Source organism: Lathamus discolor, chromosome 4, assembly GCF_037157495.1.
Source record: "Lathamus discolor isolate bLatDis1 chromosome 4, bLatDis1.hap1, whole genome shotgun sequence".
NCBI lineage: Eukaryota > Metazoa > Chordata > Aves > Psittaciformes > Psittacidae > Lathamus > Lathamus discolor.
The window spans coordinates 90,150,086-90,222,174 of record NC_088887.1 but is presented as its reverse complement, the minus strand read 5'-3'; the positions used below and the strand labels follow the sequence as shown (position 1 = coordinate 90,222,174).

Sequence of the window (72,089 nt, the reverse complement as noted above, 5' to 3'; positions counted from 1 at the left end):
GTGGGATTTTTTTGTCCTACATTCAGTGGAATTGCTTGATATATTCAGTTATTTAAAGGCCGTTGATTCACTAAGTCATAGGTCCTGTTTGACAGAGGTAAATTTCAGGTATTTTTCACTCTGTGGGGCTATACTTACGAAAATGTGAGCAAGATGTGTGTCTGGATCTTCCCCGTACAATAAAGCGTCTCACAGAGGACAGATCACAGAATCATACGATCAGGTAGGTTGGAACAGATCTTTTAAGATCATCAAGTCCACCACTAAACCATGTCACTAAGGGCCTCATCTACAAGTTTTCTGAACACTTCCAGGAACAGTGATTCCACCACTTCCCTGTGCAGAGTGTTCCAATCCCTGAATACACCAATTTCCTTTTGGTGAATAATTTTTTCCTAATATTCAGTCTAAACCTCCCCTGGTGCAGCTTGAGGCCATTACCTCATGTTCTATTGCTTGGTACCTGGGAGAAGAGACCAAACACCTCCTTGCTCCATCCTCCTTTCAGGTAATTGCAGATAGCAACAAGGTACCCCCTGAGTTTCCTCTAGACTAAACAACCCCAGTTCCCTCAGCTGTTCCTCACAAGACTTGTGCTCCAGACCCTCCACCAGCTTCATTGACCTTCTCTGGACATGCTTCAGGAGCTCAGTGTCTCTCTTGTAGTGAGAGGCCCAGAACTGAACACAGGATTCAAGGTGTGACCTCGCCAGTGCCAAGTATAGGTGGATGATCTCTGCCCTGGCCCTGCTGGTTACGCTATTTCTGACACAGGCCAGGATGCCATTGGCCTTTTTGGCTGCCTGGCTCATGTTCAGCTGGATGTCAGTCAGCACCCTCAAGTCCTTTTCCACCAGGCAGTTTTCCAGCCACTCTTTTCCAAGTCTGTAGTGTTGCATGTCACAACCCACTGATCCAGCCTATCCAGATCCCTTTGTAGAGCCTTCATATAACCCAGCAGATCAATACTCCCAGCCAGCTTGGGTGGGTCACCTTATCATAGAAGGAGATCAGGTTGGTCAAGTAGGACCTGCCCTTCATGAACCCATGCTGACTGGGCCTGATCCCCCTGCTTTCTCATCTGTGCTTTATGATGTCACTTAGGGCCATCTGCTCCATGACCTTCGCTGGCACTGAGGTCAGGCTGACAGGCTTGTAGTTTCTGGGCTCTTTCTTCCTGCCCCTTTTGTGGAGAGGCATAATGCTGGCCAACTCCCAGTCCTCTGGGACCTGCTCACTAGAGCAGGACTGCTCATAAATGATGGAGAGTGGCTTCGTGAGCTTGTCTGCCAGTTCCTTTCATCCCCCTTGGGTGGAATGACCTCTGGCATCTCATGTTTTTATATGTGGAGCTGTGTATTAATTTACATATTAGAAACAAGTATTAAAGTAAATATTGATTTATTGCTTATGAATTAATCATGAGAAGACAACCAGTGAAACACCTTTGACCTTTGGTCCCTGTTATATGACTACCTGTCAATACAGTAGAAAAGCTCCTAGTTCTCAGAATTTCTCAAACACAAGTTTTACTTTAGTTCTTAAATAAGCTGAGAACCAAAAGTGCAGTGTTACTCCTTCTCATTTGAAAACTAAAAACCATCTTAGTTGGTATTACTTGTCTGTCTGTCTGACTACCCTATTCCTTTCATAAGGTTATCATATGTCCTTCAAGAAAGCAAGGGAACATAAGGCAAGGCAGGAAAATTCCTATTTCAGCTTCATAATGCTGTCAGTATACTGTTAAATTGAATTACAAGGACTTTGTCTAGTGCAAAAAAGCTTAAACTTATTAAAATGCATAAATCTGAGGAACTGAGATCTAGTTTATTTGTCCAGTGAACAGGTATTTGCTAAGTTTCTTGACCTTTTCCTTAATTGATATGCTAGTAAAAGGTATCCCAGGCAACCAAAATGAGCATCAATCTGGTTTTCTTCAAGATGTAAGTTCAGTAGTCCTATATCCTTAACTGGAATTCTGACACCCTGCTGTGTCAGAATGGGAATGCTAACATAAATAACCCTGCATGAACCTGCCAGCCTAGCAAAGTGAAAGTAGCAGAAGAAATACAAAGGAAGAAATAAAATTCAGTCAAGGATACCCTAAAGGGATCAGTGAATCACAATGTTGTCAGCAATAGCGTTTCTACGGAGGTTGTCAAAAAGATGATAGCTTATTATAAGTACTGTAGTGCGAGTTGGATCTTCTGCTTTCCTGTACACAGATCAGCTGAAAGTACTGAATATTTCATTGTTAAACAATTCCAAAGATGTCAGTTTTTATGACTTCTACAGTTCTCCTTTTAACCTGCCTCACCAGAAAACCGAACATTTTATCCGTGAATATGAGATGTTGACTAAAAGTAATTTTTACATCCTTGACAAATTAAAGGATATCTCATCTATTCTTTAAAATTTAAAGCAAATAACAAAAATCATTCTTTATATTTAGTGTAACTGAATTTTATATAAAGATTTCTGTTACAGAATAAAACTTTTCTGAAGTTCTACCATAGTAGTTTGTTCTGTCCACAGAAATAGCAGAATAACTCACCTTGTGAAAAACTTGATATTTGAAAAGAATGGATCAAACAGAGATTTCTTTTACTGCTACCAACAAAATAACCTGCAAATATGCTAAAAACAGAATTCTAGAATAATTTCATATTCAGCAATTACCTATCATCATGAAAAAAAAATATCTCCAAGTCAGAAAAAGAGGAGGAGTAAGTCAAGCTACGTTTGAATAATTCTGCTGGGAAGAGTGTTCTTTACTTAATATTCTCCTTTCCTGAGTAACCTACCACTCTTATAATTGTTATTTACAATGTGTTTTTGTGGCCAAGAAGGCCAATGGTGCCCTCGGCTGCATTAGGAAAAGTATTGCCAGCAGGTTGAAGGAGGTAATCCTCCCTGCTGCTCTGCCCTGGCGAAGCCTCACCTGGAGTACTGTGTCCACTTCTGGGCTCCCCAGTACAAGAGAGACATGGAGCTCCTGGGCCAAGACAAGCGAAGGTCTACCAGCATGATTAGGGTCTGGAGCATCTCTTTTATGAAGAAAGGCTGAGGAAGCTGGGCCTGTTCAGCCTAGAGAAGAGAATTCAGGGGGGATCTTGTCAATGATAAGTATTCAAAGGAAGGGTGTCAAGAGGATAGGTACAGGCTCTTCTTGTTGGTTCCAGGCAACAGGACGAGAGGCAATAGGCATAAACTCAAACACAGGAAGTTCCATGTGAACATGAGGAGGAACTTTACTGTGAGGGTGACTGATCATTGGAGTAGGTTGTCCAGGAAGGTTGTGGAGTTTCCTTCCCTGAAAATATTCAAGAGCTGTCTGAACACAATCCTGAGTAATGTGCTCTAGCTGACCCTGCTTGAGTAGTGGGGTTCTAGATTACTTCCAGTGGTCCCTTCCAACCTCAATCATTCTGAGATTCTGTGATTATTACATTTATGAGAGGATTAGGCACATTGGAAATACCACCAAATTTAGTAAGTCAGTGAGTAAAATGCTCTTTATCATGAATTTTGGAGTATTCATTTAGAAGAATTTGTAGCTGATATGGGGAGAGAGAGTTATGAATTCATAAACAACGGTTCTATACTCTTTAAATTTTCAAATAACCTCAGACTGATTCCAGCAGATTCTGTATTGATTCATACAGTCTAAAATTTCATAACATTATCTTTCCTAGCTCACAAAAGGAGTAAGAGTAAAGGGGCATTAAAGGTGGCAGAACTGACCATTATATTAGTCACTTCACATGTTTCTCTTATAGATATTTTTTGTTGCAGGAAGAATTCAGATTTCAGATATATGTAGCAATTATCAGTCTGACCCAGTAGACACTGAAATTAATATTAATGATAATCATTTAACTGACCTTACTGGATCCTGGATCAGGAATTTTGACAATTCTGGCCATTTCTAATGGTATAATGGATATTTCATTTAGGTGATATATCCAGAAATAGCTTTTTTGTGCTTTAGTTTAAATGTAAACTCAGCTTATGTTAACCTCAGATTCAACAGATCCTACATCATCCAAAATGTGGATACATTTTGTCCAGCTTTTTCTTTTTTTTTGTGAATGTCCAGCTACTTCCACACATTTTATTACTTTTGTTATTACTTTAACCACCTGGGAATGGCTTCATGAATCAGGCAGGAGCTCCAAAATAAGGGTTGCCTTTGTTTCTAATCTCTATCTTTTCTTAAGTATTTGCTTCTTCTTGAGATCCTGAAAAAATAAGCTCGCAGAAAAAGGCTCATAAGAAGCATGATTTCTCAGCTCTTCCTTCAAACAGAATGTCATGGTTTAAACCCAACCACAAACCTCGTTCACTCACTCCCCCCACTTCTTGCCCTCCCCATGGTCCTGGAGGGACGGAAAGGAGAATCGACAAGAATGCAACTCCCACGGGTTGAGATTAGAACAGTTTAGTAACTAAGGTATAACACAAATCACTGCTGCTGCCACCAATAATAATAATGATAAAGGAAATAACAAGAGGAAAGAATACAACACCTCAACACCAGCCGACCAATAACTCGCCCCACTCTCCCCAGCCAAGCACCGACCAATACCTCCTCCAACCCTGCAGTGCCCTAGCCCTTCCAGGTAACTCTCTGTTACATCCTGGGCATGATGTGCTGTGGTATGGAATACCCCTTTGGCTAGTTTCGGTCAGGTATCCTGTCTCTGCTTCCTCCCAGCTTCCCCTCCTCCCTAGCAGAGCACAAGGCTCAGAAAGTCCTTGGCCAGACCAAACATTTGAGCAGCAACTAAAAACATCAGCATTATCAGCTCTCTTCCCAGGCCAAAAAATGAAAACATAGCACTGCACTAGCTACTAAGAAGGAGAAAAAATGACTGCTGCTGCTGAACCCAGGACACAGAAAGACTAATAGAATTAGTAAGTGGAATACAGATGATTACATACGCTAATATGCACAAATTATACTTTTAATATGAGCACAGTATATACTACATAAGCTTATTAAATTATCCAGACATATTACTGCACAGTAAGGAAGGATTGCTTTGTCATTTTTCATTACTCTGATACATTAGCACTTTTTTATTAGCTTAATTATGACACTCCTGTTAATAATACTTATGTGACTGGAAAAAAAAAAATGACATAAGAGTTGTATTGTGCCAGAAAACATGTGGCAAATAAAAAGTGATTCTATTGAGAAACATATTTTGTGAACTGCTTTGGTGAATTAAGTGTTGCTTTCCTCTGAGGCTACAGTTGTTATCTCTAACATTTACTCTTTATAGTATTGTTTTAATTTATTTCAGTCTCAGTTAAATGACCTAAGATAAGATAGATGTTTGATTTCAAATTCAGCCTATGCAAATCCCATTTGCAACATTTTAACTAAATTTCAGAGAAATTGTTTTCATTCAAATATAATTACTATATTGTAGTACATTATTTCAGCCAGCAACATGATTTAGAAGCTTTGCTTAAACAATACTTGATCAATGTCATTAGCTGAGCAGGATTTGAGAAAAAGATTTTCAATGTAGAGTCTTTCAGTTTATCTGTTAATCTACAAAGAAGTATAATTAAACAGAATAAGTTCTCAGATGTGTCTGTCTCATTCATTCAATACAAAATTTACAAACAGTTATTTTGAAAAGAAAGAGTAAGAGCAGTTAGATCTTCTAGTAATGGGAAAGATTATGTGTTTTGAAATATATTTGTCATACTAAATTCAGTGATGGGTAAGAAGGAGCAGTAAAAAGGAAAGAATACAAATATTCATTCAGTATCATTTGTACTCAAACAAAACATAGTGAGCATTCTGTTTTAAAGAAGAACAAGGAAAAAAAAAAAAGAAGAAAAAAAGATTGCATTTAATTCATAAAAGCCAAACTGTCAGGAAACACTAGATATATCATTAAGGCAGTGTTGTCCTAAGGATAGACTCAGTCTAATCTTTACCGATTTAAATAGTATAGTCAAGAAATTATGTTTCAAATGGGTGTTCAAGGCCTTCTTGAACAAAGTCTTGGGTGACATTGTTTAGTGTGAGGTATCCCTGTCCATGCAGGGGTATTGGAACTAGATGATCTTAAGTTCCTTTCCAACCCTAATTATTCTATAAGTCAATGATTCTAAAATATCTCCAGAGAGTTTCTCCTTTCATCTGACTTCTTTAATTGTTCTTTGCCTGTCCTTCCTTGACATTTAAGGTTACCTTTATCTCTATATACAATACTCATTGTGTTAAATGATGGAATTCATATACCATGTAAAAATACACTTTTTACCCTTAATTTTTGTTTTTCATAAGAAATAACAGCACACCCAATAACATTTCTACAAATTTGTCTCCCCCTTTCCTTTCTTACTTTCTGCTGCAGTGTAATCAAACATGATATTGGAATTTCCCTGACATAGGGTTACTACACTAGTATTTTCACTTGATTGCATCAAGTACATTGCTACTTTAAGAAGTGATCTGTGAAAGGAAGAAAAAGGAAGAAATTCAGAGGGAATACATGCTTATTGCCTGTGAAGTATATTTTAGCCCATATTCTCCCATTTAAGGAAACATTTGTGATATTCTTTTTAGCCCTGTGTACTCAGCTTGTGATTTGAGAATCAAGTTGGCTTCTTCCCATCTCATCTGTTATCACCAATGATACAGGTCTTGCAGGCCAAATTAGTCTCTTCTTTGCACCTGTGCCTCCTAATACCATCACTGGGTTTGCACAGCTGTAATTGCCTTGAATGCAGTAAACAGCTCAGATGATGCACAAGGTGGAATTGAATCTACGCGTGAATCTTTTTTAGCTGTATGGACTGTAAGGTCAACCAGAATAAAAAGCATCAAAACTTACCCTTATGACTGGAGCTGGAAGATGTAATTTTTTCAGGAGCAGCTCTGGACTCTGCTTGGAGTAGAAATGCACTGTCAAGATAGAAAACAAGAAATACGATTTAGACTTTCTGCAGAAAAACAGAATTTGAATTTACTGTCTGTACAGAGCTTTGTTTTTCAAATATAAAATCATATCCAGTTTTTCTAAATGGGAAGTTCAGACAGATAGTATAAAGAAAGCTATCAATGATTAGTCTAAGATTTCAGGATAGTTCTTGACTTAAATGGTTCTATTAAGGAATAAAATTTTACTTTAATCAGTGGGACTAAAAGTAGTTCTAAACTCTTTAATCCACCAGACTTAAATTCTTACTGTTATCCCTAACTTACTTTTTTTTTTAATTCTTTTTTTTGTTTGATTTTTTGGGTTTTTTTTTTTTTAAACCCAAACAGCAATCCCCACACTAAATCTAGCAATAGGAGGCCTGGATGAAATGATTTAAATTTCCTATTTATTAAAAGTAATCATGTCTTCATATTCTCTACTGTGATGAAGAACATAGCACGCAGCATATAATATTTGTCCTTGCTGTATGTCAGAGAGCATAATCACAGAAGGCCAAAAGCCCTTAATCTTTCAGACAAACCTGTCCAGGTTGCAGATAAGGGCCTCTCAAATAGTTCTGTGGTCCCAAACCACAGTTCTTTTCACTACAGTAAACTAATATCTAAATTAGCTTTTATAATTGCATCACCTGCTGCAATTGGAAAAGTAGAACCTGATCCCAGCCTTCTATGTCAAACAGAAACTTTCTCATTCACTTTAGCAGAAATAGTTTCAGAAGCTTAGAGAACTGATGGTAATCGAACACCAGATACATAAAGCTATATTTGAACAATCTAATGCTTCCATTCTCTCTGGGCATAAAATTTACACTTTTTATAACAGACTTTTATTCCTTTGAACCTGTTTTCCCTTGATACCAGGTTGCGAAGCACAATCCACCAAGGCATCTCTCCAATCGTTAAAAAAAGACCTTTTGTGATATTTTTAATTAGTTTTAACCTTCTTCACATCTTCAAGCATGGTTATGGACACTCATTGATTTTAATTACCATACTGATAGCTTACTGCTTTGCACACTTTATTAAAATTACCCTCTAGAATTTCTTTAGAAAGAAGTCCTCTATGTAGTGTTTTTTTGCTTTTCAAACATTGATTTGAATTTGTTTGGATTTTCTGAGTTAAAAAGTTGAACATCATAAGAAAATCTTTACATGTTTATCAATTTGCATAAACATGAAAGTTCTGAAGACAGTCAAGAACTTGATAAAATATTTTATCCTGAGTACTTATTTTGATGTTTTGGGGGAGGAGGATAGTGTTTGCATGTTTGTCACATAAATGAGAACCTTGTAAATTCATTATATCCATGAAAAGAATCAGAAACATGTTTCAGTGTCCAATATAAATTTTCATCTGCTCAGCTTCTAAACAATTTCACTAGGGTGCTTATCACTTAGAAAGCAAATCTTTATACAGTAATATTCCTTATAAATCACTTCTCATTAAAGTTGCATACACCTTCTTTTCCAAAGAGAAGAAATTTTCCTGTTGACTGCCAGAACTGAATAATATATTTTCCCAGTTTTTCAAATACCCACATTTCAGTTCCATAAACCCTCAGTCTCTGCTATTAGTTTTCTGCATAAAGATGTGCAGTATTTAGGCAGCATAACATGTTTTAATACCGCTGTGGCATTCCTGCTTTTTCTTCTTCCCTCTTTTAAGTCTAGGTCATACGAGCTCTGTAAATGCCCTATTTTATTATTGATAAAGCATGGTGAAGCAAAGCCTTACTCTGCTCTACATGAGAGTAAAATGTGTAGACACCATAGAAATATTTCACTATCTGGGAATCAGATGCATCAAAATTTTTGCACTCCCTCAAGATTTATGAAATGATAGCACTGTTAAAAGGTGAAAGTCTTTCCAAAGGCAACAGAAACATTATAAGGTATTAGTACTGCTTTTTTATTCATCAATCAGTGATTCGGAATCAAACATACAGGGCATTTGACTTTTACCCTGAAGTAACACCACATTAGTTCTTCCATCTGAAGTGTGTTTTGTATTTGTGAAGACACAGTATCTTCCTACTAAGATATCATTCTTGTGTCCTCATATTTCAGCTACTACTGCAGCTTGGGGAATACCTGGCTTCTAATTCAAAACAGTAGGATATTTACACAATCTAACAAGCTTCAGCTGTCCTCTAGCTAATAAGCTACAGGCTTTGCCTTTGAATTAGTGAATATTTATTTGGGAACCTTTTGTATTTTAGACCTTGGTCCCATTTTTTTAGAGACCTATCTTCTTACTTAGTTTTGACCTTTCTTTTTTGTGGTTAAACAACCACTTTTATTCCTGTTTTTTCATTTTCATTGATCTTTATCTCAGATATTATTCAGAGGAATTTATTAAAGAACAAATACAAAATAAATATGCGTATTGTTTTGCAAAGCCAAAACAAGTCTGTCTAGAAACTAAAAATTAAGAGGGAAGAAGAATTTCTAAGGAAAATAACTAATAATATAACAACCACAGTGGTATCCTCAAGTGTCAGAATGTGATAAATGTAATTATTAAAATTATCTAGAGCTTCCAAGTTCTGGTGAAGAAAAGATCTTGCATTTTTACTTTCCCTTACTAGCAGTTAATATTTGTATTAATTTTTATCTTTCTTAGATCTACTGTTCAATAGAAAATTAGCTGTACTGTGCATTATAAAGAACATTCTTATTTCTGGCATTGGTCATTTTGCAGTCATTGCTTCAATGTGCCTGTGATGCTTAAACCAGACATACATTTTCCCTGACACACATTTGCCCTTTTTCAGTAAAAACACTTCATAAGAAGACTTTGAAGACTTCGTAATGATAGGGGCATACAGGACTGTTAAAACTCATTCAATTTCCACAATTCCTATTAAAATGAACCTTGGCCCTAAATCAGGCCTGACTTGGAGGACTGCCAAGACAGATAAAAATCACCTGAGTGTGCTTAACTTTGACACTGAGTTTCAGTCTTTTTCCACTGTATATTGACATGACTTAACGCCACAGGTTTTGTTATTCTCTTGTAAAAACATGACAGAGATACAGAGAAAATAATTCCTCCTCCTGCAGCCTTTTATTTCCATGATCCTTTTATGATACCATATTCACCATTAGCACTTGCTGGGTCTCAAAATGATGAACTGAGGAAGACAGCAAGATATTTGCATCAAGTGAAAATGTAATTCCTAGAATGTCCTTAATCACAATGAAATAAGCAAAGCCCTTTAAAGTTCATACCAGACTTGAGCTAACATATAGAAACAAATCTCTTGTATGCAAATGCAACTTGCATTAATATGTGAAGTTCTTCATAAACCCAAACTGCTGGCTTTGCACTGTTGAGCACTATTAAAAAAAAAAAAAAAAAAAAAAAAGAAAAAGGAAAGAAATAATTGAACCTAGAGGTTATTATTATTGTAGACTGAAGCATAGACAGTCCATATTCTAAACTAGACTGGTGCAGATCATCCAATAGATGTCTGGATCTCAATACACCAAGCATTTGAGCTGCTTTTCTAAGCCATTTCCTTTATTGAAAAGTAGATTAAAGATTCTAACTCCTCTCGCAATGACTTGATGCAGTGAAGTGATGACATTAAATACATTTTTAGAGCTAATTTTGTATATTTTGTTTTCATGATATCTGTGTCTATCATGCGCTAATCTGTTTTTTTTTTTTTTAATGTAAAATGTAAAAGAAAATCCAAAGCTTAAACATTTGGCAAAGCCACAATGTTTTATGCTTTCTGATCTCCCTAACTGATTTTGGAATTATCCTTTCTTATGTGTGAATATTTCCAGATATATGCCAACTGCACCAGGCATAAATGAAGTGCAAATCATGTGCATTTTAGATTAAAAGAACTCATAAATAAATCATCTGCACATTGTGGTATCTCTGCACTTCCCTACTAGAAGAACTCCAGCACACAGATATAACTAATCATAGCCTTGTTTGATACCTTTCTAGTTTATTCTATTCGCCAGATTGTCCAATATTAGGGAGTTCAAGGATTCCAAAGCCAGAATAGGCAAGAAAAGTGTTCCGTTTTACTTAATATATATCTCAGTCAATTAGGTTTCATGAAATAGTCTTTTAGTTGGTCTAAAACATTTCGATAGCCAAGAGACTGTTCTCTGTGCCACAGGTGAGAAGTGACCAGGGACCCATGATGCTCAACAGACCTGCAGTGACAGAAAGCAGATTAGGTAGCATACTCTAAAATGGTTGTAGGCAGCAAATAGCATCCCCTGCAGAAAAACAGTGTTTCTGTAGCCCTAGAACAGTCTCTCAGGGAATTTCCTTTCAATGTAAACTACATTTTGCATTGAAGAATGTAATAAAGCCTCAATAAAGGATTACACTCATCCCATCTTCTCCAGTTTAGAATCATTCTAAAATACCGCCGCTTATAAATAAAATAAGTGAACAGATGGTTTAATGAGTAGGTTATGAACACTCTCTTAAGCGAATACAAGTTAAAATTAACCAAACAACAGTATTTCTGCTATTCAAGTATCAAAAACTTGATACAGACTGGGCGTGTTTGAAGCCTATAGAGCTTATAAGTAGATTGCAAATAGTATCAAGATCACACCATTGCCATGTGTTGCTCTACAGCCTTTATCAAGGTTTATTTTTCTTTGTTTGTCTAAAGGCTGTGGTAAACAAGCTCAGGAGCATTTAAATTGGGTTCCACTTAGAGAAATGTGAGTTATTCAAGTGTATTGGACTGTTCCCAGATATTTTTCCCTATCTCATCTAAATTTACTTTATCTTGAAGTAAGATAATGTTAAAGCAAAGGAGTATGTTTTTCAGCCAGTGAAGATCTAACTGGTAGTATATGCAACTTAAACGATTTAAAAGTAATTGATCTTTAAATGTAGTATGTGATCAGCACCACATCTTCCTGTTCCTCAGAAAAACAACACAGTAACAACAATAAGAATAATATGTTTTGTATATAAAAGTTATTTCCAATTATCTCTATAAATGCAATAATCACCTCCACAGATTTTACTTGCCTTTTTATCATATGCTGAATATTTCCATATTTATTTTTAGAATACAGTTAATAGATGGAATAATAATTATCATAAGACAATCAGGACAGTAATTTAAGGTATCAGAACACAAATATATTTCTGCTCTACAAATAATTACGCAATTCATAACTTTCCCTGTGGTATTTGCTCACATAGAATGGATCTTGTGCAATTATAATTGCCACTACACTGCATTAACCATGACCAAAAATCAGTCAGTTCACAGACTAGCAAATCTTGCTGAATACTTCATTCTTTCAGTCCTCCTCATGTTCTGCCTTTCTGTATCATCATGCCTTAAATCTACATGAAAACTATAATAAAATCAAAGGGAAAGCAACATTTTCTTGCTGCTAGTGTAGCAAATCCTACCATAAAAAATAGATTTCCACAGTGAAATCTATGACCGTAAGCAATTTCCCAGACAAGCAGAAATAGATCTTTTTCCTTAAAAGAAGTGAACTTCAAATAAAAAGGGTCGAGGACTGATGTTAAATAAAAAGCAGCATCATAAACTTTAAAAAAGCATATTGATGAAAAAATGTGTATGTTTGAGTAGCATTGTACAGTAAACTAACCTCAATTTAAATGTTTAAACATCACAACTAGAAATACCAATCTTAATGAAATTGCATACGCATAATTTCAGCTAAATAAATGTGAGACACTGTGGTGTTATTGGATTGTTAATATACACAAAATAAAATATTGTATTTTTAATGTCAAAACTTACCTGTAAAAAAAGAGTTTGCGAACACTATGCAAAATGCAGGATCTTTGGACATTCAACATAAGTAAGTTCCTTGCTGTTCATAACTTCTGCACTGGATACAGTAGTGGCATTGACATCATAAAATCAGTTAGGTTGGAAAAGACCTTTAAGATCGAGTCCAGCTGTTAACACTACCAAGTCAACCACTAACCACAATATACATCTCTAAGCACAATATCTACATATCTTTTAAATATCTCCAGGGATGGCGATTCAACCACATCCCTGGGCAGCCTGTTCCAGTGTTTGACAATTGTTTTGGTGGATAAAGCTTTCCTAATATCCAGTCTAAACCTCCTCTGGTGCAACTTGAGGACATTCCTTTGGTTCTATCACTTGTTATTTGGGAGAAGAAAGCAACACCCACCTCACTACAGCCTCCTTTCGTGTAGTTGTAAACAGCAATAAGGTCTCCCCTCAGCATTCTTTTCTCCATGCTAAACAACCCCAGTTCCCCCATCTGCTCCTCACAGGACTTGGTCTCTAGAGCCTTTGTTGCTCTTTGGACATGCTCCAGCACATATTTTAAAGCTGTACTTAAAATGGAAAATGTACTTTTGATGACACAACCAGTTGATTTTATGCTTTGTGGAATTTCCTGGCTGCATCAACAGACGGATACAGAGTACTGACTGGCATTGGCAGCTTTTCCCCATGGATCGAGTTCTGATTTGACAGATCATATTAATTCAAAATAAAAGTGACTCATAAATTGTGGGGAACCCCCCAAAATAGGAAAGAAAGAAGTAGTAATGGAAGTGATTAGAAATAGCTATTTTCTTGCGATATTACACGTAGGGATAGTAAGCACACCTGCAAACATTTGGAAGTATTCTGTCTGATCCCAGGGCATTGACACACATGCTGTTTGTCTTCAGAGGCTAATTATATAAAATTTGCTCCCTATTGATCCTAATTTTATAATTAAGGAAGTGAATATTTTTTTGTAGTACAATTTAGTTATGAATGAGTAGCTTAGGTTACATCAAAATGTTCATTATAATCCCATTTTCACTGAGCTGTGGTTCCTTAGCTACTTATGCTCAACAGAAAATCTGTTAGCTGTCTGTGATTGCTTTCTTTCCCTTTATCCAAATAGTTTCTCAGATTTCTTTGTTTAAAGGACATCTCTACACTGTAGCAATACATAGAAATCGAGCTGCACAGCATAGTACAGGGAAACAAGATCTGAAGAAATCAGTTATTGGGTATAGTCCAGTAGAATGGCCTGAAGGTCTGGCTAGGGTAATTTATTTTACCAGGAATCTATCTGATTAAGAGCCACATGTAGGCTAATTTACCTTATATGTAACTCTGTGCTGCATTAGCCACAGTATTGTGAGTACCTAACATAGTCTGGACTTGTTTATTCTCTTCTGTAGCATGTGAGGCTGAAAAGACTATTAATTCTTGGTAGAGTAGAGCAAAGAAGGCATGGGTACAGATTAATGGGAATGTCTGGCATGTCAAAAACTTCCCAAATTATTTTAGCTGTCAGCAAGGGTTGGGGGAGAGGCAGGGAGGGGGAAGAATAAGACCAAGTGCTAGGTTTGTAAACACATCTTTGTGCAACATTGTCGTACCTTATTTTTTTCAGTACTTATTAGAATTCTTAGTATTAAATGGGGCAAATCACTTTTCTTTTTCCCTCCACAAAAATCTTAGCTTTTTTTTTTTTTTTTTTTTTTTTTTTATGACTGAGAATGGCTACAGAAAGTTGGCTCAGACAAATGTGGCACTAGGAAATCTGAGTTTCTGTTGAGGATTGCTATTAATAGTCTTTCGAGTTTGTCCTCTGATTCCAGTGCTCCTCCTCACACTCTCCCCCTGCTCCAGCATGGCTGTTTTCCATGGGCTGCAGTCCTTTTGGAACTGCTCCAGCTTGGATGCTCTCCAAAGGGCAACAGTTCCTGCCAGGATAAGACTGCTCTGGTGTGGGGTCTCCACCGTCTGCTGGTCCTTCAGGGTATATTTACCTGCTCCAATACTGGGTCCTCCATGGGCTGCCGTGTGGATATCTGATCTACTGTGGCACATTTAGCGAGCAATTCAATTATGTGAACACAGGTATCTAAAGCTATTTCTGCTGCTGCCAGCTGAGAAGGTGGAAATCTCTCTTAGATCCTGTGTCATGTCCGGCAACATTATGGAGACATCTTTGATGCCATGTGTCCTGGGTTTACCAGTAGCCATTTTGCTCCTTCTTAGTAACTGGTGCAAGCTCTGTGTTTTGACTTCCAGCCTGGGAACAGAGCTGATAATACCGATTGTTTTTAATTGTTGTTAAGTAATGTTTATTCTGGCCAAGGACTCTGTGAGTCTCATGCTCTGCCAGGGAGGAGGGGAGGCCTGGAGGAAGCAGAGACAGGACACCTGACCTAAGCTAGCCAAAGAGGTATTCCCTACCACAGCACGTCATGCCCAGGAAGGTAACTGGGAGTTACCCGGAAGGGCACGGACTCTCTTCGGGGGGGAGTCGAACTCCTCCAGCAGTATTCTCTTCTCTTGTTATTTTCTCTTATCAATATTATCATTGGTAGTAGCGGTAGTGATTTGTGTTATACCTTAGTTACTGGGCTGTTCTTATCTCAACCCGTGGGTGTTACATTCTCTCAATTCTCCTCCCCATCCCTCCGGGAGCGGGGACGGTCGGGGGGGTGGGAAGGAAAGAAAGAGGGAGAAAGAGGTGGGGGGGGGGGAGTGAGTGAATGAGCTTTTGTGGTTGGTTTAAACCACGACACCATGAAATGTCTAAAATGACATTAGATGCTAACTCTTTTTCAGAGAAGATAATGGTTAAATGAATGTGCATGATTTTTTTTCAAGTGCCTGTGTGGAGACTTAATAGCAGCCTTCCAGTATCTGAAAGGGGGCCTATAAGGATGCTGGGGAGGGACCCTTTATTAAGGACTGTAGTGATAGGACAAGGAGTAATGTGCTTAAACAGAGGAAGTTTAGACTGGATATAAGGAAGAAGTTCTTTATTGTAAGGGTGGTGAGACACTGAAATGGGTTGCCCAGGGAAGCTGTGAATGCTCCATCCCTGGCAGTGTTCAAGGCCAGGTTGGACACAGGCTTGGGTGACATGGTTTAGTATGAGGTGTCCCTGGCCATGGCAGGGGGCTTGGAACTAGATGATCTTAAGGTCCTTTCCAACCCTAACTATTCTGTGATTCTATGATTCTATAACTAATATATCAATTTCATCAGTGTACCTGGAATGACTGACCTGGATTTAGTCTTCCATTCATTTCTGTCATTGCTTGCTTGAACACAAGGATAGGTGAATTTGAGCAGAATGAAGCTCCTGAAATAAAGTACAGGATCATAAATTTGTGATAAGAAGTGGATATTTAAAGTTAGCATTTGGGTGTTGGGTTTTGGTTAATATTTTTAATTTTGAATTCTGTGAACATCTTCTGATAGCTGCACTTAGATTAGGTCAGGGAACCACAGTGGGAAGAAGAAAAAAGATAAAAAGACCTTTTTGAAAAGAAATTAATTTCTTGCTAAAATTACAGAGGAAGGTGGATTACAGATGTGTTAGATTGCTGGGAATCTTGACGTGCTCTAGAGAGAGTATTCCTGAGGAGGATGGAGATGGTTCTGAAAAGAGATGCATGAGTCAGGAGGCTGGTATGAGTTATTTGAACCAGAATGCGTGAGACACAAAGTGAGGAAGTTATCAAGGAAGATCTTGCAGGTCTCTGCAAGAAATATAGTTTTTTTTGACAAAAAAATGCCTGTCTCTAATCCCAGTACTTAAATGTAGAAAATAAGCTAAAATGTGATACATATATGACCCTAGATCGAAAAGTCAAAGTATAAAGGTGTTTATTTTTATACAGAATCCACACAGAATCCCAAGGGTTGGAAGGGACCTCAAAAGATCATCTAGTCCAACCCCCCCACAAGAGCAGGGTAACCTACAGTACATCACACAGGAACTTGTCCAGGCGGGCCTTGAATATCTCCAGTGTAGGAGACTCCACAACCCCCCTGGGCAACCTGTTCCAGTGCTCTGTCACTCTTACAGTAAAGAAGTTCTTCCTGATGTTAACGTGGAACTTCCTATGTTCCAGTTTACACCCATTGCCCCTTGTCCTATCACTGGATATCACTGTAAAAAGCCTACATTCACTTTCCTTTCTTCAACAGAATATACAATGGAAAGGCAGCAACAAATTAAAAAAAAAAAATAGTCCAATTTAAATGCATGTATTTTACCCTTCCTACTGGGACACAGGATCTACTACACAGAACTTGTCTCTTGCGCAGTACAGTCTCAAGAACTGAAAGAACTCTTCTGTGTATATCTCTTCACATTACCTTCAACCATGATAGGGGAGTTCAAGCAGGAGAAACAGCCTGTGATGACTCTCCCCACAACAGTGACAGTACCTCTTTTTTGTTTCTGTCTAGCACAATCTGTCCTGCTCTCCAGATGTCCCCAGGGTCCTCAGACATCAGTCCTCCAGTAGCCGCCCAGCACAGCAGAAACTTAAGCAGCAAAAGTAGAATTTGTCATTAACATGAAAGATTCCTAAATTTTCAGTGGAATTACTTGGCTCAGGCTTAAACACACAGTTTGAGGCATTATAGGCTGGTCCAGAGCCTGTTTTTGTGGTGTGCTAATGAATAACTGCAATATACCAATCTCAAAGCAGTATGTACATTCACACTGCTTGTGAATCTTCACTTCCAATTTCTCTTAATATGTCACTCAAGTTCAAGTCAATAAATCTCCCTTCCTGTGTTTTGGCACTACTCTGATACAGAGTTTAGAATCAAGTAAGAATTTATATAGATGATATTAAACGATGATTATGTAAACAATAACTTGTTATAATATCAGAATTATTTTTTACTAAGGTTAAAATATTCCAGCTTGCACCTGAACTGCAGCTGTACAAGAAATGTTTGGAACAATAAATACCTTTGTATTTACAAAATATTGGAACTGTTTTAATTTTTTTGTAGTCATTGTGGTCTATAAAGCATTTTCAATTGCTGCCACACATTACTGTACTGTTTCATGTGCATACATAGGTACGGATAGGAAACTGGTGAAAAATTCAGGTATGTTTATCATTAAAATAAATGAATACCTAAGCAGGTAAGGTATTCCTGGTTTCACATTAGGGAGCTGAACCAGCAAGAAGTATTGTTTGTAGAAAATATCATTCGCACCCAGTAAATACAGTCAGATCCCTAAAATGGATTTCTTTGCAGTGAACACAGCAAAGAAATAACCATACCAAATATATCTAATACTGTTAAAATTCACAGCAGTATACTTACATATATCTCATCATAAAAGCAGTAACCATGAAAGCTACTTAAACATAGCAGACTTCACACATCCAGAAAAATATGTGAAGAACTTGCCTCTATTTACTTTTCTCACTTTCAACATTCAGTTTGGCTGGGCACTCAGAGACAGCGAGACTGCTGTTGATGTGATTTGATTGCTACTATGTATAACTAATAGGGTTAGATGTCATCTATTATCAAACAGGAACCCAGAAATGGTTCTGTTCAAGGTTTGTTGTTTCTTTTGAAAGTATTTCCTTTTTGGGTTCTTGCTCTTTCTTTATTAAACATTGAGTTTCCTAAAATGCATATACTTTGTACTGAATTTGACATTGCTTAATGTACAGGTTTATGATTACTTCTTCAAAATCAATGGTTAGAAAAAAAATACATGCAAAGGTTATTAAATTTGGTATAGAAATATTCAATATAGATCATGTAAATGGATGATTTCTCACATTTCCATACATAAAAACTAATTATAATGAACTGGCACATTTTAAATAATAAGGAATGAAAAAGTTTACTATTATCTCCAGCCCTTTTTCATTAATTTCACATTATGCCTTTAAATTGCAGAAAAACTAAATACCTAGATCTGCAAAGGAAGACAGGAACCAAATACCAGCATTAAGGTCTTTTAATGATAGCTTTCCTCATATTATACCTAAATGTGAAGCTATATGAAGGTCTTTACAGCAGGCTCTAAATGTCTGCAGCTTAGGAGATACAGGACAGCCTGCATTCTGATAATGCCATGAGCTAAGGTGATTAATTTGGAGTTAAATCCTAGCAGGATTTACAATCTAAATTTTACTAGTGCTGGCTGCCAAAAGAAAACACCAAATTCCCTGCAAACATAGTCTGAGATGGTGATAATGCTTCTGTATTTTTTCAATACCCTTCCCCTTCTTTCATCCAACAAAGTAAAACTTGGAGAACTTGCCTTGTGTACAGATTTTTTTGTTGTTGTTTTTTGTAGATATTCTCTGTCTTTCTTCTAAGCTGTGTATCTTTCATGCAGTATTTATTAAGCCAGAGAGACAGAAGGTGAAAATTATTTCTCAAAGCAGTGATCAGGATATGTATTAGAAAGAATGGACATAATGATTCAAATTCCTGTCCCAGTGAGAGTACTCTGAAGCCCTACAGATCGTGCATATCCACCTGCAGGGCAAAAATGTTGTGGTTTCAACTCTTTTCTGTGGTGTGCAGGGATACTTTAGTATTAATTACAATACCGTTATAGGTGTTCACAACCATACACTACTGAATTGAGCTTGTACTTTCCTTGTGCAAGAACATTTAAACAGCATGTCATACCATATTACCTCATGGTAGTTTTCTTTTGCCCCATACAGTGTGATATCACTATATAATGCAAATTATTGTGGTTTAAGCCCAGCCAGCAACCTAGATCCACAGAGGCACTTTCTCACTCTCTGTCTTCCTCCACACCCATTCCCAGAGGGATGGGGAGGAGAATCAAATGAATGTAACTCCCACAGGCTGAGATAAGAACAGTCCAGTAACTAAGGTATAACACAAAACCACTACTGCTACCACAACAATAATAATGATAAGGAAAATAACAAGGGAAGAGAATACAACTGTGCACCACCCGCCTACTGATACCCAGCCCAACCTGAGCAGTGATCCAGCCCTTCCGGGTGACTGCCCCTAGATTATGTACTGGACATGATGTGCTGTGGTATGGAATACCCCTTTGGCTAATTTGGGTCAGGAGTCCTGTCTCTGCTTCCTCTTGATTTCCATTCCTCTCTGGCAGAGCATGTGTCGTGGTTTAAATTGATCCACACAGCTCATCCACTCACTCCCAACTCTTCTTTCCCTCCCTCTACTCCCGGAGGGACGGAGAGGAGAATCAAAAAGAATGCAACTCCCACGGGTTGAGATAAGAACAGTTTAGTACCTAAGGTATAACACAAATCACCACTGCTACCACCAGTAATAATAATGATAAAAGAAATAACAAGAGGAAAGAATACAGCACCTCAACACCAGCCGACCAATAGCTCACCCCACTCCCTCCAGCTGAGCACCAACCGATACCTCGTCCAACCCTGCAGTCCCTCAGCCCTTCCAGGTAACTCCCTGTAACATCCTGGGCATGACGTGCTGTCGTATGGAATACCTCTTTGGTCAGTTTGGGTCAGGTGTCCTGTCTCTGCTTCCTGCCGGCCTCCCCTCCTCCCTGGCAGATCATGAGGCTCAGAAAGTCCTTGGCCAGACCAAACATTTGAGCAGCAACTAAAAACATCGGCATTATCAGCACTGTTCCCAGGCCAAAAAATCAAAACACAGCACTGCACTAGCTACTCAGAAGGAGGAAAATGACTGCTACTGCTGATCCCAGGACAGTATGAGACTCAGAAAGTCCTTGGTCAGAGTAAACATTACTTAGCAACAGCTAAAAACATCGGTGTTATTGGGGTTGTTCCTAGGCTGAAAGTCAAAAACACAGTACTGCACCAGCTACCTAAGACTGGGAAAAATGACTGCTACTGCTGAACCCAGGACACAAATTTATCAGAGTGTTTTGCAGATACCACACTTTGAGAAACTTCTATTAGAAATTCAACACAACTTTGTGTACAGCAAGTAGTAATTGGCAGCTAGGTGTCTATTTGTTTCCTAGATTTTACCCTGAAGAAGGCAACAAATGTTTTTCACTTGTCCTGTAAATACAGCATTACCTGTTTAATGAACTGATCACATTAGTGAAATGACAAGATTTATTCTGTATGTAAACCCAGAAAGCTACCAATATAACTGGGACTGAGTTGAAAAATAAGAAGTGGGATGGGTAAAAAAGTGAAATAATGGATGATATTTTGTATAAAAATCATTCAGCACGTCCCTTTCTTTTCTGAAATTTCCCTGATCACAAATGTCTTAAGATGCAGCCAAATGGACATGGGACAAGACAAGAAAAAACATTCCAGTGGTAAGTTATTCTTGAAGCATTATTTGGTCTTCTAGTATTTTTGTTTCTTGCTGCTTTCCTATCTAAACTGGGCACTGTTCTCCTTTAAACCCAATGAAAGTTCATTTTCTTACTTTTCATAGACCAATTTAAAAAAAAAAAAAAAAAAAAAAAGAAGGTATCCTAATTCGTCTTGTCATTAAACACTTCAGGATAACTACTGTCTTTTAAGTGGTTTTATCAAGCATCTATTTTAATTTACTTCTTGATAGCTTCTGTCAAGTGATAAAAATTTAAAGTTAATATGTCATTAAAATACAGGTTTAGTTTTCAAATGCATCAGTTGAATTTTAAATTCTTTGAAACAGTTCCTTACTTGAAGTAAATCAGCATAGTTCCTTATATGAGTTCTTTGCAAATCAGCCTTCTTAAAAAAACACAAAAATCTTTTTGTTACTAATAGAAAAGGCAGTATGCAAAATCTTAAGATTGCTTTCCTTCTGGGATGATGGGATGTTTCTCTCTCTATCTACACATCAAGCTTAAAGGCACGATATGACATGCTTATATATATATATATGAAAAAGTTTACTCAACAATGATTTGTACTAAACTGACATATTTTAACAGTTTAATTATTTTCAGCAGAGATTCAAAATAATCTGCAAAACAGCAGGGTTTTCTTAATATTTGTCAAATTGCATCTTTAATGAATTATTGAAATCAGAAGGATTGGCAGATATTTTCCTTAATATACAGCAAAGTTGTATTAATAGTATTTCCTATGGACTTTCTGACTGACTTACATTTATCTTTGCTGAAAAACAGTAGGGCATATAAGTGATGTTAATTTTACCCATGTACCATCATTGTATTTGTTATGAGTCCTGTGTCTACCCATGTTAGCAGAAAATAATAAAGATAAATAAGCATCTGACATTGCTCTGCAGATATGATTCTAAATGACTGAGTCAGACTGAAATTTGTCATATTGTTGAATGTTTAACAATGAAAGTTATTCAAGGACAGTTACATTCCACACAGGTTCTTCATCATTTCAATAGCTTAAAACCACAAGGAGAGCTTTTAATTGTTTATGTGATATATCATTTAATTGTCTCCTTCACTCTGTACCAAAAAAGAGCACAGTAAATTAATAATAAGTTCAGGCACAGCTGCAAAGTAACTGCTACAGGATAAGATTGATTTATATCTAAGGTGATGATGCCTGGACTCCAGATAACTAAATAGGGAATATAAATTTCCTGCAATATCTCAGATCACGATCACAAGTTTGGTATTCCAAATTTCTGTTACAACAGACTTTGATATATGGCACTATGCTATACACTTGTGTGAATTAACTTTGAAAGTATAAGAGTAGATAGGAGTTGAATGACTTCCCAGGATATATTCTTTAGCTCTGTCACACATTTTTATGGAGCAGCAGGTACTGATTTTCTGTGCGAAAGTAATAATGAAAAGTAATGCAGACAGAAATAGCTTGCCTCTAGCAAGACTAATGGCAAGGTCAGATTGCATCAATTAAATGAGAAAGTCTCCAAGATAAAGTTCATTCCACACATTATGAGTTTTTTCCCTCCTTCCAAACAAGTGCCTGGCTTTAAAAGTATAAGGCTGCTTAACTGTAAATTCATAGATCTACAATATGAAGCGACTGTGAACAAAGGCTCCTAAACCAGTAAACAAGAATATTAGATGTTGTCAATTTAAAAAAAAAAAACAAACAACAAAACCTCCACATTGCTGTCAATATGTTCTTAACTACTAAACACTTGAAGTTTCAGCATTATTGTTCCCTTTACATTGTGTTAAAGAGTCTGAATAATGTTCAGAAACAATATTTAGTAACTAAAATTAGATAACACCAGAAAGTAGATTGACATTTGCTCTTTTAAAGTATGATTACTTTGCAGCTGTCTGTGAGAAAACTTCTTGTTCCTAGATTTTGGTCCTCAAAGCTGATTATAGACATCTTAACATTACATATCCCTCCCAGACAAGAACTGTGCATTTGAAGCCTCTGCTTGTTTAATTTAAGTTCTAATCTTAGTTTCAGCCTTTCTTAGGTCTAAAATTAGAAGTAAATGAATTGCTGTCTGACTAAACTTTAATATGATGTTTGAACAAAAGCCAGTTTCAAATTATTCTGCATGCAGCTTCCTGAGAAGTGTGATGCAAGGCAAACATCCAGCATTATTTTTCCCTTCTTTAAGACACTGGCCTATGGCTGATGCTTGACTATGGATGAAAAAGAAGGCAGCAAAGCCCTCAAAATTTTGCAGAGTTAAATTAGTATGTTTAATAAATGTAATAATAATAATAACAACAACAATAATGACATAAAGAGTGTCAGCACTCTTCCAGACTAGTGAATCTTAAAAAAATATTGACACTATTTTGAGTGGGAATTTCAAAGCCTTAGAAGGAATAAGAAATTTTATATTGATGCTTAATAATAACCATAACCTTAGAGAACAGACAAAATATATCTTCACAAAAACATGCCTGCAGCCATTCAAGTGAACAAAAATTCTCACCCATTCTGAGTAGAATGCAATGGGAAAAATCACGATCTCTTTGTTGACAAGTTTTAAACACAGAGAGAAATTAAATATATCAGAAGTTGATCAGTAGTTACACAGCAAATAAAGTGTAAAAGTAAAAATTTATTCTGATATGATAAAATAGAAGGTTGATGTAGAACTATATATGAGACTTATTTATAGCATTAAAGGAAAGAAATATACAGAGAAAACGCCAAATAAGTTCCTCTCCAGGTATCTTGTCTGCAATGATGCACTTATGTATTAAACAACAGAGTGTGCACAACAGTCAAAATCTGATTCTACTGCATTTGGTAAGACAAACAATTTATGGAGTGAAGTTCAGTTTTATTTTTTTACTTACTTCAATACTGACAGAGTTTCCAGACAAGTATCTTGAATAAATATCTGTTCTCATTGGATGACTCTCAGTATAAAAGAAGTCTGATTTTCACAATTGTTAAGAAACAGAGGGGTTTTGTTTACATGCTTAAGTGGTATCACTTCATTACTGAGAAACAAATTAAAAGTCGTTACAAAACCCAAGTTCATTATTTATATGTTTTGTTTAAACAGGGGAACTTCAAAAAGGATATTCCCTTCCTCGTAATGCGGCTCATGAGAACAGTGGTAAGACTCAGTTCAGCTTAGTTAATGTGTGATAAATTCACTGCATACAAATGGTAACTCTCAGACCTTGATTAGAAAAGTGACTGTAAAAAAAATAAAAATTCAGAGAGGTTTTTATGACTTGTATTTTTTTCATTTCACAGTTTAATGGTTTTGTTTATTGAATAGCTTGTTAGTATGGATATAAAAGAGAAACATATGTTTCAGAAACAAGCTGTATGTGCTTGTAGCCTGAAAGATAATGGACAAATACACACACACATACACAGATATTACTTATATATAAATGAGTTATATAAAGACAGAAGATCTCCTTATTTTTATGTAAAAATACATGCTACTTACACATAATTTTTAACATCTAACAATACGATAAACTGGCAAAGTACTAAATTTTATGTGTGCCTGGCTAGGAATTTCTGGTAAGTTCTCATTGAAAAGCCTGAGCTATAAACCTAGACAGAAGCCTACAGAGCTCTGATCCACTTAGGTATATGTGGTCGTGTTGGAGTCCTATTTTTCTTTGTATTTCACCTTGTTCTAACTTTTCCCAGTGACAAAACTGCATGAAAATGGTGAGATATCATATTTGAGCAATAAAGAGGAAGACATAAGTTTAGTTCGGCTTTTTTGCAAGTTTGCACTAAAGATCTGAATGTAGGTTTTTCAGATTCTGAAGAAGAATATCTACATATATATATATGTTTTACATATATACATGTGTGTCTGTGTACTATAGATATGTACACAATTCTGGTAAGTGGTATGGAGTCAGTATGTCTTGAACCCATGAACATCCATCATAGCTTGAAAAGAAGCTAATGAAAACTGTCAAAGCTGGTAACAAGTAGTCATATTTATTAGCTGTGATCAGATTCAAACCAACTAAGTCAAAACATTGATTTGAATTTAGACTTTTCACTTCTTTGAGAGTAGGAAGTTGGCTATTTCAAGAACCCCTCTCTCCCCCCTCTCTTCTTTATTCTTTTTCATTATCAAAACCTTGAATGATGAAATAATTGAATACTTGACTTGCATAATTGAAATCTCAAAAAGCTTTGTGGGATGATGAAATAATTTCACATGCAGTTCTACTTTTTCCCTGTAATAAGTGTAACTGAAGCACTTGCCTGCTTTTCAAAATAGAATGTAAATGATATTAATAGTTTTTCATCCAAACAGCTAAGCCTTTCAAACACAGTGGAAATACTGTCTGTGTAAAAAGAGGCAGACTTATTCCACCACTCTATCATAAATATTTAATTCTTTGTTTTATCTAAAGAAGCTTTAGAAATAAAAAGCATTTCTTCATGTACGCAATATTACTACATTCCAGGTCAAGTTATAAAAGAAAATAAAAATCTCTGTACTATTTAATTCAAATGCTACTTTGTCACATAATTGTGATGATACATTAAGAATTTAAACAATAATACCTAAAAGTCTGACAGGAAAAAGGAGATTTAGAGTACCTGGAATGTTTGGAAAAGAAGAGATAAGAGTGATGAATTACCAGTGATAACAGTAAGGACTATCAAGATACAATTTTTTTCACACTCTCATTATTTTTATTGTGTACATTGAATTATTGAGTCTTCTGTGCTATGTTGACTATATTCATTCCCTTTAGGAAATATTAAATGAATTCAGAACATAATTCTAGGCTTTCAATCAATTTTCTTATTGTCTTTGACGCATAGCAATCAGGCATTAATTCTCTGATAGCCAGTTCACAATTCTGAAAGGAATCTGAACTGGAGTATCTGATTAAAATAGAAATGTAAGTTCTTTTAAAGGGACTCAGAAAACATGAAATTCTTAGGAAAAATACAAAACACCATAAAGCAAAATCCTAGGAAGTGCTTTTGAATTATTGACCAAACTCAAGCAGAATCATTCTGTCGTGGTTTAAGCCCAGGCTGTAAATGAGAACCATGCAGCCCTCTCACTCACTCCCCCGCTTTCTCCGCACCCGCAGCTCCCAGAGGGATTGGGAGGAGAATCGAAAGAATGTAACTCCCGCAGGTTGAGATAAGAACAGTCCAGTAACTAAGGTATAACACAAATCACTACTGCTACCATCAATAATAATAATGATAATGGAAAAAGCAAGGGAAGAGAATACAATACCACCTGGCAATACTCAGCCCAATCAAGCAGTGAGCCAGCCCTTCCAGGCAACTCCCAGTTTACATCCTGGGAATGATGTGCTGTGATACAGAATACCTCTTTGGCTAGTTTGGGTCAGGTGTCCTGTCTCTGCTTTCTCCCAGCTTCCCCTTCTCCCTGGCAGAGCATGAGACTCACAAAGTCCTTGGTCAGACTAAACATTTGAGCAATAACTAAAAACATCGGTGCTATCAGCTCTGTTCCCAGGCGGAAAGTCAAAACCACAGCACTGCACCAGCTACTAAGAAGTAGAAAAAATGACTGCTACTGCTGAACCCAGGGTACATTCTTAAAATGAAGTTATATAGACATATTTGTGTTGCTGGGATGAAGAAGTTTTCTATTTCTTCCTTCCTATTTTCTTAAGTCACACTTTCTAAGAAGGATTTTTTGGTGATACCAGTTATTTACCTCATTTATGAAAAACATAAATCAAAAAACCCACACCACCAATGAATCAAGCAACCAACAACTTTTCTAGTAATTATTAAGCAAAGCAATTACTAAAACTTATTCAAGGACACTGTTTAACACTTTATATATCTGCATGGTTTTGCTCAACACCTATTCAAGATTTCCAGTTAAAAATACCCATGGAAGTACATAAGCTTTTTTTTTATATATTTTTTTTTATTGAGGCTGTTTGTTTCTTGTTCTCATGCTTCTACTAATCTCATAATTTCATTTCTAGATCTTGTAGGAGTTTTGTAAAAAATTCTAATTTAAAAGAAAAATAAAAAGTTCAGATAAGGTTACTCTACAAGATGCCTGCATATATCTATTGAGATTTATTGCCCTTGCAGAGAGCTACATTAACTTTTAGAGTTTTGTCTTTTAGGAAGTTAGTATTTTCTAAGTACTAAGGGCCAGGTTTCATCACTGTACCCATATGTATACCAATATTTGTATATAATATTTTCAGAGGTATTTGTTAGGATTCATTATTTGTAAAGATCAAATGTATTCTTTGTAAGAATACAAAGTATTTGTAAAGATCATTATTTATCATCTCATTGGGGAAAATCAGATTGAAGATGTCTCTCTTGTCTTAATGATAGACAAACTTATCTTTTAGGATAAATCCTTACTTTGTAAATTACTCCACTGAAATATTGGGATAATCCATGGAATAAGATACATGTACATTAAAATTACAAAGATAAGAATATGCCATGGTACATAAGAAAAGGGTATGTGTGTGTGTAAAAATGTTTACTTTTTAATAAACTTCTCAAGCACAAATACTAAACCCCTTTTTTTGAAAATATGTTGTCATCTTTGACATCTCTTGAGTGTAATAGGGATCAGAACTGAAAAGGCAATTTTGCTTGGCCATCTTAGTACTGGAATGGACCACACTGTATTTTACTCCAGATTCTTTCTGTTTGTATTTGGTTTCTACGGCAAAGCTTTTGTAGCAGGGGGGCTGAGTGGTGGCTTGTGTGAGGAGACATAAAAAGCTGCCTCCATGTTGTAGAGAGCTGGTTCCAGCTGGCTCTAAGATGGACCTGCTGCTGGCCAAAGCTGACACACTCAGTGACACTGGGTGCACCTCTGTGATAACATTAAATAAAGAAAGGGTGAAAAACACTATGCAGCAGCAGCAGCAGCTGTGAGAGCCATGATCAGTGAAGAAAGAGGAAGGAGGCATTCCAGGCACTGGAGCACAGATTCCCCTGCAGCCTTTTGAGAAGACTGTGCTGAAGCTGGTTATGCCCTGCATTCCATGGAGGTCCACAGTGGAGCAGCTATCCACCTGCAGCCCATGGATGACTTGATACCAGAGCAGATGGATGTATCCTGAAGGAAGTTGCAGCCTATGTAAATCTCATGCCAGAGCAAAGTCTTGGCAGAAGCTGTGGCCCCATGGAGAGAGGAGCTCAGACTGACAGATTTGCTGTCAGTACTCAGGACCTCACAGGACCCACACTGAAGCAGTCTGTTCCTGAAAGACTACACTCTGTAGAAAAGACCCATCCATGCTGGAGCAGTTCTTAAGGAACTGCAGCCTGTGGGAAGGACCTGTGTTGGGGAAGTTAATGAAAGGCTGTGTCCCATAGGAGGAGCTCCATGCTGGAGCAGAAGTAGAGCATGATGAAGCAGCAGGAGCAAACACAAAGCATTATGAACTGACCACAATGCCCATTCCCAATTCCTCTGCAAGTGGAAGGAAGTAGAAGAGTTGGAAGTTGAGCCTGGGAAGAAGAGGCGCTTAGGAGCTGGTTTTGTTTCTTACTATCTTACTTTAATCTGCAGTAAATTAAATTAATCTTCCTGAGGCAAGTCTATTTTGCCTATGGCAGTAGTTGGCAAGGGATTCTCCCTGTCTTTGTCTCAGTGCAGGAGCTTCTTCATCATATATCCCCTCCCTGGCTTTCTGAGGAGGGAGGGTGAGAGAGCAGTCTTGCAGCCAAGGTTAAATCAGCGCATCATGTTACAGCGGAAAGCAGAAAATACCAACAGTTCTTTTTAACCTAATGCAGAAAAATCCTCCCAGATCTCGTATCTAGAAGTTTGTTAGTATTCTAAAGAATGAACACTGAAAACTTTGTATCTCTGTACAGTTTGTACTATTCTCACTTAATTCCAAAACATTTTTAATTGTCTACAAAACATGTGAATTTTGATTCAAACATCTTTCTATTGCATATTCAAAGCTAGCCTCATTTCATTCAGGTCTTTGGGATATGAGTCACAACTTTATGACTTTTCCAAGAATGTTGTTTTCCATTCTGAAGTTTTTCCTCAGTCTTATTTTCAGCTGTTGAATAAGTGCTACTTAACCTCAGTGACTTATTGGTTTTGAGTTGTATCAGACAACTTACCACTTGTGCCTTGCTGAGCCTGAAGTTATCCAAGATAGCAAATACATGGCCAGTAACAGACACCATCAGTTAATGTCTTCTATGTTGTGTGCTAGCCATTCTCCTTATACTTTCACCTTTTGAATGGATCCCTCAACATTTTAATTAAGCCTAAAATTTTCTCTTATTTGTCTCCAAACTTCTGGTTTTTATTTATTAAGTTCCACATATATTTAATATTTTAGTTGCTATTTATTCAATATATTTACCACTGTTCATCCACTGACAATGTCTAGAATGTTATAGGATGGTATGAAGATTTTATTGACATGTCCTTGTAGCTACAATGCTGACAAATGGTGAAACTACAATTAAATGTTTTCATGTTAGCAAAATAGAGGTGAAAAAACTTGTATCAATTCTTAATATAATTTTCTCGTGCTTACTAAATAACTTCAAACGGAAAAAAAAAATCACTAACCTAAATGCCAAAGTCAGTGTTTTAGAGAACTTATTAAACACCTTACTGCATAACTGTGACAATGAAATTGATTTTCTATACTAATAATATCATAATTGCAAACTTCTTTCTAATGTTCCTGGAACCTCAACAGGAGAAATGGGCAGACAGGATCCTCATGCAGTTCAGCAAAAGGATATGCAGTCATGCATCTTACTTATGAGGAAAGGCTGACAGAGCGGGAACTGTTTAGCCTGGAGAAGAGAAGGCTCAGGGGGATCTCATCAGTACCTGAAAGGAGAGTGTAAAGCATATGGAGGGGCTCTTTTCAGTGGTGTCCAGTGACCAGACAGGAAATAGCGAGCACAGGCTGAAACACAGGAGGCTCCATCTGAATATAAGGAAGCACTTTCACCACTGTGTGACCAAAGAGGGTGTGGAGTTTCCATCATTGGAGATGTGCTATAGCTGTCTGGGGTTACTCTGAGGAAATCAGCCCCTGGTAACGCTGCTTGAGCCAGGGGTCAGACCAGATGACCTCCAGAAGTGCCTTCTGAATTCAATGATTCTGTGATTCTATGGTTATAATATGGGCTGTGACACAAATGCCATCTTTCCCCTGTAGAACATATAGAAACGTTTTATTTGACATAAAGATGCCAGATACTAAACCTATCATTACAGGACCTTACATTATACATCTTGAGTTTTGTTTTTTTTTTTACATGTAATAAAAATGGCAAATGAAGCATCTCTTGCAAGATGCTTAAAACAAATAGGATCAAGGTGAAGAACTTTAAAGCTATTAGACGTTGGGAGGAGCCTGTGAGAAATAAATTATAAGCAAAAAAATGGATGTTAAAGACATCAAATAGAGTCTAATATATGCATTTTTGATGGCTTCATATTGCTTTGAGTTAGAAAGTAGAAATACTGTAAATTTTACATACACCTAAGCTATGGGTTTGTTGTTTTTTTAATATCAGAAACCTGAATTTAGATTCTCAAATCTAGATGTCTAAAGCCTGAAGTTAGACTTTCAAATACACTGCTTGTGCACGTATGTTTAATACTATGTTCATGCACATGTTCTTCAAATGTCCAACATGTCAGTTGCAGTGAATGAATGAGCAGATAGGATACTAATGATATATGTAGAGTTGTAGGTATATTCTTCACACTCTGAATATTGAATTTAGTTTCTGAGCATGACAAACACATCGCTTTCAGGAAAATTAAATTGGTTTTAATTGTCATTGTTTTTGAATGCTTAACTGAGTCTTAAGACTCCATTGATTACAACCGTAATTTAGATATCTCAAAATCAATTCAATATGGAAGTCTTCAGTACCATTTGGAGTGAATTAAAGTTTCTGAAACGTTACCTTAGTGTTGATAAATATGACTCGTTTCTGGTACCTAGTGCATTTCAAGTTGCAGGATTTCCCACCTGGGCTTCAGTTTCCACCACAACAAAGAAGTGTTTCTCTAATAGATTCAGTGTAACACCTGAATCTCTGATGTGTCAGATGACATTATGCAACTTTTGCATGCTACCTCAGATAAATTACCGCTGGTTTGGTAGGTATTCTATTTATGGAATGTAAGTCTAAACAGTATGTGTGTACCTACGTATAATGTATGGTATCTTTGTAGTTTATGAAGTATTACATATGTACACCCTTTTGCCATTTCATAGGACAAAATGAATTCTGGAATGTATGCTTGAGAACTTGACTGCATTACCATAAAAATAAATAGCTGAATGAACTTTTTGCTTGTGGGAACTCCAATTAAAATGAATGAAAGCAGACATTTGCAATTACCATTGCAGAATAAGGGGATGAGTTTCAGATCTAACAACTTGGTGCTTACTTTTCCCCAGCTGAGTCCTCCTATTAATAACTGAATGCTGGTTATTATTTGAAGAGCAAAGATATAAATTACCAAATGGGCTGCCAACTGACAGAAGTCATTTAAATGTTAATGGAAACCAAGAGATTCTCTTTGTATAACCTGAAAAAAAAGACCACAAGAAAACTCTAAACGTGTTAATATCCAGAAAAATATATACATTAAATACAATAATACTATTTATAAAGTTAATTCATATCACTATTGTAAATTAGTGGTTTTCCTCTCAAGAAATTTCAAAAATATTTTAAATAAACAGATATTCCTAGAATTCTCAATAGTTATCATGTAGGATGGTCTTATAACAACTCTCAAGAACCACTTCTTCTCAGCTGAAATTCTGCTCTTTTGAACAGGCCAGTTGTCATTCATCAAGAAAAATATTCTCTCAGAGGCACAACAGTGCCTGAAAATGCCAACATAAATTGAATGGGAAGGCTGAAATTCAAAGAAGGGGTCTTATGTGATAAAAAATTATGAAAAATCTTTACCAACTGTCATAAACTGATCCTTTTTTCTTTCAAGCCTCTCACTGACAGGGAAGGAGTGTTGATAAGCATAGGAAAATTCTTCCAGCATCATTTACCTTGTAGTTCATTTTCCTTGTAGTTCATTTTCCTCACATTCTGCAATATCAAAAAAAATCTTTAGTGATTTCAACTTCTGTATTGGGTTTCCATGGCAAGGTTTGGTAGTGAGGGACTACAAGGGTGGCTTCTGTGAGAAACTGCTAGAAGCTTTCCCTGTGTCCAACAGAGTCAATGCCTGCCAGCTCTACATGGACCCACTGCTGGGCAAGGCTGAACTCATCAGTGACGGTCATAGCACAGCTGGGATAACATAGTTAAGAAAGGGAAAAAAAACTGCAAAATGGCAACTCAACTGCAGTTTGAGCGAGGTGTTTGAGCATGTAAAAGAAACAGCCCTGCAGACACCAAGGTCAGTGAAGTAAGGGAGGAGCTGCTCAAGGCATCGGAGCAGAGAGTCCCCTGCAGCCTGTGGAGCAGTCCATGGTGACACAGGCTGTACCCCTGCAGCCCATGGAGGTCCATGGTGAAACAGAAATCTACCTGCAGCCCTTGGAGGACCCCATGCCAAGACAGTGGTATGCCCAAAGAAGGCTGAATTAGGAAGAGCATGAATTTCCATAGTAAAATGAGGGAAACTATATATTAATAATTGTTTTGAAGTATGAATGAACTATGAAAAATACTTGCAAATATATTTTCCTTTCATTATCTATGTTGTTGCATTTCTGTTTTCAAGAGGTCATATGCGTGAGGAGTACAAATCTTAATACAGACTATGATTACATTAATACAATAGTGGTTTTTTTTAATTCTTTTCATTTTAAAGGTACTTAACATCTCTGTATTCAAGAAAGAGAAAGCTCAACAAACATCTCTAAGGAAACTGCAAAAGTTTATGAGGAAATTAATTTCTTAGAACTTAATGCAGCTATTCAAAATGTCCCCTTGTCAACCCAGTAATAACTAAATGTGAATTAATTGATTTAAAACAAGTTTATTACACGTTATTAGATTTTATCATAATTAAATAATTTATTTTTAGATTCTTGTCAGCTTAGCACTGTGTTTATTATAAAAACACTGAACTAATTTCCTGACCTGTATGAAGTTGTGCAGCAACCTTAAAAATGGTCACAAAGGTCTTCACACAGAAGTGTTTACTATGCTAACTGGTTATCAGAGCTGAGATTAATTTTACTTTAAAATCAGTGGTGGTTGACAAATTTTCATGTTTGTAATTTTTGTGCTTTTTTATTATCTGTGCTTCCGTAGAACAATACAAAGCTTTTAGCATTCAAAAACTGAATCGTGAAAAACTCCCTGTATATTTTGTTTTAATTTGATTCTTTTCTTCTTTTTTGTTTAAAGATGAGTCAAAGCTAAATACACAAATTTTGGATGTTAAAAGTTTAAAATCTCTTGCTTACAAATTCCTGTTTTCTATAACCTATTGATATATGTAGTATATTGCTATCCACTCTTGCATATTCACATTATTTATATAGCCAATCAAAAGTCAAGAATTGTAAATATGCATTTGAATTAAATATTTACAGTTCATATTTAAGACTTTGTCAATTAAATCAGAAACAGACTAAACCAAAAGGTTATATTATGCAAAATATATATTTGCTATTAACTATGCTACAGTTGTTATAAATTACTGTCTCAAGTACAAAACCATTGAGCAACTTAGGCATCAAATAAGCATAATTAGAGAGAACTGTTACTTAACAGTGAAGAACTTGGCTAGGTTGACAGGATGACTCCATAAAGACATTCAGAAACATGTTTACTTTTCTTGTTTACATAAAGACTATAATGTTTATCTTAATGGATAGGTCATTCTGATTTGTGCTTGGTTTAGATATCTTATGTAGTCACACTGAGTAAAGGTCTCATATTAGCCACGAGTTAAACCACGTCCTCCAAGAGTTTTCACTTAGTTTCATCGATTAATAATCATCTACCTTTGCAGTGTAGAACTGATATCATGAGCCTATAGTAGTATATGGGTTTGACTCAGGAGTGCATTTCTGAGGCAAATCTTGCAGTCATTCCCACTAACTATGCTTTCGTACACTTTGTGGGATGATATTCAGTCTTTGAACTGGATTCCTTCATAAAATAAAAAGAAGTGGCAGCTACTAATGAGCACTCAGCTTAGGAGACCATTCTGGAGTCAGTTAGAATAACAGACATTTGAAATACATACATTGTGCATGTCAGGTCCTCAAAACTAGCTGTTTTACCTTAACAAACTTAATTGGGATGAATTATTTGCTGATATAGACATAACCACACTAGTGCAGTTTTGAATTGTTCCAAGGTTAGATAAATCACACCTATGTAAGCTACTGTGTTTCTGTAGTTGCCTAGAAATTTAAAAACCAATAACATTTCCATTCTCTGTGATTTCCATTATGGCTTTCCAGATGATAGGTTTGCCAATGTGTGAGTAAAGAATGATCATGTCAGAGCTTGCCATTGTAAATTTTCATGACTACCTCACACAAGTTGAAGGGGATTTAGAGGATCCTCTTCATTGTGCTAGAGAAAGGAAGGAGCTGACGCTCAGTGGAGTGAAGATGGAAGTATTCTAGGCAAGCAAAGGCCTTGAATAACAGGAAATAAAAGAGTAAATTCTGACTAAAGCAGTCATTCTACAATTGGAATTGTATCTGAATGTCAGACAATCTCTCCGTCTTTCCTAAAGGCAGTAAGATATTTTCCACGAAGTATTGTAACCATTTTACAGAAAGAAAACTAATTACTTGTGTACAAAATTAAACAAATATATGCCTAAAGAAGGATTACATGCCAGTAGCCCCAGTCCTTTGCTGTCTTTCCTAACTCTTGGAAAACAGTTCTTCCCCATTTTTCATGTGATTTAATGAAACTATAGCGATCCATGTTTCTTCCATATTGGTTCACCTGGCATTAATTCATAATTAAGTGTTTTTATGTGCTTTCAGCTTTGTTTCAGCTGAACTTTTTTTCCCCTTCACCAACTACTATTCTTGGTAGGAATTTTGCCCATTATCTGCCAGCACCAGGCAAAGCATCATAATAGGCTAATATTGTTATTAAACTTGAGGCACTGTAGGCCAATGAAAATACTCAAAATGTTATTATTGGACTACCTTAATTAAGACAAATTAAGATATGAAAAAGGAACTGAAATTTTTACACAGCAGCCATTTAGTGAGTACCAGCTTTGTGGCTGCAAGTTTGAGGTACCTTGTATGCAATGTCAATAAAATCTCAAAATCTTTTGTGTTTAACCTATTACAAGGTGAATGTGAAAACCATTGTGCTTAATTCTTGCTGACAAATACTTTCACATGTATTGGCAAACAGTCAGCTACAGTTGAATAGAACAAAGCAGCTGCTTGCAAAGCTCAATCGAGAGCCAAAAACTGTTAGTCTTCTTTCTCCTATGCAGCTCACTAAGGGATTGTGTCAAAAAATCAGACACATATTTCAGATGCCCAAAAGAGGCATTCTTGCATTACCAGTCTTTTGTTTGTACATGCTTTTGGAAGAACACCAGTTATTCCCCAGGCACAGACTGATTATGTGATCTGCTCACTGAAGAGTCTGGGAAGTCCTGGTGGGATCCTGCTCTGAAACTGTTGCAGTCTGCATGATGATAAAAAAACTTTGTCTTGGGGCCACTGACTTTTTTCCTGCCAAAGATTGTCCTTCCTTCCCTGAGAATGTTTCTCATGACGAAAAACTCTCAGCACAGCTGTAATACAATAAATACAACAAAAATGTATCCCTTGCATAGGCTCCCTACCACTTCTGTGACCAAAATCTAATTGTGCTTTATCCTCTTAAGAGCAAGTTTTACATTTGGCCCTTAATGATTTTGTGAAAAATCATGCAATAACAGAAATCATGCCTGAACCTTCACAAAACTATGAGAAATCATGTCTTCCTGAAATGGTATGATGCACTGCTTAAGCTGTGAGCCTACATATGCTGTGTTTATTTCTTACTAGACACAGAATTCTGCTGTCACATTTAAAATTCATCACATAAAATTTAGCTTCATGTTTAAAAAAAAAATCACAGTGATTAATAAGTCTTCTCTAAAGAGACTACAAATTGACTTTGTATACTTTCTTCAAAAGGAAAAGGAAAGTATTCCTTAGCATACATTCCTGACTATTAAAGAAATGACATTGGAATTTTTTAAAAGTAGTAAGAAACTCCTTGTGTCATAAGGTCTTTCTCAATTACTAATGGCTCTTGATTGTCCTATTTAGGTTGTACGTTCTTGTAACTTTGGTGGAAAGTGTAGCTAGTGTATTATAACCAAGAAATCCTAGCTTGGCTTTTTTTTTCACTCCAGGTAATGTTAGCTATTCAGGTGATGGTTAAATTGAGAATGAATTTGCTTTATTTGTTGTCTTCATAGAAAGGACACAACTTAAAATTGCTACATGAAAACATAGAGCTTGAATCTCAAGCATGAACAAGTGCTACTAAAGTAAAAATATCAAATTCTGTAAGGCTATTTTTTGTTTGTTTTCTGCTGCTAAAAAGTAAAAGGAAAGAAATAATTCTAATGCCTGGAGATTCTAGTAACAGGTCAAGCAAATCACAGCCATGAACCACATAGTTCAGAAGGGATCTTTCAAAATGTTCTTACTTTTGAAAATATTGTAATTTCTATGAAAACAAATAAAGCACTTTATTATCAGTTTCTGTGTTTCTGGAAAGCAGGTATCAACCTTTCTCCACTTTCAGAACTTTGTCCTGACACATTGTTTCTCTTTTAAAAAGGCTTCAAGTTGCATTCATATGATATTTCTGAATTCCAGTAATGTATCTTCATGCAGGTGCTATCTTATCTCTCTGTGTTCTGTTTACCAACAAATGATAACCATTGTCTTGGCAGATGAGTTCAAGCTATTCTCTAGATACAAGGGCAATAGCAAGCTACTCATACAGGACTTGATTTCACTTAAATATGCACACACACAGAGTTTATTTCATGGCTTGAACTAGAGGACAAGTGAATCAATATTAGCTTTCATTTGGTCTTTTTTTTTTTTTTTAAGTTTGATAGTTAATAGATTTCAGCACTTTAAAAATTCCATTAGGAGTAAAAAAGAAGGAGAGAAGAGAGAAAGTCATTGTAAAGATAAGAAAGATTACAAAACTGGAAAGCCCTCACAAAACTATAATAAAATTGCCTTGAAAACATGTCAAAACTCGTTTCAAAAGAATTATTCTAATGCTTCCCAATTCTCTTATTTCAGTTATTTAATCTTATCTTTTTTTCTCATCCCAGACACCCTGTTGCCCTTTTAGCAACAGCTTAAGATTCAGTGATCCATTTAAACAGCGACTCCTGAAAGGCATGTAATTCTTCAAATGAGGTGAATTTTAAGTTTCTAAAAAGCTGAAACTTTCCCCGCAAAAGATAGAGGGGATGTCATTTTCTCCTTCATTCTTTTTTCTTCCTTCCCGCTCCCCCCCCCCCGATAAAAAGTGTGTTTTTCTCAGTTTTCTCTAACTGAAATAAGTGTTTTGAGAGTCCTCATAGCCTTAAATGAGATCACCAGGATCAATTAATTAAACCCCACCTGTATCCTGTAGTTTTGCTGAGCATTAAAGCTAGAGTAGAAAGCAGAAACAGATTCAGGGAAATGTTCACAGCTGGTGATGAATAAGGAAAAGATTGTAAATTTTTTGTTAGAATTGAAGTAATGAGTTTTGTTGACAGAATTGATGGACTGGAAATCAGGAATGAGAAGAATTACATAAGAAGAAGTACCTTTCTTTGCTTTTCTGTTTAGGGGGTAAGTATATAATTATGCACCACTCAGGTTAGAACATTGTAAATTGCTATCCCAGAGCATTTTTGGTAGTTGTTGTCCAAAGTCACAGACTATTTTATAAATTTTCTTGAAGGGAGTCCCGTGCTTTTCTTTATGATGTCCACTTCATCTCACCAGTTTATTTCACCTATTTCTTACCAAATGCATCAACATGACATACAATATTCATCCTTTCTTTCTTTGTGAATTCAAAAATCAAAGACCAAACATTTCCTGATTTCTGAGTCGTGTGTGTAGACGCATACATTCCACAAAAGATTTGGAGTTTGCTGGCCACTTGTGCAGGGAGTGCTGGGGCAGCCGGCAGGGGTCATTGCAAGACCGTGTTGAGTGCTCTGTCAGCCTGGTGAAATACGCCTTGGTTTCAAAAGACCTTGTTCTACTGCACAAAACACACAAAACTCGCCCTATTCTAAAACCCTGGAAGTGACTTTCAGTTTCGGTCCAGCCTTTTTGTTTTGCTTTTTGTTTCTACATTAAAAGCACAAAAATGCATCACCTAAAAAGAATAATAAAATTTCACTCAGAAAAACCCCAAAACAACAAACCTACAAACAAACCCAAACCTGCAGTGAAGTTTTCCTAAATTACACCAGTAAACCTGTCAAAGTTGCTAGGCTTATTTCCAATTGTGAAGTTCACCTTTCTTCACAAGCTTTAAAGGGTCTCATGAGTCACAGCAGTAGCTCTCACAACTAAGCCAGTGGAATATTACAACACAACAAGCAGTGAAATCAGCAAATGCATTGAACACTCGAGTTACAGAAAAAAGCCAGCTATTAGCCCAAACTCATTTTCACTGTATTAAAAGGAAAATAAATTTAAAAAGGGGTTTATTACTTATAAAACAGTTTGAAAATGAGTACCATAAAGAAGTGCCTAATCGAGAAAAGGCTGTAATCAGACTAGTAATTTCTTCAAAGAGAGATTGGGGTAGGAAATATAATGATAAAGTCCAAATAGAATGGTTTAAAGAATGCTTTAATTGCTCTCTCTCCACATATACATAGAAAGGTCAAGAATAACTAGATTCTCAGACCAGATTTGCTTTCCAATAACCCATATTATCTAAACAAGCAGATCTACTGATGACAGTCAGGAAGCGGCTCTATATCTCAGTGCAAAGGCATACCAGGCAGATTTTAAAGGTGAATGCTTTTTTTTTTTCTGGAATAAATGAATGAAAGACAGGATTAAGTGCACCCCATTTGAAATGTGCTACCATGTTTCTCCTCTTTTCTGAAATTTGCAAAGGAGACTTACTTTTAAAAAGGAAAGCAAATGAATGCTCTTCTGTTTGCAACAAGCGTAAACAAAACAAAAGTTTATCTGTGAGAAAAAAAAAATAGAGGAAAACAGAAGATTGATTTGATCAAAAGATTGTCACTGATGACAAGAACATATATTTAGTGTTATAGTTTTGAATCACTAAGCTTTTTGAACCTTGTAACTTCTGTTCATTCCTGGAATTAAATCCTGGAGGTACAGGATTTATGCACCACAGGTACATAAATGCTACAGAATAACACCCTTGAACCACTTACTACACATCACTTTTTGTATATCAAACCTTATTATTGACTGATTGCTTTTCCATGGATTTTTCTGAAGAAGTCTCTAAGTCCTGTTCTTTAAATTTTACAAAGTGATTTTTTTGTTATTAAGACAACTAGTGATCCTTTTTCTCCTTTTGAAAAACTACAGATTTATGGAAACATAATCTCTGAACAGTGTTTTTTGAGTTTTCTGCTTTTGTTTGTTTTCAGTACCATAAAAAGTAATAAATAATTCTACATACATTCTATGACTGCATAGTATGAGAAAATTAATTATAGAAAAAATATTTTCCTTCCATTACTGTGTATTTTTTAATCAAAATTGTTACACAATATTGTTTAGTTTCCAGTATGTTGTAAGTACTTCAGGATCACTTATGAAATATAAATAAATAAATTAATATTAAAGTGTTTTTAAGGATTTCAGTAAAAGGTAATTACAGGTAAAGATTAGCAACTTCTTTTTAATAGACTCCTTAAAGAAGCTTATAAAGCTTATGTGTATGGCAGCATTATTTTTCTCATACTGATGCTAAAGAATGACAGTAGTACTTTATAACAGACCAAAGTGTGTTAAAGTGGAAGATTATATATTTACATCTCAAGAGAGAGAGATTTATAATGCTACATAATCATTTTAATTTTGACAGAGTTTCAAAATGCGGGCAGACCAGATGTGAGAGGGAATTTGGATGGTTGCAGGGTGCTTCTGTTGTTTCAATTTCTCCTTCTTATGGGCTGATGCCAACATGGAAACTCTAAATTAGGAAGCTGTAATAGGAATATATATGACACTGCTTTGGCTAGCCAATCCTACCAAGTGTAAGTAGGAGAGAGTTGGATTATGTCACAGCTGGAGAGATAATTACTGTATAAATTACTTTTTAATAGCTTCTGTGTTATGTATTAGGGAACATGTCTCTCAGTTTTACCAATTAACCTCCTGAAAAAACTTCCTAGTAAATTCAGCTTTGTAACTGAAGAGAGTATTGCTTCTGTTATTTTTACTTTGTTCTACCTGAGCACATATTTTTTCATTAATTATGTTCTATAAATTTCCAATGGAACAGAAAAATGAATCTTCTATGACTATAAACTTTTCTGACAGACAAAATGAGAACATATAGTGTTCCCTTGACCTTCTACCTTTCAAAAATTCTCAGCATGAAAAGAAACGTGTTTCTACCCCAAAATGACATGCTCCTGACTAACAACTGTAGAGTCACCTTACTCAGTGTTTAGCTCAAATTCTGCAACTATTAGTATCTCAAAAGGGCTGCCCTGAATTTCAAGTCAGATAAAACCAAATGTCAATCCTAGCAAAGCACTAAATGGATCAGTTCTTTTTTGGGATTTGACAAAGAAATTAAATACTGCCCTTCTGTCCTTTCCTGTTCTATTTTTTTTCCCTGTCTTTGAAGAAATCCTATTTTTTAGTTTCTGTTGAAGGCTTAATTCTGTAAGCCATTCAGTCTATTCATGGTCCAGCAAATTTCTTCAAACAATTGTTTAACTTACTTGAAATCATTATGAGCTTAAAAATAAAATACATGTCCACATGTTTTCTTGGTTTAATGTTTATAATTTCAAAGGAACAATGAGCTTTTGGTGCCACTAAGCAACTCTTAGTCAGGGCTGTGACTTAACTCACTTTAAAGACATCTAAAATGGATCACATGAACTTTGCAGAGAAGCTGGGTATTTCCTCTGCTAACTGTAAAGCTGTCCTGATATGACTGGCTTGTATGTCTCAAGCCTCAGTTCGGATGCCCACATACAGATGTCTACTGCAATGTGAGATACTATATGGTGCTCTAGCTGTTACTCCAGAACCACATTGGTCTTCTGTAGATCCTCAGTTATATATGTGACCTCTGAGGTACTCTCGGTGATTTCTAAAGACTTGGACAATTGAACTGAGCTACGGTTTCTTATATGAAGAGAGCTCTCTGCCTGCATTGCACAGAAGGCTTTTAAGTAAAGAAAAGTCAACCAGGAAGTTTTAGATGCCTCAAAAGATAAGCAACAATTGACCATGGCTTTTTGGATTACCTTTTGATTTAGTTTTAGATATCTGAAGGGGAAACATTCTGATGTAAACTCACCATATTTTCTCATTTTTTATAAAATAAGAATGAATATTCTGATGCAAACAGCTACCTTACAGTCGTCTATTTTGGTATTGAGAGGTTTACACATGGCTATCTAGTGTTATTTCAGATGATCTAGAGTATTCCAGCTGGACTCTACCTGCTTCTCCAGAGGCATAGTCACCCATAGATCCTAGGTCATGTGTTTGTCCCTCATAGCCATTTCAGATTCCCCCCTTAGGGAATCTCAAATTACAGTGAGCACTGTTCCTACGTTTCAGTAACTGCATCCTACTCCAAAAGCTAGGGGAGCAGGAGCCTACAAGAGCACCAAAACGACAGGATGACAGCAGTCATCTTTTTTTGAAATGTGGGTTTGTTTGGTTTTGTTTGTTTGTTTATTTGTTTCCCTGGATTAACTTGGAGTAAATTCTGGTATATCTGGAATTGAAGGTATACAGGAAACATAAATATGTATTCCAGTTAAAACCAAAAAATAACGAAGAACCACCAAAATTGTGAAATCATTAGTGAACCTCACAGACCACTACAGGAAAATCTCTGTAGTTAATCTGGAAAAACTACAATTTGTAGTTAATTTGGAAACCTACCAATCTGTCTCACTTTCTGTATACATCCTGATATTTTGAATCAGATCAGATTACATGCTCAGAAAAGTTGTGCTGGCTTTTTCTTTTTTTTTTAACACAATTTTGTCAGCAAGTAGATCTTGCGCTTTCCAGTAACCAAAGGTCTGGATGTATTCCATGAAGTAGAAGCTAGGAGCCAGATCACCAAAGAAACGACCATAGATCAAAAACAAAGGCTGAGGAGAAACCTCAAGTTTGATTTAGGCTTCATTGCTGTTACTAGAGCACCTATTGAAGACTCAGAAAGGATAAGTTTTAAGAATCATGTGCAGACTTTAATCAGACTGTATACAATCTTAATCTTATTACTGTCTACTAGAATAAGAATAATAAAAAGAAACCTTTGGGAATTTAACGGCTGCAGCCTTCAAGTGAAGTTTGTCCATCTCTCTCTCCTGTAATGTGAAGAATCTCAGTTAATGACCATACTGCATGAATCTTTAAAATCCTTGTCTTTTTCAATAAAAGGTTGTTCAAACAGTTCTAGAAGTGCTTTTAGAAGATTTCTACAGCTTTCTTGAAATAGGTAGAACTTGAATAAACATAATCTAGCTTTTAAGCCATGTATCAGGTATCAAAATTAAATTGTTAGCATAACCATCTCTGCATCAATTAAAAAAATCAATAAACTGAAACAAAGAAAATATTAAATACCTTCTATTTTGGAGGAGAAAATGAATAAACCTTTTGTTCTAAACCCAGTATTTTGTTTAGAGAGTGGATTTATGAAATAGTAATTATCATTATCATTATTAATGGGTTTTTTTCAGGAAACAGTTTACCTTTAAAGGATATTAAGTATGGATAGAATACTGTAACTTTTTTATCAGCTATTTGAAGTACTTGGCTGCACTGATAAAATAGATTGACACCAAAAGTAGACTGCAACTTTAGTAGTCAAAGATAAAATGTGATTGTTGTAATACAGAGTTCTGCTCATACATATAGATAAGGGTGTTACACTTCTTTTCTTTCCTTATTTTTCAGTGACATATTGAATGTCCTGGCAAAAAGGACATCTCTTTACTCAAAGCTCAAGATTGCTATATTTTTTTCTGAAAACATAAGATTGATTATAGGGATGTGCAGTGCTATATCAGACCAAGTAATGCTTTCTGAATGCTGTTAATACTTTTTTAAAATCTTAAATTTGTTCAGAAATAAATATCTTGAAGATCTGAAAGACTGATTAAATTAGATACAGTTGTAAATTGTCACTGTTATTAGTATTGGTCCTATATATTAAGATATCAGCTTAGAAATACTGAATTCTTTCAGTGTGATATTTCAAAATCTGGTTGTGGGCTTGTTTTGGTTTGTTTTTCTTTATTTTTTTTTCTTCTGTTGTTGTTGTTGTTTTGATTTTGGTTGCTGACTCTGGAAAAAAACAACCAACCATGCTTTGGGAAAGGCCATTTACAATGCAGTTTCAAACTTTCCAAAAGGTTTATTTTATTCATTGAAGAAATTTTCCCTTTATTAACAATTTACAAAACAGAAGGCCATTCATTGGTGTAACTAATAATTACATGACAGATAGACAGACAGACAGGTAAAAGGGCAGATGCAGATAAAATATGCAGATGTATCTTTGTAGACACGTGTATGCATAGCATATTTATTCATATAGCTATACAAATAAAAGATGCGTGTATATATAAAGATACTTATACAGAAGCACACAGCACCTGTTATGCTAGTTTATGCCATTTGTGGACTTCAGAGATGTAAACAATACAACAAAACCCTTTAGCGTAATTAGTGAGGTTAATGAACATTTTCTTTATTACCAACTTAGGTTTGTAGGATGATCTTTTTCCTTTCACCTCCTTGTATTGATTCAACATCGAGCATCAAGCAGATGTAGCAAAGTTAGTTTGATGAACCATTATAATATTTTGTGGCTATATCTTTTACTGTCGTTCTTTCTCACTATGAATGGTTTTATTCACAATCACAATTAACACAAGTGTATAATCCCAATTAACATAAGTGTATTATGTAGTCACTTGGTTCTTGCATGTGACAAGATCAGAAGTGTGAGAAAGAATTACAGATGTTCCTGAAACATCTGTTCTTTATTACTATAACAATTTAGGCTTAAATAATTGACAAAACTCTCATTTAGAATTTCAACACTGTGAATATGTATGAAGACTCAAGTGCCAATGAAACCAAAACAAATACTGATTGTATTAATTAAGTCAAAGAAGTGGACATGTTTATACTAGCATGTTTTGATTTACATCCATTCACTCTCCAGAAGAAACACAAAATATAAAACATCTATTTTTCTTATAAAATAGATTTTTCAAATAAGATTATTTTTTCAACCTTTTTCCTCCTTTTTATGATGGTTATCATAGGCTTATGAGTGTATTTCATTCTTCGCATAAAAACAATAATATAGTAATGTACCTATTGTGGCTTACAAAAATATGGTGGTTTTTAATGTAACAATTAGATTTCACATAATTGGAACCTTAGAAGAGTCAGCAAGTTTTAGTCTACCTTTCTGCATGTCTAACTTCTTTATATTGACTTGAGAAAGCTCTGAGTCAGTCTCCTGAATCTTCATTACAGGATTTTGCTTTATTCACTTACTCATATATTCAGTTATTTACTTTAAATCAGCATTTCTTGCTTCTTGGCATATTCATAATATTTCCTTGGTGACTAGGAAGTTCCCATAACTTTGAATAGTTTTCAGAAATGTTCAGATCTTTGCAGTTAGATCACAGAAATAAATACATTAAAAACAAGTGGGTGACTAAGGTAGATGGAAGATTTCATCATAAACTTTGAGAAATATTTTTACATAGGCAGAATTTGTCCAGCTCACAAAAAGAGGGGTCATATAAGAAATTGAGGCTGGTCTGCCTGGAGAAGAGAAGGCTGTGTGAGATCTCATAGCAGCCTTCCCATGTCTGAAGGGGGGCTATAGGGATGCTGGGGATGGACTCTTCACTAGGGATTGTACTGATAGGACAAGGGGTAACAGGTTAAAACTTAAACAGGGGAAGTTTAGACTGGATATAAGGAAGAAATTCTTTACTGTGAGGGTGGTGAGGCACTAGAATGGGCTGCCCAGGGAAGCTGTGAATGTTCCATCCCCAGAGGTGTTCAAGTCCAGGTTAAACAAAGCCTTGGATGGCATGGTTTAGTGTGAGGTGTCCCTGCCCATGGCAGGGGGGTTGGAACTAAATGATCTTAAGGTCTTTTCCAACCCTAACTATTCTATGATTCTAAGCTTTCAGTCTTGTCTATGTTGAAGCTTAAGCCACCAGCTTTCATTTGTCTTATAGGAAGGACAGAAAAAATAGGATAACATTTACAGAATCACATAATTGTTTGAATTCCTACATCATATGGGTGACTTGTTTTAACTTTAAGCAAGTCACCAGCTTCAGAGTAATTGATATCTATTTGACCATTATTAAAGCTTATAGAGCTTTTATTATTCACTAACAGCTAGGAAATGGGAGCTCTGATACTTGAGTACACTGAAATCGTTGTATCATTCTTGCGTATCCTAGCAGTAAACACGACTTTAGGTAGTAAATGATGTATTTGTTTTTTTGTAAGATAACAGGTGGTGCTAATGTGAATGAGAAATAGGATTTTGGTTACTTTATTGTTTGTTGTGCTGCAGAACACTTAAATGATTACATCAGATCTGTTGTGTTTTTTTCCCCAAAGGATCTCCTGCAACACAAGTGTAACTTTGTCCTTGCCAAGAGAAGTCAAATGGAATATTAAAAAGGTAGCAGAGCATATACCTGAGCAACTGCAAATGAGAGAGACAAAAATGAAAACTCCCCTTGAAAGTGATATAGATTTAGCAGTCTTTCTAGGCTTAAAGGCTGCTATAAGGTAAGTAAAAGTCAACACATGCACACACAGAGGAAAGAAATCAACCCAACAACCCATCATGGTTTGTGCACTCAGAGATACATAACTATTAGGAAGGTAATAATATTTTTAGCATTCCTCTGCAAAGTCTTTTGACATAAAGATATCTTTCAAGTCTTCCTGTATCCCTCTGCTAAAACTTAAGGAGTGTGAGTTCTGTTCCAGCATAAAATGTATTTCAATCTATAGGTAAACAGAGATAATTAAAGAAATTCAACACATTTAATTTTTTTTTTCCCTAAAGTAGAAGTCCCAATCTAATCCATGTTTCTATTGCTTTCTTCTGAAATTCTGGAAGGGTTTGAGGACAACTGTGAGATGAATTTGAGCTGTTCTCCAGTATGCTTTAAATCCTTGTCCCTAGTGCAATAATTAAACAGTTTGCAAATAACTTTATATTGGTATGTGAAGTGAGATACTGTTAAAGTCAGATGGCTTGGCTTCGTGAACGTAGATTTAGGAAGGGCTTCACCTGTGCTTACGTAAGGCCTTCCATCTAAGAGAAGGATACTCTAACCAAACGTATGACCTGAGGACTTTGCTGTCACAGTCCAAGCTCGCTAGGCCCTGGCAGATAAACCTCAGGTGTAAAAGGTGAGGCCAGTTCCGCGCATGCTGTGCCTCATATAAAACATCCACTGTGCAGGCTTGAAGGGTTTACTCACACTTGCAAAACCCAGTAGCGACAGGCGAGGGACAAAATAACAGTTGATAAGGTGCACTGAAAGCTGCAGACCCAACCCTGCATGCGGGCAGTTCAGGACACTGGTCGCTCAAGACTGACCCAGGAGATGACAGTCTTGTTCAGAAACATCCTGAATGACCAAGCAGTCTTTTTTCCAAACGGATTTTCCTATCCCACATTACCCTTTTAGTCCACATTTCACTTGTAGTAAGTGTGGGTAAAGCCCTTCCCAAATCTTCATTCGTGAAGCCAAGACATCAAAGTCAGACAATTTTCTTTAACTTTCTGCAGATGGATCACATGTACCATTTTCCTGAGATATTTATCTTTCCAGATTCGTGTGTTGCAACCCAAAAAACGCTTTTCTTCCCCAAGGATAGAACTCCCCTTCTACATGTCTGATCCAGCACTTGCCCTGTTCATTCACCTACTCTGTTCCCTATTAATCTTTTATGCTTTTTATTTCTAAGGTTAATAAATATGAGCAGAAACAGGACTCCAGATCTACAGAATTACTTGTGTACTTACTGGAAGATAACTGCCAAAACAGGAGCTTGTGTCAGTGCTGCAATTAGAATATTTTAAGGATATCAGTTTCAACTTTACTGATATGTATTTAGTTTCATAAAATCTTGGGCACATAGTTTGTAGGAGCTCTTTGCATTTGAATACATTTCTCCAAGAGTTAAGTTATATACGCATATAGAAAATCTGCTCAGAATAACAAAATATACTAGTGTTTATATTAGACTGAAGTATTTCAAGCACATACAATTGTCTCAGGAGAGCTCAGTTGTTATGAAGATCAAAAAGGTCATGAAGCTCATTGTGGCTGTTAGAGGCCTGTAGGTTGCAAGCATGATATCTATAGAGACAGAACACCTATAGTCTAAGGTACATGGATAGAAAAATAAGGCTACGAGGTGGGCAAAGATAATAACATTTCAAAACAAAGATAATAACATTTCAAAACACAAAAACTTTGCCCAAAGTCATTTCATATTTTATAAATTGTTTTATAAAGTCTAGAATGCTCCATTTCACCAATGCACAATTCAATAATAGCTTGGAATTTGAAGCTGGAAATTGTAACTGACACAGAAGCCAACCATAATTCCACAACATACTGTAAATGCGCAATTTACAGTAAATGTACAATTTATTGCATATAACTGGAAAGGTGAATGTAATTAAATACATAGACCATGCACATCAGACTAATATATATAATTTTGTGCATGTATTTAGGATAGTTTATCTGTTGTTGACATGTACACAGATTTCAAAAGTGACAAATGCTTTCAAACTAACTATAATTTTCTGTTCAAATGAATGTATGCAAACACAGTTTCCCAGTTAATTTTGTTACTGGGAATTTTATATATGCCTTTAAAAACTCTTAAAAACAATATATTACCTTTGAGAAATGTTAAAGACTTAATAACACAGTATTCAGCAACATCTGTATTGTTATTTTAGGTCTCCTAATCCCCAACTTGTTGTTATAGTCTCACATTTCTTTGTACAGCATGCATGCATTAGCCCTTAAAACAGACAAATATTGAAAAGACCAGTTTAAGTCTAGCATATTATTGACTTTACTGACGTGATTTGAGCATGATATTGTTCTGTCATAGTAGAAATTTTGAGCAGTAATAGAAACAGAAAATACCAGAACATAGGGCTCATTTTTAAATCCAAGAATTGTGACTGAGTTGCTCAGATGCTACTTCTGTAAACAGATACAGTCCCACTCATTGATAACAGTGACAAGGTATGAATGTGATACTGAACATGTCTTAACCTTGAATGAATCTACTTCTTAGACTCAGAGAAAACCAATTTTATCATCTTAGTCTGAGTCTGACTCCATCTAATCATAATTTCTATGCAGACTGTAAATCTGATTTAAATTATTTGATTTTAACATTCAAGTAACAAATCTGTAAATCTTCTCATGAGAATGAGGAATATCAAAAGTCTCACAGTTGAAGCATTTCATGATTAGACTGAAGTAAAAATGCATCATCTAGATTAATAAACAAAACAGGCTAATTTCCTTGTTTTCATCATGAGCAGATTATACAAGCCAACTTCCTTTTGTGCCTTTCTAATTTTTCCCTTTAAAGCACAGGATTCCAATGATTAGTTTTTGTTTGTTTTTTTTTTTTGGCGTCATACATACACATAATGCATCATCCTCATTTGTCTTGATGTCAGCTGACATCCTGAAAAATTAACTCATTCTCCTTTTTTCCTTTCTAGTAGTAACACTTATTATCTCAGCTAATCTTTTACTTGGTATTTGTCAGTGGACATGTAGCAGCAGGCTGATCTTGGACCCTCAGAAACCTTCTGTAAGCAGTTGAACCACCACATAAATTATAAGAGAAACTATGCAGTTTTCAGTGCATGATCAGGCTTTTAAACCCCATTGTAATTCTGGCAATGAGCCCTTCTTGGACCAGACTTTCCTATTACATAAATATTATTTAACTTTGTGGAAGCGTAAAATTAATTTATACAATTATTATGGTAATTTATTAATATAACCATCATATGACATGTGGCAGAATGTTAGCGTATTGGGTGATCATGTACACAACGTTTTTCACAGAAAATGAAATCTGATTAACTGCACCATCTCACAGTAAAAACAAAAGGCAAATAAACAAAACCTCTTACCTAAATTCATTCTTATTTTGAAATCCAGCCCTGCAACACTTTGTACATGGTAATACTTGCACTCCCATTTTTCACACTGGCAGACAAAGACTGAATGACAGCTTTGAAATCACAAACAAATCTGAATAACCTATGCTATGTGTGTATTTTTTATGTATATAAAAAAAATTAGGTATTATTTCAGTAATAGGGTGTGGGCCTGTCTGTTTAATATAATGAAATTATAAAGACTCAATCCTATCTAAATAATATGGCATTTCTCTGACATTCAAATCCAGTAAATTCATATATGCAAGATGCGTTGTAGACCAATCTGCCTTGTGGAAATGTCAGCCTAATACAAAAGACCAAAGCAAAATATGTAAGCTATGAACCAGGAAACTGTGGAAGTAATAGATAGGCAGTATCTGACAAAATCTACCTAGACATTCAAGGCTAGCAAAACTCTCCACTGAAGTGATAGTAACTTAAGCTGGACATTAATTAGACAAATGGAGAAACGTGTATATTTTATATACGGAAATATCTTCATTTAGACTTGCTATTTTGTGTAAATTCTCTGGAATGTGTGCAGTCAGACTGTAAAATTTACCAAACCACAACACACAATAATGTTATTTGGCAACAGAGAGAAACACATTATTATTTTCAGATGAGCTATTGATGAGGATCTGAACAATATCTTACACCTTCCTATGTTTAGGCTTGGCTGCTTTTACTATGTGAGCATATCTTAGCAACAGTTTATACTCAGCAGAATTTATAATTATTAAAACCTGAGAAAAGCAATGAGGCATGCATTTTAATTGTGGAGTAATGTAACCCTTGGGGAAAATCATACAAGAGAAAATGTAAGACTAATAGATTCATTTTAAAATGTATATTTGCATGTTTTGGTCATGCCCAGGAGACGATAAACTTGCAAAACAGAGAAACAAAAATTTTCATGAGGGCAAATTCAAAACAATTGAATAATAGTAAGTATCGTTAAATATATCTGAATCATAGAATCATAGAATACATAAGGTTGGAAAGGACCTTAAGATCATCAGATTCCAAGCCCCATGCAATGTACAGGCTAAGTAAGTCTGAAAGTAGAATGTAGCTTACATAAATTAGAGATTGTGAAGGAGGAAGGCTGCAGAAATGACTTCTAATTCTGCTGTTTGACATTTTTTTCATCAATATGTTCATTCATTCATCCATTTCTTCCGCCTTTCATCTGATTTTTAGTATCAGTGAGGTCTAATAGTTTTTATTTCACAGAGTGCTGTGATGACTAAGTTATCACATTTAGAGCTCTATGGCATTTACAGATTAGAAGTATTGTACGCTATGCTGACTACTGATTGTGGCATTTACAGAGATATCATAAGAGATTTTTGGAACTTCTGCTTAATATTTATATCGTGCATATACTCAGAACACAGATAAGCTGTGCAAGAAACCTAATTGTAATTTCTTAGCTTTGCAGATCAGAGACAAGGAGTAGAGTGCAAAAGTAACTAAGTAATCTAATGCACATCTCTTTCTGCAATAGGAAATTCAAGTAAAATTTGGATTCTTGGGTTGATGTACAGAAGATCACGGATGTAATGTTGCTCACTTAATGCATTGCTGCCTCTAAGAAAAGGGCATCTGCTTTAAAGATATCTGCTTTTAGTGTAGACTGCGGAATTTAATTTACAGGGGACTTCATCTGAGCAAATGCTCATCCACATGAACACACTACCCAATCAAATTTTAAAAACTGAAACCATTGCCTATTTACCTAGCCTGTTAGGTAGGATAATTTGACACAAATATTGAACAAAATCAAAAGTTCAGTTGCAGACATCAGGAGAAATAGACCCCCTTATGATGGGGAATAGTCAGAAGGAAATACTACTTTTACTCTTCCCAATGTACTAGAGTTTTTAAAATATAGGGAAAAAAAAAAAGAAAGAAGACAATTCTAAAGATAGAAGAAGACTCCTTCCACTGAAATCAGGTAGCTAAGGTAAATAAACCACATAACATATAATAATTGCTAAAGGTTGAACACGATGTTCTTAAAGGTCTTTCCAATCATAGCTGATTCTATGATTCTATTATTCTATGATTTGTTTTTTGAAGAATAACTGTAAATATTGAACGTCATCTCATTTAATAATGCAATCACGAGATCAACAGACTGTTTTCCTCCTCATATAGCAATATCTAGCCGATAGTTTAGGAATATCAATTTTTTCTGGGTAACCAGGCCTGACTGGGAATTCAGCTAATCTTGCAGGGTGTGATGCAGGTAGCCACTGGTATCCTACATTGACACTTCACACTGCTCAGTGAGCATGTTGACTGCACCTGCCATTCCTCACTTTGCTAGCTGCTCTTACCAAATACTGCTACTTAGCCAAAAGTTTCTACTAACCTAGGCCTTCACCAGTGTGTTAGCAGTAGCACATCCAGCAGAGAGGAGACCTAGAACAGTCTCTCAGCTCATGTCAAACTTCCAAACATCTTTCATCTCACAACTTTAGAGCAACAGAGTCTTTGTCTTCACAGAATCACAGAATCACAGAATCCCAAGGGTTGGAAGGGACCTCAAAAGATCATCTAGTCCAACCCCCCTGCAAGAGCAGGGTAACCTACAGTACATCACACAGGAACTTGTCCAGGCGGGCCTTGAATATCTCCAGTGTAGGAGACTCCACAACCCCCCTGGGCAACCTGTTCCAGTGCTCTGTCACTCTTACAGTAAAGAAGTTCTTCCTGATGTTGACGTGGAACTTCCTATGTTCCAGTTTACACCCATTGCCCCTTGTCCTATCACTGGGTATCACTGAAAAAAGCCTAGCTCCATCAACCTGACACCTACCCTTTACATATTTGTAAACATTGATGAGGTCACCCCTCAGTCTCCTCTTCTCCAAGCTAAAGAGACCCAGCTCCCTCAGCCTCTCCTCATAAGGGAGATGTTCCACTCCCTTAATCATCTTTGTGGCTCTGCGCTGGACTCCTTCAAGAAATTCCCCGTCCCTCTTGAACAGAGGGGCCCAGAACTGGACGCAATATTCCAGATGCGGCCTCACCAAGGCTGAGTAGAGGGGGAGGAGAACCTCTCTTGACCTACTAACCACTCCCTTTCTAATGCACCCTAAGATGCCATTTGCCTTCTTGGCCACAAGAGCACATTGCTGGCTCATGGTCATCCTCCTGTCCACCAGGACCCCCAGGTCCCTTTCCCCTTCACTACTTTCCAGCAGGTCAACCCCCAACCTGTACTGGTACATGGGGTTGTTCTTCCCCAGATGCAAGACTCTACACTTGCCCTTGTTAAATTTCATCAAGTTTCTCCCCGCCCAACTCTCCAGCCTGTCCAGGTCTCGCTGAATGGCAGCAAAGTCCTCTGGTGTGTCAGCCACTCCTCCCAGTTTTGTGTCATCAGCAAACTTGCTGAGGGTGCACTCAGTTCCCTCATCCAGGTCATTGATGAAAATATTAAACAGCACCGGTCCCAGCACCGACCCCTGAGGAACTCCGCTAGTCACAGACCTCCAGCTAGATTCTGCGCCATTGACCACAACTCTCTGCCTTCTTCCTTTCAACCAGTTCTCGATCCACCTCACTACTTGATCGTCAAGCCCACACTTCTTTAGCTTATCTATGAGGATGCTGTGGGAGACAGTATCAAATGCCTTACTGAAATCAAGAAAAACTACATCTACCGCTCTACCATCATCCCTCCACCTAGTCACTTCCTCATAGAAGGCTATAAGGTTGGTCATACATGACTTCCCCCTCATAAAACCATGTTGGCTGTTCTTAATGACCCCCTCATCCTTGATATGCCTAGTGATGGAGTCAAGAATAAGTTGTTCCATCATCTTTCCAGGGATGGAGGTAAGGCTGACCGGTCTATAATTACCCGGGTCCTCCTTCTTGCCCTTCTTATAGATTGGTGTGACCTTTGCCATCCGCCAATCCTCAGGCACCTCGCCCGTTTCCCACGACTTACCAAAGATGATGGAGAGTGGCCTAGCAATGACCTCCGCCAGCTCCCTCAGCACCCGTGGGTGCATTCCATCCGGACCCATCGATTTACAGATGTCCAGTTTGCATAGCTGATCCCTAACCCAATCCTCATCTACCAAAGCAAACTCCTCCTTTGTCCTGACTCCTTCCGGGGCTATAGAAATCCGGGGCCCTCGGGGAGAGTCTGCAGGAGTAAAGACAGAGGCAAAGAAGGCATTCAGCACCTCTGCCTTCTTTATATCCTCTGTCTCCAGGGCACCCACTTCGTTCAGCAGTGGGCCTATATTGCCTCTTGTGTTAGTTTTATTTGCTATGCATTTGAAGAAGCCCTTTCTATTGTCTTTAACCCGACTAGCAAGATTGAGTTCCAAGGAGGCCTTAGCTGTCCTAATTGCCTCCCTACATCCTCTAACAACTGTCCTATATTCCTCCCAAGCGGCCAGCCCCTCCTTCCATAATCCATAGATTCTCCTTTTCCACTTAAGTTTGCCCAGCAGCTCCTTGTTTAACCACCCCGGTCTCCTAGATCCCTTACTTGACTTCCTACTCATTGGGACGCTCCGATCCTGAGCTTGGAAGAAGCGGTCCTTGAATGCTAACCTACTATCTTGAGCCCCTTTACCGCCTAGTACACTTTCCCATGAGACTTCCCTTAGCAGTTGACTGAAGAGGCCAAAGTTGGCCCTTCGGAAATCCAGAACTGTGGCTTTGCTAGGTATTCTATTCCTCCCACACAGGATCCTAAACTCCACCATCTCATGGTCACTGCAGCCAAGGCTGCCATTGACCGTCACCACTTCGACCAAACCCTCCTTGTTGGCGAGTACTAAATCTAGCAGCGCTGCTCCCCTAGTTGGTACGTCCACCATTTGCATTAAGAAATTATCATCAATGCACTCGAGGAACCTCCTAGACTGTGAATAACTGGCTGTGTGAGTCTTCCAGCAAATATCGGGGTAGTTAAAGTCCCCCACGACGACTAAGGCATGTAGTCGCGAGGCTACTTCCAGTTGCCTGTAGAAAGCCTCATCAACTCCTTCGTCCTGATCAGGAGGTCTGTAATAGACCCCCACAACTGTATCACCCGTACCAGTCTGCCCCTTGATTCGTACCCACAGACATTCCACTTGCTCCTCGTCCGACCCTGGACAGAACTCAACACATTCTAGTTGCTCTCTCACGTAAAGAGCAACTCCACCACCTCGCTTCGCTGACCTATCTTTCCTAAAAAGGACATAGCCATCCATGACCACATTCCAGTCATGTGAACTGTCCCACCATGTCTCTGTAATTGCCACTAGATCATAACCTTTAGCCTGCACACAGACTTCTAACTCCTCCTGTTTATTCCCCATGCTGCGTGCATTGGTGTACAGGCATTTCAGGGAGCCAGTCCTAGTACCCTTTTTCCCCTGCGGGACAGGGTCTAAAAAGCTATCCTTTCCCACAAGTGAAACAAGAGATTGATAGTCCTCCTTAGCCCGCCATCCTTCAATCCCTAGCATGTTCCTCTTGGGCTTGTCCCCAACAGGCCCAGTTAAACCCCCTCCCCCCTTCCTAACTAGTTTAAAGCCCTGTCAATAAGCCCTGCTAACTCCTGCCCCAAAACCCTTTTTCTTCTCTGGGACTGGTGTATCCCGCCTGTCACCAGCAAACCAGGTGTCCCATACAGCAGCCCGTGACTGAAAAACCCAAACCCCTGCCTTTGGCACCAGTCACGTAGCCATACATTAACCTGCAGAGTCTTCTTATATATCCCTTCACCCTCGCTCTTCCTCTTCATCCTTCCTCTTTCTTTGAAACAGTAACTCTTGCCTTTTCCAGGATTGGAACACGTTGCCTTCAATAAAGTTTATTCACACCTTCATGTTTAAGAACTGGTTATTATTTCAGATTTTTATACTGCATTGCAATTAGGATTTTTTTATTTTTTTCCTTTTTGCATTTAACATATTTTTCAAACACACAAAATAAAAACATAAAATAAATGTGCTTATTGGTTCATTTAATATAAATACCCTTCTCTCTACAAGTTGCTTGCAGAAAGCTCCTCCTCCAAATTCCTCTGGAACCACCTGCCCATTTTTATATTGCGGGGGATTGGATGGACGCATAAGGAGGTGCTGCTTTTTCTCAATGCAAATCTCACAACGGAAAGAGAATAACGATGGATATGGGTCCAATCCAGCTACTTCCATGAAAAATAAAAAGAGGAAGAATATGGTTGTTCTTTTGCCATCTGACAGGAACTTTCAGTGTCTCTAGAACACCTAAGATGAGGTTAAGCTGTGGTGTTTTCTATCTGTGTTACAATAAACATTTTTGTTGTAAAAGCAGAGCTTTGAAAGGCTTTTCCAATTCCTCTGCCAATAAAATCTGTAAAACTGGTAAGATTACCACCAGAGCTATGTCATTGCATAATTTTATTATCAGAGCACTCTAGAATAAAAAAACACCTAAGAAAAAATGAAATAAAGATATCCATTCCTTCAGTACCATAATTCAGTCAGAGATGGAACAGAAAGGCTGGCAGATTCCAAGCTCTGACTCTTTCACAAAGAAGGAATACTCTGAGCAGGTTAACAAGTAGCCTTTTTGGTGCTTTTTTGCAGCTAAAACCAGATTTACCTCCTGGTTTGCTGAACACAATATAACAGTGTTCTATTTACACTTCAGGAGTAACTCCAGAAGCCCTAGGGGAAAAAGACAAAGTTTTCTAGAAGTTTTCAAACGCAACAACAAGAATTAAGCAATATGTGAGGTTTGGGATATTGTTAAAAGGGGTGAAGAGGGAAAATGGGGAAGAGGTCAGTAACTGAAGAGCAGAAGGTTAGAGGCTGCCTGCTCATTTTAGGGATTTGTACTGAGGAAGAGATCAGGCTTGTTTAGCTGGATGACTGATTTCATCTGGGAGATGTGATTTTCTGTGTGCTGGGTAGAAGGAAAGGGAAAATCAGGAATAATTATTTTTGGCAGAATTAGGTAATTCCCAGTCCCAGCCATCTTCGCTTGGTTACCAGCTGTTACTGCTGAAAAGTATTTTGTGTTATACTATTAATTCTCTATTTGTGTTCCTCTACCTGATTTCTATTGCTTTCTCTGTTGCTTTTACTCTAAATTTCCTGTCACTTTGAAATCCTGCTTTGTAAATTATTGCTGCAGCTCTAGAATATTTACAACCCTTATTTTACTGATATTTTTACGCATAGCCATAACTCCTCCTGAATGTATTTCTGGTCTGCAAATGCATAGGTTTTCTTCAGTTCGTATAATTAATCTGCTGCATATTACCTCAAGTTCAGTCTGCTGTTGCAAGCTAGTCTAAGTGACCTGTATAGAGAAAACCAGCAATGAATACAGGCTGAAAAGTTTTTGGTGTCCTTAATAATGTGGTCACACATTATATGGGATACTTGAAAGCAAGTAGAACCATAAAATATTCCAAATAGCCATCAAAATAAATTTGCACCCTACAAACCTTTTATGTCCCAAAGGATCTGATAGCTCAGTGACTAATCTAGTGATACAGTAGGAGAAACCTAATCTCAGAGTCCATGAGGCCAATACTAAACTATTCTGTTTACTCCAATTTAAGCACATATTCAAGTTTGGCTCTCAATTATCCATATTGCAAATGTATTGGTTTGTTCTCTGACTGATCTTGGCACACATGGATTGTTTCTCAAACTGGGAAAATTGGTTTAGAGGTGAGCAGTACACAGCAACAGAGTCAGGCTTGCCAAAAGTTCTGTTAGCTGTGTTTCTCCAAGTATTTCTCTGTAAAAGTCTCCCCATATACTCAGGTTCAGTATTCTAGCAAATTAATTAATGGGAGGATGCTTTGCATCCCTGTATCAAGACGACTGACACCTGACTGATACCTAGTGGCTGAAGTGCACTCTATAGTATCAGAAAAGCATGTAACTTAGCCATGTAAACACAGCAATGCAAAGCATTTTCTAGAACACCTTTCAGGCTATTACACAACAGTTAATTTGATTCAAGTTTAAAATACAGGTATAACTGATTGTATTTTGACATTACTAGTAAAGTATTCCAATCTTTGTTGACCTGTTAGGGCAGGGTCTCTGGCACTTGTCTGTTCCTGTTTTGGCCTAAGCTGCTTTCAGGTTGTACAATCCCCTAGAGATCAAGCAGCTATTGCCAATCTGGAGTAGCTGAAGCCCTGAAAATATCATGTGGAATAAAGGTTTGACACCCCTTGGCTGCCCTCCAACAATGCCTCTAGCAAGCAATAGCCTTTTTTTCAACTGAGGCTGGCAAATTGTACAATTTTTAAACTTTAACTGGGAGCCAACAAGAAGGACACAGCCTGATACAAAACATTGCAAAAGAACCCTAGGTAGATTTATGACTAAGGAGGAAAAAATCCTACTATGAAAATTGTATCAGTCTTAGTGAGGACCATGGGATACTTCCAGCTCATCATAATCCATCATTCCCTCCCCTGGTTCTTCCTGAGGAAATACCAACTCCAAGGAAAAGCAAAGCAAGGAAAGTGTTATTTTCCAAAAAATGGTTAGCAGCATACATTTGTAGCTGATGTTTTTTAGAGTGAATATATCAATTACTGCTTCTTTAATTCTAGGTTTTTATTATTCCTCAGCACTAAACTGGCAGAGCACAAAAGATGTGTAACTTTCATTTCCTGTGAGAGATGCCTAAGGAATGTCTTCCTGTCACCCAAGAATGTAAGCTGCAGAAGAATCCAACAGTGGTACGCCATCTTCATTCAGTTCCGTCTTAAGGAGGAGGTGTAATAAGAGAACACCTCCTTTAATACTGCCTCCTATTCCACTAATTCCTTCATGAAGAAAATGGAAGAACATACGGAATCAAAGTAAAACTTTTGGCTTTGAGCATCTCAGGAAGGGGAGTCCTTGGAAAATAGACTGTTTCACAACAAGGATGGACAAGTAGGAGCTACTTAATCACTTGAAAACATTACATTATTCTACGGATGGAGTGAAATAAAAAGACCCCTGTGGAGGGTTTAATGTAAATACTTTTAGCTGTGGAGGGCTTCATGTTAATATCTTAAGTAGATGGGATCTACCTCCCTATACCCTTCTTCAAAAACACACTTACCTATTTCTGTGGCCCATGCAGAGTATTTTGTCATTTGTATTGGCAGGTCTGCACTTTAGGTGCATGCTAAGTGCTTATGTTGTCATTATACATTATCTCTTTGTGTTCCTCCAGATCCTGGACAAATTACCTGACCTTTGTACTTCAAATACAGCATAGTCAGAGACATACCCTAAAATTTAAGAGGCAGTTAATTACAGGATAATTGGGGATTTCTGAGATATAAATAGAAGTAGACATTGCAAAAAATTATATATTAGTTACTTTTTGAAACACTGTGCCTTACAAACCAAAGCCAACCAGAATAGTCAGTCAGTTTACACATACATTGCTAGTATGACCTTAAATAGAAGCTTAAGATAGAAATTGCTTACCCCTTCTTACAGCCACCATGACTGAGAGATGCATTTTAAATGTTATGTCATTGGTTCCGTCCTTTGGGCTACCTCACCCTAAATTCCTTTCTGGCACAGAGGAAACTAGATTGACATTTCTTGATGAAATTTAACAAGGGCAAGTGTAGAGTCTTGCATCTGGGGAAGAACAACCCCATGTACCAGTACAGGTTGGGGGTTGACCTGCTGGAAAGTAGTGAAGGGGAAAGGGACCTGGGGGTCCTGGTGGATAGGAGGATGACCATGAGCCAGCAATGTGCTCTTGTGGCCAAGAAGGCAAATGGCATCTTAGGGTGCATTAGAAAGGGAGTGGTTAGTAGGTCAAGAGAGGTTCTCCTCCCCCTCTACTCAGCCTTGGTGAGGCCGCATCTGGAATATTGCGTCCAGTTCTGGGCCCCTCTGTTCAAGAAGGACAGGGAATTGCTTGAAGGAGTCCAGCGCAGAGCCACAAAGATGATTAAGGGAGTGGAACATCTCCCTTATGAGGAGAGGCTGAGGGAGCTGGGTCGCTTTAGCTTGCAAAAGAGGAGACTGAGGGGTGACCTCATCAATGTTTACAAATATGTGAAGGGTAGGTGTCAGGATGATGGAGCTAGGCTTTTTTCAGTGATATCCAGTGATAGGACAAGGGGCAATGGGTGTAAACTGGAACATAGGAAGTTCCACGTTAACATCAGGAAGAACTTCTTTACTGTAAGAGTGACAGAGCACTGGAACAGGCTGCCCAGGGGGGTTGTGGAGTCTCCTACACTGGAGATATTCAAGGTCCGCCTGGACAAGTTCCTGTGTGATGTACTGTAGGTTACCCTGCTCTTGTGGAGGGGTTGGACTAGATGATCTTTTTAGGTCCCTTCCAACCCTTGGGATTCTGTGATTCTGTGATTCTGTGACATGTGAAAAAATAAATGTCTGCTCACAGGTTGTTAGTAAGTCTGCTATGCTACTAAAAATATTTTCAAGCAACTTCTGTGAACAAATTCCCAACCTTTTTTCACATATATCACAGGAATTGACATTTCACTTTGTCTCTGTCTGTGACAAGACCAATGCAGAGTAAGTTTACTTTTCCCTGTCTTTAATATCTGAATCTGAGCGCTGACACACATAAAGATAGCAGTTTGTTTGCTTTTTTAGATACTTTTCTGCTGTCAGACACTGAAGGACCAAGATGCTTACCTGCTTTTACAATCAAGGTCTCTGGATGTGTTGTACAAATCAACTTCTAAAGTACAGTGTGCACTTATAGATTTGAATGTGACACCAGGAAAAAAAAAGTATGTTAGAGGCTCATTGCAATAACTGTTTATGTTATTCAGTTAAAAGCCTTTTTCTTAAACGGTAGGTTAAAGTTTAAAACACTGCAACACTACAGTTAAATGACATTATCAGCTTTTCAACAGTGACACCAAAAACAGATTATGATTTGAAACCTGACCCTATCCCACATGTTTGGTAGAAGTGGAAAAATGTCTCTATGTGGAACATCTGTGACTGGCCTTCTGTTTGCTTTGATTTTTTAAGCGCATTTCAGAGCCTTATTGGCACTTGTTAATATGTTTTATATAAGAAAGTACAGATTCTTTGACATTTTTCCAAACACTGTATTATGAGTAAGCACTTAAATACAGTGAGTGTGGACAGGCCTGAGTTGTATTTATCAGCTGAGACATGTAATTTCTTAGCACTTGTACTTTATACTAGTTGCACTTGCCAGTTTCTTGTATGGATATGATCATTCAATGCAAGACTGTGTCCCTGAAGCTAAATTGGAAGCTGAATACTACTGTGCTTATTGGGGCATGTAGGCATCATGGACAAGATTTCAAAGTGTGTTGACATAAAAATGCACTGTTTCAACATAGTGTATTGGTCTAGCATGAAGAACAATAATCTAATCAGAGCATGTACTTATCAGTTTGGGTACAAGATAAATTATTCAAACATTCCTGTTAATTGACAGACAGTTTAATAATTTTAATTTGAAGTCTCCCTTGGTGGTGGATGAAATTAAGGATGAAATTAAAAAGTTATATTGAGTTGAATGATATACCAGACTTCACCACACATGAGCACCCACAATGGGAATTTTCTAAAGGGATTATTACAGGAAGGTTAATTAGCATTTCATCTGGGTAAATGGTAACATATGAGCTAAGGCAAACCTATATAAAATATTGAAAAAGAAAACAAAGAAAATGTAAAAAAACCTCTGAAACAAACAAAAAAAAAAAAACCAAAACCTGCATAAAAAAGAGTTTATTAAGTAAATAACATGGATAAAAAATCATTATATTGCTTATTAATTAAAAAGGAGGCATTTTCTTACATACTCAAAGCAAATACAATTTTGATTTAGGAAGTTCAGGGAAAAAGCTACTGATGTATGTATTTCCAGAAAGAAATCATGGAATTAAGCCATTATGAAGAATCCACAACCAATCCTCAGAGTTACAATTATAAAAAATGAGCTTCATTTTTCAGTAAGTCTTAACATGTAATTATCAGATCTTCATAAAGCTAGATCCATTAGTCATGTTTAAAACTTAAGACATTAGATTTTAAGTGTTGAAACCATGAATTTAAAAGATATGATTACATGAGAAAGTAAGTCCTGATTTTCTTGTCATTTAGTGAATAAAAATGTGTTTTTAGACTTAAAAAAATCTCATTCACTGAATAGGACCCTATCTGCTTCTAGCAGATTACCAGTACAGCACAAATGTCTTAAGATTACTCAGAAGGATATTGCAATTCAGAACATGGAAGATCACCTAATGAATAACCAACCCAACTAGAATGTTGCCGAATTCATGACAGATGAAACATTGTTTTTAAATATTTAATAATGGGCTATCACAGCTCTTTTTTTCTCCCCTTTTCCAATCAAGTTACTGCACTCAGGCTTTAAATATGTTTTGCAAAGTTCAAGGACCAGACAAAGACATCTTGTCATGAACACAGGTAATACTACCTATTCACTGCAGACTCTCCTGAGCTTTGTCTATAGGCTCAGGAGTGGTAAATATACTCCACTGTTACAGTACAGATACCAATTGACTGAAGTTGCAAACTGCACCAAGTAAATACATATAGCGAGGTCTTCAAACAGGAACATCTGCTCCAGGTGCTATGGGAAAACAGCCAAGAGACAAAGGCATATCCAGGAGAATGAGTGCTGAAAATAGTTTGTCAGTGTGAGTTTTCTAAGAAGCAGAGGTGCCCTTTCTTTCTGGTCTCTTCCTGAAGAACAGAATGATCTGATTTACATTTATTCCAAAATAAACTCCAGGTAAAAAAAAAAAAAAAAAAAAAAAAAAAAGCAAACCAAAAAGCCCCCTGCAAAAAAACAGGCCAAAAATAAATCAGACTGCAAAAATAACAAGGGTCTTCTTAGGCTGTAAACTAGATTTAATCTTTATCAGAATTTTAGTAAAAAAAATATTTTGTAGGCTTTTAGAAACAATTTAAAATTCTATTAATGTTGTTGTACTATTTCCATTTCTTTAAATAGCATTTCCAAGCAGGAAATTCTTCCCAAGCAGGGATGAATAAAAAAGTCATATTTGAACTAGTCTGCCCCAAACTCAGAAGAAACAATTAACTTTCACACCTCATTACTACCCCAGCATTCTTGGATTTAGATTTCTTTTTTTTCTTTTTTTTTTTTTTTTCTGTGTTTATCATCTGTCTTCTTAGGTATCCAGAAAATATCTGAAGTAGCGATGAAACTTCTTGTGGCCTCCAAGGGATATTAAAAGTGAGCTAATTAATGGGGAGGAAGTTTTATCAACACAAAATCCATTCTGGGTTACTTTAAGGTCTACCTGAAACATAACAAAATACAGGTCTTCCAGGAATTTACATGTATAATAGCTCTTTATGTAATTGGTGCTGTTTTCCCTGCATGTTTGTATGTCATGTACATAAGGAAATATGTCATGTTCCCTATGTACATGAATACAGATAAAATTTCTGTGAAAACCACAGAACTATTGCCACCCATCAGCAGTGTGGAATGTAAGTAAGAGAAAGAACACTAATGGAATGAGAAACAGTACATTTCTGCTCTCATTTCCTGTACAGATGAAGAGATACTCTTACATTTGGAGAGCTCAGACATTCTAATCTCAGGGGATGGGAGAAGCCAATTGCTTAACCCTCAATCATCCTCTCCATTGCCAATAAATTGAGATTACATCAAGAGAGAATATCCACGGTAGTGTTCTCCTTGTGTTTAGAAATCTATCATCACCATCAGAGAGTCAGTGGGAATTTGTATAGCAGGTTTTGTGTTATTAGAATGGATATAAAATCTTCTTCCTGCAGGTGGCGTTTTGAATGAACATTATTTTGTTTGTTTCTAGAGAAGAACTGATAGAGCATCTAGTTTAGAAAATATTATGTATCAGAATTCTGATTGTGTTGAACTGAAAATAAAACAAAACAAAACCCAAAACCCTAGCAGAAATATCCCTCCCTACAAAATATGCAAAGCAATTAAAATTAGAATAATTTAAATTTATTTACTTATTTTTATATTTGCAATTATCTTCTGTACATCAAACAGCTTTCCTCATTAACACTGTTTACTAGGGCATCCTCCTACTTCTCTTCATGTCTGTAATATAAAGACCACCTCTTCATCAGATTCACAAAACTTTACGTGAGATTTCCATGTTGTAGAACATGACAGGAACTGAGGCAGGTTTTCTCAGGCCTGTGGTTTATATTTATATATGCCTGGGCAATTACTGACTGGTTTATAGTTATCTTTAAAGTCATTTGATCTCCAGATGTATTAAGAGAAATAAAAATAAAAGCATATTATTCACATCCACTGAAGTAGACAACACAACTGCACATATTTAGAAAATAAATAGCTAAAGGAATGAGATAAAAAATGGCCATAACTTTTGTATGCTAACTTTAAAAAAACAATGGCTTTCTTGCAATCCATTCCTAATTCATCTCATTTGCTGTATTTCCCTTCTAAATCATCTCAGAAAAGATTTTGCTTTAAGTGTTATCTCCACTAAGGATATGGATACAAGCTTTTTTTTTGGGGTGAAGCCTATAACTTTCATGCAGTCTTTCTGGTGAAATCTTCCAGTGTTTTCCAAAGAGTTTTGGAGATTCTTTTCCTCAGACTTATTTTTTTTTTCCCCTCCTTGTTTGCTCTGTGCAAAGTTTAGCTAATCATAGAATCATAGAATAGTTAGGGTTGGAAAGGACCTCAAGATCATCTGGTTCCAACCCCCCTCCCATGGGCAGGGACACCTCACACTAAACCATCCCACACAAGGCTTCATCCAACCTGGCCTTGAACATTGCCAGGAATGGAGCATTCACAGCCTCCCTGGGCATCGATTCTAGTGCCTCACCACCCTAACAGGAAAGAATTTCCTCCTTATATCCAATCTAAACTTCCCCTGTTTTAAGTTTGAACCCGTTACCCCTTGTCCTATCACTACAGTCCCTAGTGAAGAGTCCATCCCCAGCATCCCTATAGGCTCCCTTCAGATACTGGAAGGCTACTGTGATGTCTCCATACAGCCTTCTCTTCTCCAGGAGGAACAACCCCAACTTTCTCAGTCTCTCTTCATACTGGAAGTGCTCCAGTCCCCTGATCATCCTCATGGTCCTCCTCTGGACTTGTTCCAACAGTTCCATGTCCTTTTTATGTTGAGGACACCAGAACTGCACACAATACTCCAGGTGAGGTCTCACGCAAGCAGAGTAGAGGGGCAGGATCACCTCCTTTGTCCTGCTGGTCACACTCCTTTTGATGCAGCCAAGGATACGGTTGGCTTTCTGGGCTGCGAGTGCACACTGCCGGCCATGTTAATTTTCTCATTGACCAACACCCCCAAGTCCTTCTCCGCAGGGCTGCTCTGAACCTCTTCTTTGCCTAACCTGTAGCTGTGCCTGGGATTGCTCCGACCGAGGTGTAGGACCTTACACTTGTCATGGTTGAACTTCATAAGGTTGGCATCAGCCCACCTCACAAGCGTGTCAAGGTCCCTCTGGATGGCATCCCTTCCATCCAGCGTATCAACCAAACCACACAGCTTGGTGTCATCAGCAAACTTGCTGAGGGTGCACTCAATCCCACTGTCCATGTCAGTGACAAAGATGTTGAACAAGACTGGTCCCAACACTGATCCCTGAGGGACACCACTCATTACTGGTCTCCAGCTGGATGTTGACCCATTGGCCATGACTCTTTGTGTGCAGCCATCCAGCCAGTTCTTTATCCACTGAGTGGTCCATCCATCAAATTGATGTCTCTCTGATTTAGAGAAAAGGATGTTGTCTGGTACAGTGTCGAACGCTTTGCACGAGTCCAGGTAGATGACATCAACTGCTCTACTCTTGTCCATCAGTTCCGTAGCCCCATCACAGAAGGCAAATTGGTCAGGCAGGATTTCCCCTTAAATAAACATGTCATATTTTGAGACCTGGTATCGCTTTGTGTACTGGTGTACTGGACTGGCTAACTAGCAACCACACTATTGAAAAGCACAGCTGAAAGAAGCTAAGCAACAACACTTTTACTGAAAAAGAATTACTTTATACACTCTTTGTCCCTCTCCAGGTGTTTTTTTTCCTTTTAAAACAGCACTCAACCATACAGTTTCCCACACCCAACCATCTGTTTAATCCATATACTGGTCAAATTCAATCAGTTAAACAGGCAAACGGTTCACATTTGAGTGTAAAAGTGTTTTATTTTAAATTTGGGCTTTAATACATGATATACTTCATCAACACTAGGCCACTGAAGATGAACAACAGACCACTAAATATATGAATACTTATGTCCAGTATCACACCTTAAAAGCTAAAAATTCAAGACAAGATAGTGCATCTTGTGCCAGTTTTTCTACTATATGATTCATCTTCTGAACTGTTCTACATAAATCTATATAATAATGTCATTTATTTCAATAGCAGGTTATGTTGCTTAATGTAATATTCTGAGACTAAATTACACTGTAAGAGCTATAATGGAGTTAAAATTAGCTGGGTGTGACAATTTTCCAGTTTCCAACTTTTTTTTTTTTTTCACTTAAATTTACTGCATCAACTAGATAAATGGTAGATTACAGAAGTTTTAAACCACATTCACTATGAAAAGAAAGCATTTTAGTTGCAGGGAGTGCCTCCCTTTGAAATTCTGAAGTTTACAACAGGAGGGACTGAAAACAATAATTTTTAGTGAAATTACAGTTTCCTCCCTTTAACAAATAGCTAAATGATCAGAGCACTCAGCTAGAATATAGAAGTCCTTCTGCTACTTATATTCACTGCCTAAAGTGAATTAAACTACAGATAGAAAACAGACTAGTTTTCAGTGTACTGTACAAGGACTACATTTATGATAGGTTTTCTTGAAAAGACTATGATGAGGCAGCAGAGGAGAACAGGGAAAGCCTGTCTTACTTGTCCCAGCTGTGGCTGCCTGCTGGGACCTTCTGGAAAAGGGAAAACTGGTTCCTTTCACCAGTATAGCTGAACATGGCCATCTGGGGAAAAAGTGTGGAGTACCAACTGTGGGCAGGAAGGAAATAAGACCACCACCAAGTAGAGAGATAGCAATAGAAATAAACAATGGAAGCTCCTGAGAGAAAGAGCATTTGCCTGAAACAGAGCTGACTCAAAGACGAGCTGCTGACATGCCAGCAATGCGATCCACAGCGAGTTTGGTTTGGCTCAGGAAGACATTTAAATCTTCTGAGCTGTAAAGCAAGGCTGAGAGAAAGGGTTTATTGCTACTTAATGTTTCTACCACTAATATATTGGAAGCTGTTGCTAAGTGTTCTCTGATGATGACTACATCATTTCCAATATCTTTTCCGAATGTTTATAGCAAAAAACATTTTCCCCCATCAGAATTCATGTTTACCTAAATTCTTAAACTTACATCTGTGATCTGCCATAGCTATACATTTTTTTAAAGTCTTCTGACAAATCTCAAATGACTTAACCAGCTGTTTAGAGATGGTGGGACTCTGTCTGATCACTGAATTTGTAATATTAGATGTATCAGTCGTAATGGTTTCTAAAGACATTTATGTTCTGCATCTAACTCTAAAGGAATTGTACCTGACTTTCGTTTCCCAAAACTAAGGTGTTTTTTTTGTTTGTTTGTTTATTAACTTTTTTAAGCTCTGAAACAAAGTATTTGTAAAAGAATCTAGATCTCAAAAAGCTCTGACCCCAGTTATGAAAAAAAACCCGTCTGTTTTCTGTTCATATATAGTCTGGGTTTACATCACTCTTCAAGATCAAATAACTTCCTGGTGAATCACTCTATAGCATATACTGACACTTAGTTTTGACCTAGCACATGAGTTCAAACGTAATTTTTTTTTCCTTAAGTTCTCCTTGAAAATGCTTAACCGTTATTGATAAACATTGTTTCCTGTGTCAGTTTTTATATCAGTGTAGAGAAAACACTGGAAAAACTGGGCTTTATTTCATTACTTTTTTTATACCATTCCTTTATTTGCAGTGAGGGTGATCAAATATTTTGAGAGGTTTTCCAGGGAGACTGTGGGATCTGCAGCACTCATGGGTCTGTGCAACCTCATTCAACTAACTCTTCTTACATGAAGGAGATGGAACAGATGGTCTCCAGAGGTCCCTTCTATCCAGAAGTATTCTATAATTCTATAACCCTCTTGGTTACCCCTGTTGCTGAGTTTGTTAAAATTGTTCTGATCTTTCTTGACAAAAGAACAATTTAATTATGAAGCACGTAAGTATGATTCTTCTTTTTATTTACCCTATCATCTTCTCCTTGAATAAGTTAAATATAACTTCAATAAAACTTAATATGCATTTCTTGAGGCTGTCAATTTCGTGTATTATGGAGAAGACTGTTCAAATTTATCATTGTCCACTGTTGCTCTGTCACAGATCTCTATTACATTTATCAGAGTATCATAAAAACTTTATTATCCAACAGCTTTTGTATTGTTTTCTTAAGTGAAATTGAATAGCAAATTAAAGTGAGTTCCTTCCTCTGTTGCAATTTTAATGAGACCTAATCAAAACAAGTCATTTTGCACGATAAGCTAAACAAATGATGGGCAAAAAATTGCAGTAATTACTGATAAAATGTCTTCATTATTATCAGCTAATTCACTTTGACAGTATACCAAATAATATATAATTGAATGTTCTAAGTTGTTTTAGAGTTTATTATTATTTTGTCTAATGGACATTATTTTGTTGTAGTACTTTTGAGTATACTGCTGTCTTCTACACATAAATACATTAGATTTGTAATTTACATTAATTCATCTATAAATTTCAAGCAGTTTACTAAGTTTTAATTGTGCACTTCAGTATTCTAAAATGGCTGTGATTTTGTGTGTTCTTGTATTTTAATTAACTAGATTCAGCAGCTAGAAGTTCAAATTGTCCTGTTTTCAGACTTTAATCAGGTTTAGAATTTGATTCCCCAATGTGTTTCATTTGTCAGCATAACAATTTTCACTCCTAGATATGTAGGTAACCATAATGAAATTCAGTTCAGAAGTGTGACTTATTTTTCACTTATTAAAAGGTTATAATTTGTGATAAATCACAAGCATTTCATCTCCAAAATGAGAAGACTTTTGAATCAGCAAAACAGGGCAACAGAAGGATAGTTTTTCATGGAATCTGCTAGGTGCAGCTGTGTTGGCAGGTATATTCAGCTCAAAGAACAGTAGATTCATGCGGGCTGAATTGAAAACATTTCAGAGATCTTAACAAATCTCTTTGAAATGCAGAGTCAGCTGAAGTATTTTATGACATAAATATGCAAGACATTAGGTCTGGAAGAAATATATTTAAAAATACTTGAAGAAGAAATGTAGGTTTTATAAATTTTAGTGAAATTATCTAATTATGGTAAATGCTTGTAAGTATTTTTTGTCACATTTTTATTCTACTGAAAGAGGAGAAAGGAAGGAAATTATGAAGGTGCAAAGCTCAGGAGAAAAAATGTGTAGGCTGAGATAACATTATTAGGTTCTTTTAACTACCTTTGGAAAAGAAACATAGACTCACCAGGAGATGAAATTCCTGGAGTCAGCTTCTTTCATTATCTGAAGATATTTGTAACCATATCTTTCATTTCATGGGTATTTGCTAGCAGGAGAAATTTCCTAGCTCTTTGTTTTCGATGAAGATGCACTCTGCTTGAATAGACATTCACTGAAGCAAAGACTGAGCTCAGCTCTTCCAGCTCCTGAATACACTGCAGTGCTCCAAGTTTCATTATCAGGAATGCATTTTACACCAACAGAAAATTTCCTAAGGAAAAATAAGAACGGCTGTTCTTACAGCACTGCTTCCTCTGGTGGTTTGACATTTATTCTTCTTCAGTGGCTGCAGAACAGCTCCCTGTTATTGAAAGAAATGTATAAATGTATATTTCTAGTGTGAAGTATTTGAGTTCCTGTTAGTATTTAAGTGGAATACCCAAACTAAAAGTAAAAAATACCGTAGTCTGTGAAGGTTATCTATATTGGCTATACTAGCTCAGTTGCCTATAAACTGAGAAATGAGACTAGAAGTAGGTTGAAGAGAGATGTTAGTGTGTGTATGGTCTTTAAAAAGTGAATAGTACAGGATCAATTAGTTTTATTAGTTCAGTTTTGTTGTCCTTTTCCTTATAGCCATCTTTTGGTTGGTTAAAAATAGAATGACCTTTGATGAGATTGCACTCTAGATGCAGATATTTAGATGCAAGGGTCTAAAATATATGCATCTAAATGGAGAGCAGGTGATGAAACTCTTGTTGTCAATGAAGCTTTTCTGCTCACAGAATGTAGATGTCTGCTACTGCACAAGATCATCAGCCTCCTAGACTTCCCTGACAGGACCAATTCAGGAACCAATCATGGCCAGGTGGTGACACTTGAGATGCCTTAAGATACTATACCTGTCTTTCTATTTTTGTTCCAGAAACATGCAGATTTTCTGTAGGTCTGGTGTCATGTTTGTGAGCCCCATAAGGATGACCTATGGCACCTTAGCTGGCATTATACGCCTCTATTTAGACAACTAAATCCTGTCCAAAATATTTTGTGAAATTATTTCAGCAAGAACTGATACTCAGTTGCAGTATTTTGTTCCCCATTTAAGTAATTTTGATTTAAAAATACCCAAACCATTGACAGTAAAATTGAAACAGTATCCCAACTTTTATGTGAAAGAATGCAGATTTTGTGCGAATGCAATATTATACGTCATCATTTACATCAAGTAATATTGGTGCTCAGAAAATTATTTAATAAATCACATATGATCTGTGACAATACAGCACTGAACATATCCCCTACCTATATGAGATAGCATTTTCTGATCTAAAAAGCTGCAATGAATTCAGTATAATTTTGAATTAAATGTTGATTATCTATAGCCTGGCCTATACTTAAATATCTTTATTAATAATAATTACATATTTTTTTTTCTCTTGCATTGGATTAAAAGAACTTAAACTTTCTGTAAGGCTGTCAATCTCAGTGTGTCCATATACACGAAAAAAGTTACTCTAAGAAAACCTTAAGCTGCAAAAATCTTTCTATAGCAATGAATTAAAAGTTTGATTCTGCTTCCTATAAAACTGCTTATTTAGTTTTATTTATTTAACTTGTTTCTCACCTTGGTAATATGTATGAGAGTTTTAGAGAGTAGACTTTCTCTTGAACTCCAAACTTCCCTCTTGGGCCACAGAATGTTTGAAGGTGTGATAGTAACATCTTTATCATAATTAGGCCAATTGTGCAACATATGTAGATGACAAGAAGAGTTATAGCAGTCACTTGAGAGCTTCTACTAATAAATATAGGCTTTAATACTATGTGACTTTTTTTTTTAAGGGATAGCTTACAAACTGAAAAAAACAAACAAATAAAACAAAACAAACAAACAAACAAACAAACAAAACAACCCAAAAGTAGAACAGTTCTGGCATTAAAAGTAAGGCAAATAGCATCAAAATATTTCCCGTGTGCCAGCAAATTTTCTTTTGACATAGTTTAAGATATTAGACTCCCAATCTGGTAAAATAAGCTGAGTCACTAGAAGATATGCATGTTGTACAAAAAGAAAAACTTCCAGGAAATTAATTCACGTACTTGCATCTTGAGCATCCTCACTGCTTAGATTTTTACCTTAATCATAGCTCTGGTCTGGATTGCTTCCAATAGCTTTCTCTAAAACAAATCTGTCTTTTATAATATTCCTGAGGTACAACTAATCTCTAGGTGAGGTGTGGAAAGTTATGACCGTGACTGTCTCAAACAGTGTAGACAGAAGTCAGTTTACACACCTTGGTCTCAGGTGCAAGGACTAGTGTCTGACTTATTTTTAGGTAGCTACAGAGTCGTAATTTCCCTTATCCATAGTAAACAGACAGAGCATACCTGACATCAGAGATTAGGATGAAGTGATTCAGAAAATGAGAAGTTGCGAGTCTATTTTCAAATTTTCAGTAGTGTAGAATCTTCATCTTTTATACAGTATGGTCTGTGTTCAGGACATTTCTGCATTTTCCATTAAATAATTAGTGGATAAATAAAAAAACAGAATGCTGAGACTGAAAGGCAAAAGCCAGAATTCCCCACTCATACCTGAGTTCAGAAGAAGCTTGGTCTTGCTTTTACCCTTTTTCCAGTCAAGGCCCCATGAATTTTGTATACTTTTCTGTCTAGTACACTGGAACACATTTAATAGGAGGGATGAAGGCACCACAAACGTGCATCTTTTAATCAAAGAAGCCTGATGATGACCCTTGAAAACTATTTTCCTTTGCTCTTCAAAATGCCATTGATCTCTAACAAAAGGGATTACTTCAGTAATTATTAATTAACTGTTTAATATAAATATTAAACAGTTCTCTAACAAAAGGGATTACTTCAGTAATTATTAATACTGAATCTTAACATAATAGTAACTGAAACTTCAGTGCAAGTCTGAAATGGCATATAAAGGCCCTGGTAGTATAATACCTCAGACGTTTTAC

At 36.8% G+C, this 72,089-nt stretch overlaps 1 long non-coding RNA gene across 1 annotated transcript; it reads right to left on the bottom strand.

The window, feature by feature from the left end:
• Window positions 1-16,030: 16,030 nt before the first annotated feature.
• On the bottom strand, window positions 16,031-69,242 carry LOC136012759 (uncharacterized). Its single transcript, XR_010611942.1, has 3 exons — window positions 69,128-69,242; window positions 42,607-42,660; window positions 16,031-16,087 (listed from the first exon to the last, which is right to left on the bottom strand). It is a non-coding gene; the product is annotated as an uncharacterized LOC136012759 (long non-coding RNA).
• Window positions 69,243-72,089: the final 2,847 nt, after the last annotated feature.